At 47.7% G+C, this 72,089-nt stretch overlaps 1 long non-coding RNA gene across 2 annotated transcripts; it reads left to right on the top strand.

Moving 5' to 3' along the window:
• Positions 1-20,270: 20,270 nt before the first annotated feature.
• Positions 20,271-36,886, top strand: LOC140910079 (uncharacterized). Of its 2 annotated transcripts, none has more exons than XR_012158418.1 (4): positions 20,271-20,359; positions 21,920-22,074; positions 27,920-28,189; positions 33,975-36,886. It is a non-coding gene; the product is annotated as an uncharacterized LOC140910079 (long non-coding RNA). The 2 variants fall into 2 exon arrangements; XR_012158419.1 differs by having other exon boundaries at positions 27,663-28,189.
• Positions 36,887-72,089: the final 35,203 nt, after the last annotated feature.

Raw genomic sequence — 72,089 nt, 5'->3', positions numbered from 1 at the left:
CATGGCTTTATACTGAGGCAATATGATATTTTCTGTCCTATTATCTATCCCTTTCTTAATTATTCCCAGAATTCTGTTAGCTTTTTTGACTGCCACTGCACATGGAGTGGATGATTTCAGAGAACTATCCACGACTCCAAGATCTCTTTCTTCAGTGGTAACAGTAATTTATACCCCATCATTTTATATGTATAGGTGGGATTATGCTTTCTAGCATGCATTACTTTGCATTTAGCAACATTAAATTTCATCTGCCATTTTGTTGCCCAGTCACCCAGTTTTGAGGGATCATTTTGTAGCTCTTCGCAGTCTGCCTGGGTCTTAACTATCTTTAGTAATTTTGTATCATCTGCAAATTTTGCCACCTCACTGTTTACCCCTTTTCCAGATCATTTATGAATATGTTGAATAGGACTGGTCCCAGAACAGACCCCTGGGGGACACCATTATTGACCTCTCTCCATTCTGAAAACTGACCATTTATACCTACCCTTTGTTTCCTATCTTTTAACCAGTTACCAATCCATGAGAGCACCTTCCCTCCTTACTTTGTGTAAGAGCCTTTGGTGAGGGACTTTGTCAAAGGCTTTCTGAAAATCTAAGTACACTATATCCACTGGATCCCCTTGGTCCACATGCTTGTTGACCCCCTCAAAGAATTCTTGTAGATTGGTGAGGCATGATTTCCCTTTACTAAAACGATGTTGACTCTTCCTCAACAAATTATGTTCATCTATATGTCTGATAATATTGTTCTTTATTATAGTTTCAACCAGTTTGCCCAGTACTGAAGTCAGGCTTACAGGCCTGTAATTGCCAGGATCACCTCTGGAGCCCTTTTAAAAATTGGGGTCACGTTAGCTATCCTCCAGTCATCTGGTACAGAAGCTGATTTAAATGATAGGTTACAGACTACAGTTAAAAGAAAAAGAGTACTTGTGGTACCTTAGAGACTAACAAATTTATTTGAGCATAAGATTTTGTGAGCTACAGCTCACTTCATTGGATGCATCTGATGAAGTGAGCTGTAGCTTATTGCTGTTTAATTTATCAATTTGTTCCAAAACCTGCTCTAATGATACCTCAATCTGGGACAGTTCCTCAGATCTGTCACTTAAAAAGAATGGCTCAGGTTTGGGAATCTCCCTCACATCCTCAGCCGTGAAGACCGATGCAAAGAATTCATTTAGTTTCTCCGCAATGGCCATATCATCCTTGAGTGCTTCTTTAGCACCTTGGTTGTCCAGTGGCCCCACTGGTTGTTTAGCAGGCTTCCTGCTTCTGATGTACTTAAAAAAAATTGCTATTACTTTTTGAGTCTTTGGCTAACTGTTCCTCAAATTCTTTTTTGGCCTTCCTAATTGTATTTTTACACTTCATTTGCCATTGTTTATGCTCCTTTCTATTTTCCTCACTAGGATTTAACTTCCACTTTTTAAAGGGTGTCTTTTTGCCTCTCACTGCTTCTTTTACTTGTTGTTTAGCCATGGTGGCTCCTTTTTGGTTCTCTTACTATGTTTTTTAAATTGGGGTGTACATTTAAGTTGAGCCTCTATTATGGAGTCTTTAAAAAGTTTCCATGCAGCTTGCAGAGATTTCACTTTTGGTACTGTACCCTTTAATTTCTGTTTAACTAACCTCATTTTTGTGTAGTTCCCCTTTCTGAAATTAAATGATACAATGTTGGGCCGCCGTGGTTTTTTCCTGCCACAGGGATATTAAATTTAATTATATTATGGTCACTATTACCAAGAGCTCCAGCTATATTCACCTCTTGGACCAGATCCTGTGTTCCACTTAGGACTAAATCAAGAATTGCTTCTCCTCTGGTGGGTTTCAGGACCAGCTGCTCCAAGAAGCAGTCATTTAAGGTGTCAAGAAACTTTATCTCTGCATCCCATCCTGAGTCAATATGGGAAGAATTGAAATCCCCATTATTATTACTACTGAGTTTTTTATTTTAATAGACTCTCTAATCTCCCTGAGTATTTCACAGTCACTATCACCATCCTGGTCAGGTGACCAGTAATATATCCCTACCACTATATTCTTTAGATAGCTTTTGGCATTCATGGAACAGCTACAGATGGTGGACTCCGGAAACAAGCACTGACTGGTGTGATCATATCATCAGGCAGGTATGGGATGATGAGCAATGGCTACAGAACTTTCTGATGTGGAAAGCCACCTTCTTGGAACTGTGTGCAGAGCTCGCCCCAGCATTCTGGTGCAAGGACACCAGAATGAGAGCTGCGCTATTGGTAGAGAAGTGGGTAACAATCACTGTGTGGAAGCTGGCCACCAGTGTGCTACCAGTTGGTCACAAATCAATTTGGAGTCAGGAAGTTGACTGTTGGGGCTGTGTTAATGCAAGTGTGCAAGGCAGTTAATTGCATCCTGCTATGAAGGACCATGACTTTGGGAAATGTGTATGAAATAGTGAATGGCTTTGCAGAAATGGGTTTCCCTAACTGTGGAGGGGCGGTAGATGGCACACATATTCCAGTTTTGGCACCAGACCACCTTGCAACAGAGTACATCACTAGGAAGAGGCACTTCTTCATGGTGTTGCAGGCATTTGTGGTGGTGAGAGAGAGAGAGAGAGAGAGAGAGACGCTTGGTGGGAATGTTGTCAAACGCCACCAGTGTGGTGCTCTTGTCTATCCAATGTTGATAACAGTTGGCTGTGTGTGTGTGTTCCCTCTGTGTGCTGCCCTGGCTCTGTGCAGATAATTGATACAGCAGATCCCGAGAGAATGCCCAGTGGCCACTGTCATAAATCTAAAGGGAAGGGTAATCACCTTTCTGTATACAGTGCTATAAAATCCCTCCTGGCCAGAGGCAAAGTCCTTTTACCTTTAAAGGGTTAAGAAGCTCAGGTAACCTGGCTGGCACCTGACCCAAAATGACCAGTGAGGGGACAAGATACTTTCAAATCTGGAGTGGGGGAAAAGGCTTTTGTCTGTCTGTGTGATAACTTTGCTGGAAACAGATCAAGGATGCAAGCCCTCCAACTCCTGTAAAGTTAGTAAGTATCTAGCTTGAAAATGCGTTAGGTTTTCTTTGCTTTGGCTTGTGAAATTCACTGTGCTGGAGGAAATGTGTATTCCTGTTTTTGTGTCTTTTTGTAACTTAAGGTTTTGCCTAGAGGGATTCTGTATGTTTTGAATCTGACTGTCTGTAAGATTACCTTCCATTCTGATCTTACAGAGTTGTTCTCTTATCTTTTTTTGTTCTTCTAACAAAGTTCTGTTTTTTAAGAATCTGATTGGCTTTTTTGGGTGTTAAAAATCCAAGGCTGGTCTGTGTTCATCTTGTTATTCTCAAGCCTCCCCAGGAAAGCGGGTGTAAGTGCTTGGGGGGATATTTTGGGGAAATAGGAACTCCAAGTGGTCCTTTCCCTGATTATTTTTAAAATCACTTGGTGGTGGCAGCATTTGACTAATCCAAGGGCAAAAACTTTGTGCCTTGGGGAAGTTTTTACCTAAACTGGTAGGAATAAGCTTAGGGGGTCTTTCATGCAGGTCCCCACATCTGTACCCTAGAGTTCAGAGTGGGGAAGGAACCCTGACAACTCCAAATAAACAACGTTTTAGCTCCAACGTTCCTAGAAGATATTAAAGGGTGTGACACTGAATGTGTTTTTTTATGGCTAAAGTAGTGTAATTTGAAAGCCTGCAAAGCAAAATGGGGATCTATTGTAAATCTCCTTTCAGAGATTCATTTCATTGTATACAAAATGGAATAGTGTGACCTCCAGGCCATGGCAAGTGCGGGGGAGTAGGGGTGAGGGCCCCCCTAGGCTCTAGACAGGGCCCAGATCCCCAATTCTGAGAACCCCAGGCCACTATCTCCTCATGGTGTTTCATCTACCCCTTCTGCTTCGGGGCCCACTCCAGAAGGAGAGATGGCAGCTTAGTGAGGACATACAGGGTGGACAGAACCCCAGATATACACAAACACCTCTTAAAACACAACTCATGCGTAAAGCAGGATCCCAATGACAAGGAAATTGGGAACCTCTGCTACTTGGCAGGTAACAACCCCGCCTTTGGAATATTCTAATTGCACTCCTATGTAATATTATTGTCCTCCTCTTGAAAATGAGAATTATATATGGCTTTCTGGTAGTTTTAGTAGCCTAAGAAGGTTTATATAAAGTATCAATATAATATTAGACTGCTTTCTTCCAAACTCAGTCCTGTAAATATACCTGGGATTTCTCAGGGCGTGCGGAGCACGATAGGCCTCAATGCTGTAATGGCTTATGCCCAGGCCTAATTTTAAGCATGAATAGTCTCACTGAGCTGGGCGAGACTACGCATGGGCTGAAAGTTAAGCAAGTGCACAAGCCTTTGCCTAAGGGCTTGGCTACACTTGCAAGTTAGAGCGCATTCAATCAGTCCCGGGCACCCTAACTCCTGAGGTGTCCATACTGGCAAGGAACTTAGAGCACCTGGACTCTGCAGCTGGAGCGCTCCTGGTAATCCACCTCCATGAGAAGCATAACGCTTGCTGCGCCTCGGCTGAAACACGTGGGTGTCAGTGTGAACGAGGTGTTGCGTTACTGTGCTGTGATTGGCCTCCAGAAATGTCCCATAATCCCCTGAAGTCAAGCGGCCACTCTTCTCATTGTTTTGAACTTGCTGTAGGAATGCGGATATCCCCTTTTAAAGCTCCATTTCTGACACAGGGCTGCTTATCTGCTCCGGGACAAAGCAACCATTACTGTGGAATGCTGTGTGTGTGAGAGAGAGAGAGAGAGGCGGGGAAAAGGGGGCTCTGCTGCTGTCTGACTTACAAGACAGAGTGCTGACACACTCTCTGCCCCCCAAAACACACTGTCTCTCCCCACACATACACACAGCACAGTCCCTGTCACACTCCACCTCCCTCCCCGCATTTGAAAAGCACGCTGCAGCCACTTGCACACTGGCATACCTACCACAATGCACTGCTCTCTGTGGCATTGCAAGAGCTGCTAATGTGGCCATGCCAGTGCGCTTCCAGCTGACAGTGTAAACACACAGTAGCGTTTTCCCTGCTGCGCTCTCCGAAGGCTGGTTTAACTCTCAGCGCTCTATATCTGCAAGTGTAGCCAAGCACTTAGTCAGCAAACACAAGGCTCAGTTCTGCAAGCCCTGATGTACACAAGTAGTGCCAGGGAGCTCCTGTGAATTAGAATTCCTTGTGTGAGCCAGTATTCACAAGAGCAGGCCCAGCATCATAGGTGACCTCGAAAGTTTGAAGGTGAGGTAGAGATAATCCCTGAAATGTATTAATACTTATCAGACCTGAATCTTTTGAGGTCTCCCTCCATATCTGCCTCACAGCCTTCTTTCTCACTGCTTCCAATCCAATCTAACCTAGCTCCATCTTTCCTCTGACCCCAAATTCCCTCTCTCTGAGACCAACAGTCCACTCCTTCTCCTCACCCAGTCACTGATCACACAGGCCAACAGACTCTATCAGAAGAGACATGAATAGAAACAGGTAAAAACAGTCTGGTGACCTCAGAATTGGCTTGAAACTTCCCCCAAAACTAGCACTGTGCCCTGCTAATCCAAAACAAAACATGCTGCAAATCTCTCAAGAAACCTTGATCCCATGAGATTTCCAGCTCAGCTTCCAGAACAAGGAAGCTCAATTTTTTTCAATTTAAATTCTCATGTGAATTCAGTGCATAGGAAAGGTGCTACATTAACAGTGGCAGAATGCTCTTCTATCTATCCACGCACAGCCACAGCGTGGTTGCCAGGTTATGAGTCTCTCCTCCTGACCTTCCAATGTACCTTCACCCTCTCCCAGCTTTTAGGGTTCAAAGCATAGTTCATTCTGCAGACCAGTTCAATCCTTAGCTTCTAAAATGAATCTACAAAGACTCTCACTTCTGATCATGAGTGTTTGACAGACTCCTACCCGCTAGGAGAGATTCAAATAAACTTCAGTATGTTTCACATCCGAATATTTGTTGGAGCTGTTCAAATTTTTCACTGTAGATCAATTATCCGACAAGCTCTTTTTTCCTGACTGCGAGCGGTTTGTACTTTAGCACTGATTATTGTGAATGAAACACACAGAAATACTCACCAAACATTTTCAGTGAACAAATTTCAGCCCATGGGGTGTTTGTGAATTGGTCACTGTGACAATATGATACTATTAGGGCAATGGGAGTGGACACATAAGTCAAAGAGGATTGGTTCTGCTCTGATTGGATGATGAAAACATTATAAATAAGAGAATAACAAATAGCAACCAATGGCTAATGAAGACTGACTACTATTGTTCATGCCCAAACACCTTTACTTACATGCAGATACGGTTATTTATTTCCGGGACAGATATTCCCTAAACATTCATGTGAATAATGTCAAAAGGGAATAAGGTGATCATCTAGTCTGGTCTCCTGTGTAACATGCCAGAGAACTGCCCTAAATTCATTCCTGCTTAAGTTAAAAATGGATATTTTTTTCTATTTTAAAGATTGCCAGAAATGGAGAATCCACTGCAACCCTTGGCAATTTGTTCCAATGGTTAATTGCTCTCATTGTTAAAATGTGCACCTTATTTCCAGTCTGAATTTGTCTAGCTTCAATTTCCAACCACTGGATCTTGCGCAAGCCAAACAGCCATTCTGGGTTCTAATGAAGGTGCATAAATGTTGTTTGAACTAACTGACCAGCTCTTAAAGATTCACCTGTCATAAATCTCCGGTCTGAGACTCTCCATGCTGGACTCTCCCACAAGATGTCCACATCGGATCTCATCTCCTCCAGCGCTCCCTTCACAAAGTCCTGTCATTGGAAAGAAATGCACACCGCACATCGCCCAGCAAAGATTGCCAGACCACCTGCGCCCCGGATCCAAACTCAGTGATGTGGCATCTTTGTGACTAAGGCAATCTGGCCCTCGAATGTGATGGCGCCCAATGTGAACCTGCTTCTCTGACAGCCAGTCAACTGAGAGCCAGCAGGTTTTAAGGGTGGGCCCAATCCTGTCCCCACCCTAGTGATTTTAGCGCAAATTGATTTACAGTCAGGGGTGAAAGTAACACTGAAAACTTACCGCTACGGGGGCCGGCCCCGGCCCCCCGGGAAGGGGCCTCGGGCGGAAAGGGCGGGGCTGGGGGGGTCAGCGGCCCAGCCCGCCCCTCCACACTGACTGGCCCGCGCAGGGCGCCGGCAGCGGTTGAAAGGGCCCGGGGCTCCGGCCGCTGCTGCTGCTGCCACTACCGCAGGGGCGTCCGGAGCCCCGGGCCCTTTCAACCGCCGGCCCCAGGGCAGCGGCTCCGTTTGCCCCCGCAGCCCCCCCCAGGTTGGCAGCCGGGGGGGCAAAAGGGGCAGCGCTTTAAAATAAGGCGGTCAGGGCCGGTACCAGCAGCCACCTGGTACCGGTACAGGGTACCGGCCCGCCCCTGCTTACAGTTCAGCTCTCCAGTAGGTCTGAGGTGGGAAGAAAGAGAGCCAGATTCCCCTTCTGCTTTCCCCGCTGAAGCCCCACTGACATCCGTGGCTTAAAGAAGAGAAGAGCGTGGTCAAGTAGGAGCAGTGGTGGGATGGCAGCACCTGGGATTGTGCAAACCGCCGGCCAAATTCTCAGTCCCACCCCTGCACATCAGTTGACTCCGCTGGCCTGTACAATGCTGCAGGCGCGCAAACAGCCAGGGTTCATTCCTATTTTTTGATACACTTAATGGTTTGACAAAAATCAGCAAAAATATAATTTACAGTAATTATGTAGGAAGCACTCATCAACAGAGGCCAGGTGGCATGGGAAGGTAATTTAATGGGAATATAAAACTTCTCTGTTTTGTGTTAAAACAAGCAGGACTATAATAAAATCAACTCCTCCTCCCCCCCCCCCCCAAAAAAAAACCTAATAGAATTTCACTCTACTGTCATTGTCATTCATTTTCCTCAGTGATATAATAGCCTGGGTCATTTTGCATTCAAATCATGCCTGAGTTTTGCTGGTCTCGTTAATTCTTGGAATGGAAAAAAAACCCTTCCTGTTGACTGCATGATTTCTGACCAGAGCTATATATTGATGAGAGGAGGGAAATCTTTGAAAGGTGTCTCAAATAACTCAGCAGCTCATTCTAGTTCTAGCCAGAGCAATGGTGAGAAACCCATCGTGACCTGCAAGGGAATCAGACACAACTTGTGCTGGCATTTTTAAACCTTGGTCCAAGGCAACATTGGTCCTTACAATCAGTAGAGCGGCATAACTCCATTACAGCTCAGGCAATGGTCATTACAGCTAAAACACTAAACCCCTCTTTTACAACAGGGTGATGCCGCAGTGATATTAAAGCTTCCACAAAAATATCCTAGTAAACATGCCAACATGATAAAGCTATAACTATCTATTAAAGTTTTACCACAGATTTTAGTACCTCAAAGATACAATCCGGCTAACCCATTTATCTGAGTAAGATTAGGTAGGTGTAGTAAAAGGATTTTGATAGCACAGTGGTTCCTGAAATTGCATGCTTTTGAGCCAGTGGGGAAGCCTCTGCCAAGGCTGATTTTAAAGAGGCAGGTCTTCCAAATTCCCAATCACAATTGTGTGTCATTGCTTTTCATGGGAGTAACCCCATTGCCTCTAAGGAGAGAAAAGGTTTGCAGGATGGGGCCCAGGAGTTGACAATTTTACAAATTCCTCATGAATACTCTATACCAAATTCTGCCTTATGTCCCAAACAAAGTCAAGACAGACGCACAATTCTCACAAAAGACACGTTATGCCACAACAGTTTGAATATTCTTAATGAAACAGCTGTCTCCACAAGAATTTGGAAATGCTCTGTATTGCATTTCAACCTAGGAGAAACAATGCAAGTGTTAAGGACACTGGTCCTTTTACCTGCTTCTCAGCATGTCAATTGTTCTATTTCCTACACTATAAAATGAGATGGCAAACATTTCTTACCTAATCAACACCAGGTAAAGGGAAAAGAAAAGGAAAAGTATTCTTATCTGCAGTATTTAAATCCCTAAACATTTATACCCTTGCTTACAACTTCCTCATTCAACATACCTGACATACTCCAACCCTTGCAAATATGTTTGTATTCAACATTTTGGAGGAAGGCAAAAAAATACCGATGTCTGGCTTGTACCTTTAATTTGATGAGTTACATTTGCATGACAGTTCAGATGTATTGGGTTACCAGCCAGGTGTACAGCATATCTAACCAAGCCAAGGCAGACCTCATTAAGGCTCCTGGCTGGTGCTGATGCTACTGAGTAAAATTTGGCCTGATATATGTTTGTTTAAAAAGTCTAATCAGCAGATACTGGTAAAAATGTAATAAATGTTTGCACTTCTACTGGTGCTTTCATGGAACATTCTCGAAAAGGCACCCTACAATAACAACTGAGTTGCAACATGCCTGCAAGATAGGTCAATGCTACTGTGCACATGTTACAGATCGGCAAATAGAGGCACAGAAAGAATAGGGTTGGAGGTTTCAAAGGAGCATAAGGGAGCTAAGCACCCAGGACCTACTGGAATTCAGTGGAATTTGAAGATCCCACTCAAATAATCTCTTATGTTCAAGGCCTACACAGAAAGACATTAGAAAAAAAAAGATAAATCCTCTCACTGGAAGGTGACAATGTAACAGTATTTTATTTCTTAGAGTTCAGAGTGAGAACCCACACAAGAACCCAAAAACTGAGGGCATGAAACAGACTGCTTCCTAGAACAGAGAGGTGCAAGTCACCCAGCCTTACTATAGGCTGTCTGATCACACACTTGCCTAGAGAGCACCATAGCCTGCAAGGAGGATCAGGAAAACCTCTTCAAACTTAAAGTGCTAGCTTGTAATTTTAACATAGTTTTAAATACACCACAACTATTGCCAGTTACATCAGCGGCTGTATTGGGAATAGAACCCAAGGGAGAAATCCTGTCCCGTGGAAGTTAGTGAGGGTTTTGCCATTCACATCAATGGGTGGGGAGGCAGGATTTGACCCCAAAAGTCCTGGCTCCCAATTTTCTGCACTAACCAATGCAGGAAAGGGACTTGAATAGAGCTGGTCAAGAAACATTTTTCATCACAAAATGCTGAGACATCAAAGCCAAAAGAAAGGGCTGGTTTCAACAAATTTCTCAACTTGAAAAATGTTCAGAAAAATGGGTTTTGAGATTGTTGAAATTGAGATTGTTCCATTTCAACATTTCCAAAAAGAAACATTTCCAGGTTTCCTGGTTCAAAACAACTTTTCACCTAGAAACTGAAGCTAAATTGTAGTAAAAAAATGTTTTAATGGTTAATCAAAACAAAGCGTCTTGATTCATTTAAATTGATTTTTTTTCAGCTTTTTTATTCATGAAAATTCTTGAGATTGACTTTTTGTGCTGATTCAAGAAAAGAAATGTTGTTGAAAATGTTTGGATGAAGGGTAAAACAATTTCCTGCCCAGCTGTAGTCTTGAACTCCAAATCCAGCAACATTTCCCACCCTCTTTCACTTACAGGGTGACCTTTTTAAAATACTGGGCTTGTGGTATTTTGGGCTACTCTGTGGTTGAGAAAGAAGGCCTGCAAGGCTTTTCTTTAATAATAAAACAAATTTGCTTATTTACACCTTAGAAATATCAGGACCATAAAGACATAAAATCTGAACTTCTCAGGATTTGCTGGAGTACTACTGGGAAGTCTAAGCGATTTTTAATGTTTGTTCTTAACACTTACACTGAGGGCTGAAGGTACTGACTGTTTAATAAAGACTTCCTTTATTCAAAATGTTAATAAGTCATTGATGTTAAATAGGTGTTTGCAAAACCAGCAAAAACAAATAGTTTTAAACGGTCTGGCTCTAAATCCCTTCATAGCTCTAATTTCACTCTCTTGGCTCTTGCAATGACACCAGTTACATTAGTTCTCCAAAAAGAAACGGAGTACTTGTGGCACCTTAGAGACTAGCAAATTTATTTGAGCATAAGCTTTCATGAGCTACAGCTCACCTCATCGGATGCATTCAGCGGAAAATACAGCGGGGAGATTTATATACATAGAGAACATGAAACAATGGGTGTTACCATACACACTGTAACCAGAGTGATCACTTAAGGTGAGCTATTACCAGCAGGAGAGTGGGGGTGGGGGGGAACCTTTTGTAGTGATAATCAAGGTGGGCCATTTCCAGCAGTTGACAAGAATGTCTGAGGGGAGTGTGGGGGGATAAACATGGGGAAATAGTTTTACTTTGTGTAATGACCCATCCACTCCCAGTCTCTATTCAAGCCTAAATTAATTGTATCCAGTTTGCAAATTAATTCCAATTCAGCAGTCTCTTGTTGGAGTCTGTTTTTGAAGTTTTTTTGTTGAAGTATTGCCACTTTTAGGTCTGTAATCGAGTGACCAGAGAGATGGAAGTGTTCTCCAACTGGTTTTTTAATGTTATAATTCTTGACGTCTGATTTGTGTCCATTTATTCTTTTACGTAGAGACTGTCCAGTTTGACCAATGTATATGGCAGAGGGGCATTGCTGGCACATGATGGCATATATCACATTGGTAGATCATAGAATCATAGAATCATAGAATATCAGGGTTGGAAGGGACCCCAGAAGGTCATCTAGTCCAACCCCCTGCTCGAAGCAGGACCAATTCCCAGTTAAATCATCCCAGCCAGGGCTTTGTCAAGACTGACCTTAAAAACCTCTCAGGAAGGAGATTCTACCACCTCCCTAGGTAACGCATTCCAGTGTTTCACCACCCTCTTAGTGAAAAAGTTTTTCCTAATATCCAATCTAAACCTCCCCCACTGCAACTTGAGACCATTACTCCTCGTTCTGTCATCTGCTACCATTGAGAACAGTCTAGAGCCATCCTCTTTGGAACCCCCTTTCAGGTAGTTGAAAGCAGCTATCAAATCCCCCCTCATTCTTCTCTTCTGCAAGGCTAAACAATCCCAGCTCCCTCAGCCTCTCCTCATAACTCATGTGTATTAGACCCCTAATCATTTTTGTTGCCCTTCGCTGGACTCTCTCCAATTTATCCACATCCTTCTTGAAGTGTGGGGCCCAAAACTGGACACAGTACTCCAGATGAGGCCTCACCAATGTCGAATAGAGGGGAACAATCACGTCCCTCGATCTGCTCGCTATGCCCCTACTTATACATCCCAAAATGCCATTGGCCTTCTTGGCAACAAGGGCACACTGCTGACTCATATCCAGCTTCTCGTCCACTGTCACCCCTAGGTCCTTTTCCGCAGAACTGCTGCCTAGCCATTCGGTCCCTAGTCTGTAGCTGTGCATAGGGTTCTTCCGTCCTAAGTGCAGGACCCTGCACTTATCCTTATTGAACCTCATCAGATTTCTTTTGGCCCAATCCTCCAATTTGTCTAGGTCCTTCTGTATCCTATCCCTGCCCTCCAGCGTATCTACCACTCCTCCCAGTTTAGTATCATCCGCAAATTTGCTGAGAGTGCAATCCACACCATCCTCCAGATCATTTATGAAGATATTGAACAAAACCAGCCCCAGGACTGACCCTTGGGGCACTCCACTTGATACCGGCTGCCAACTAGACATGGAGCCATTGATCACTACCCGTTGAGCCCGACAATCTAGCCAGCTTTCTACCCACCTTATAGTGCATTCATCCAGCCCATACTTCCTTAACTTGCTGACAAGAATACTGTGGGAGACCGTGTCAAAAGCTTTGCTAAAGTCAAAAAACAATACATCCACTGCTTTCCCTTCATGCACAGAACCAGTAATCTCATCATAAAAGGCGATTAGATTAGTCAGGCATGACCTTCCCTTGGTGAATCCATGCTGGCTGTTCCTGATCACTTTCCTCTCATGCAAGTGCTTCAGGATTGATTCTTTGAGGACCTGCTCCATGATTTTTCCAGGGACTGAGGTGAGGCTGACTGGCCTGTAGTTCCCAGGATCCTCCTTCTTCCCTTTTTTAAAGATTGGCACTACATTAGCCTTTTTCCAGTCATCCGGGACTTCCCCGGTTCGCCACGAGTTTTCAAAGATAATGGCCAATGGCTCTGCAATCACAGCCGCCAATTCCTTCAGCACTCTCGGATGCAACTTGTCCGGCCCCATGGACTTGTGCACGTCCAGCTTTTCCAAATAGTCCCTAACCACCTCTATCTTCACAGAGGGCTGGCCATCTCTTCCCCATTTTGTGATGCCCAGCGCAGCAGTCTGGGAGCTGACCTTGTTAGTGAAAACAGAGGCAAAAAAAGCATTGAGTACATTAGCTTTTTCCACATCCTCTGTCCCTAGGTTGCCTCCCTCATTCAGTAAGGGGCCCACACTTTCCTTGGCTTTCTTCTTGTTGCCAACATACCTGAAGAAACCCTTCTTGTTACTCTTAACATCTCTGGCTAGCTGCAGCTCCAGGTGCGATTTGGCCCTCCTGATATCATTCCTACATGCCTGAGCAATATTTTTATACTCTTCCCTGGTCATATGTCCAACCTTCCACTTCTTGTAAGCTTCTTTTTTATGTTTAAGATCAGCTAGGATTTCACCATTAAGCCAAGCTGGTCGCATGCCATATTTACTATTCTTTCGACTCATCGGGATGGTTTGTCCCTGTAACCTCAACAGGGATTCCTTGAAATACAGCCAGCTCTCCTGGACTCCTTTCCCCTTCAAGTTAGTCCCCCAGGGGATCCTGGCCATCCGTTCCCTGAGGGAGTCGAAGTCTGCTTTCCTGAAGTCCAGGGTCCGTATCCTGCTGCTTACCTTTCTTCCCTGTGTCAGGATCCTGAACTCAACCAACTCATGCTCACTGCCTCCCGGATTCCCATCCACTTTTGCTTCCCCCACTAATTCTACCCGGTTTGTGAGCAGCAGGTCAAGAAAAGCGCCCCCCCAGTTGGCTCCTCTAGCACTTGCGCCAGGAAATTGTCCTCTATGCTTTCCAAAAACTTCCTGGATTGTCTATGCACCGCTGTATTGCTCTCCCAGCACATATCAGGAAAATTAAAGTCACCCATGAGAATCAGGGCATGCGATCTAGTAGCTTCCGTGAGCTGCCGGAACAGGTGAACAGATGTGCAGGTGAACGAGCCTCTGATATTGTGGCTGATGTGATTAGGCCCTATAATGGTGTCCCCTGAATAGATATGTGGACACAGTTGGCAACGGGCTTTGTTGCAAGGATAGGTTCCTGGGTTAGTGGTTCTGTTGTGTGGTGTGTGGTTGCTGGTGAGTATTTGCTTCAGGTTGGGGGCTGTCTGTAAGCAAGGACTGGCCTGCCTCCCAAGATTTGTGAGAGTGATGGGTCGTCTTTCAGGATAGGTTGTAGAGCCTTGATGATGCGATGGAGAGGTTTTAGTTGGGGGCTGAATGTGATGGTGAAGGGGGCTAGTGGCGTTCTGTTATTTTCTTTGTTGGGCCTGTCCTGTAGTAGGTGACTTCTGGGAACTCTTCTGGCTCTATCAATCTGTTTCTTCACTTCCGCAGGTGGGTATTGTAGTTGTAAGATTACAGACCTAAACAGACCTAAAAGTGGCAATACTTCAACAAAAAAACTTCAAAAACAGATGTAACTCAAGTGTTGCCCTTAGCCTGACTTCCATCCATACACAACAGGTTAACTGGAGCTTTAGTCTTGGTGTACAGCACTACGCCAGCATAGGCTCTGTGATGTAGGTATACCCTTGGACTTGAGCTAGCTGGCTTGTCAGAGCAAGAGGGCTGAAGCTCAAGTGCTGCTGATGTCTGAGCTAGTAACGCAGTGGGGCCTCCGCTATTCTGTGCTGCTAGTCCAAATTCTGTGCAGCTCCAAGGTAGTTTGCACTGTGGTCACTCTCACTCGAGCAAGGCTAACTCAAGAGGAGTTAACTTGAGTGTAGGGACTGGTCTATACTACAAAGTTAGCTTGGTTTAACTACATCCCTCAGGGGTGTGAAAAATTCTTCTGTTGACTTAACTACTGCCTGTTGGAGAGGTGGGTGTACTACAGCAATTAGAGGAACCCCGTCCATCTCTGTAATACGTGTCTATACTACAGCAGCTCAGATGCAACACTGCTGTGTCATTGTAGCATTTCTAGGTGTGGGTGGAGGCCTGGTCAATGCTACAAAGTTAGATCAATGTAAACTGCCTTCCGTCAACCTAGCTATGCATGCATCTACACTTACATTTGTTTCCCACCCAAGTAAGTGGTCCATTACACCACCATAGTAACACCACCTCCCCAAGCACCGTTGAACCCAGATCAATGTACAAGTGTAGATACTGTTACCTATGTCAGCACTGACAGTCCTCCAGCAGCTGTCCCACAATGCTCCCCAGTGACCATCTTATCACCATTGTGAACTCCAATGCCCAGGACTCATGTAGACTGGAATCACTCCTCTTCTTTAAAGCTCTGTGAATTTTTGAAATTCCTTTACATCATTGCCTGGCTTGGTGAGAACACCTAGCAAAGTGCAACTGCCAGCTCACTGTGCTGGCTACACACTCCAGACACGCTCTGGCCTGGAGTAGACAAAAGATATTGGATCTCCGGGGCAGCTCCAAACCAGCCATAGAAATGTGGACGTCTATGAGCAGATTGCAGGAGAAGGGATAAGACAGGGACCAGCAGCAGTGTCATGTCACAGCCAACGAGCCGCAGCAGGCCTACCAGGCAGCCAGGGAGGCCAACAATCAATCCAGTGCTAAGCACAGACCTGCCACTTTTACAATGATCTGCTTTCACCCACCCCAGACCAGAGTGGATACCTCTGAGGAGCCTGACTCACAGGCCTCTTCTATGAACAGCGAGGAAGAGGAGATGGGTGAGGAAGAGGAGTATGGGGTCAGGCGACCGGTGGGATCCACCTGTGCAGAGAGCCAGGACCTGTTTTTGACTTCGCTGCCGTCCAGCCAGTTCCACCAGTGGAGCACAGGTGAGCCTGATGCAGGGGAAGGCACCTCAGGTAGGTGCGTAGATAACTTTTCCATTACAGGGATGGCATCCCCAAAATGGCAGGACACAACTGTTGACTTTTCATTACTTTACTCGTGCTAGAAGAGGGTGTGGCACAACCAAGAGAGGTCGAGTTGCTACCTGCTTTTCATTCCCCTCGTTAGGCCAAGGGGGCCAAGTGGAGCAGTCTGTTTATGTGCACCGGCATGTCTCGTGAATCCTCCATCGAGATCTCGATGAAACTTTCATGGAGGTGTCTGCAATCCTCTGCTGAAGGTTTCTAGAGAAGGCAGCCTTATTTCTTCCGCCGCGGTGGGACACTTTCCCATGCCAGTCAGTGATAACTTCAGCAGGCGACATTGGAGTGCACAGGCTAGCAGCATATGGACCCTGGTGGCTTCGGGATCCTAGCAGCAGCTTTGCTCTCTCTGCCTTTGTTACACTCACGAGTGAGAGATCAGCTAAAATCACCCCCGTCTGTAGGAAATGGTGCCAGTGCTCAGTGCCATTGCCCTGTGCCAAGAGAATCATGCCAGTGAGCAATTCCCTCCGCATCTCCCCAACCCCAGTGGGCCATACTCACCAGGGCTGGTGCTGCGAGTGGGGCCATGCACAAGCAATCCCAATCCCAAGTGAGAATGTAGAGTTTACAACATTAGGGGAGCAGGGGGAATGAGTTCAGCAGCGGTAGTTTCGCTCTCTGTAGTGAATGTGCTGACAATGTACCGCTGTGTGTTGTATCTTCGGTTGCTGCCTCTGTGGCCTTCAGGGTCTCCCCCCCACACCCACAGAACACCTAAGCCAGATAAGGAGGAGAAAGAAGAGGACTCGGGATGACACGTTCAATGAGACCCTGCAAACCAGCGCTGCATCGGACCACGAACACAGGGCCTGGAGGATGAACATTGCGGACAGTCTGGAGAAGGAAAGAGTGGAGAGGAGACAGGCCCAGGAGTCCCAGCAGGAAAAGGAGAGGGAGAGGCACCAGGACATAATGGAGAGATTCTCAGACAGCAAACACAGATGCTGCAGACTCTGCTGGACCTGCAGGTTCAACAAGCCCGGGCTTGCCTCCCTCTGCAGCCCACTGCGAACTCAATAGCGGGACCTTCCCATTAACCTCCCCCCAACATTCCACATGGCCTCGGGGTCACTGCACTACCCCCACCACTCCACCCTGGGGGACACTGAAGACAATTGCAACGTCACAGACCCAGGCCTTTGAAAGCCACCGTTGGTGTACGTGTAGCTGAAATGGATGTGCATGTTCTTTTCTCTTCATAAGTTCTGTGCTTTTAATTTATCACGTTTTAAATGAATTTATTTTAATATTTCAGAGGGGGTTTTGCATTGAATTCTGTTACAAAATAAATGTCTAATATTTAAAACATGACTCATCTTTATTAGTTCGAACCATCTGCTACCGAGTGCTTAGCAGGTCTGAAAGCAACCGATTACTTGTTACTGACAGTGTGACACAACTGATAGGATAAGCCACAAACAAAATTACTAAATGTATTGACAGTGTTATAGTCCTACATGCACAGCAATCATCACACAATTCCTAACAGGCCATGAAAGAGCAGAGCCAGGCACAGCACAGTACAGCAAAATGTGTTTCTCGGGCTCACTGTTAAAATGGTCTTTCAAAGCGTTGCTGAGCCATACAGCTCCGCATTGAGCTCTTCTAAAAGCCCTTGTGTCTGGCTGTTCAAATTCAGCAGATAGCTGCTCCACTTCCGCCCTTCACCCGGGGTGCAGAGGTTTCCTCCTCTCCTTCACAGAGAACACATGCAGGATATAGCAGGCAGCTATAACCATGGGATATTTTTCTCACTAAGGTCCAATCTTGTGAGCCAACAAATTGATTTCTGACTGACTGGTAGCAATCTGACATTGCAAGTTTCCACAGTTTGTGATTGACACTGTCAGTCTACTGTCAGTGCTGCTCTCATTTAGGTGCCCCTGCACTGGTGGACTGGGGCAAGCTTGGCACACAGATCCGGGAATGTGGCATTATGAATTCAAGAATACTGGAGCCTCTGCTCATCATCCCAAACCTGCATTATGATGTGATTCCCACCAGTCACTGCCTCATATCTTGGGCCCAGAAGCCCATTATCTGCATCTGCTCTGTGAATGCCACCAACAACAACAACCTTGAATTGGTTCTTGCTCTATCCCACATAAATCTGTCCTCCATTGTTCTTCTTGCAGCTCTGCAAATATAACACTCACGGCAATAGTGCAGAGCTGTGCAGGCTCCATGTTTCTGTCAGAGATAATGGACAGCAAGGAGGGACATGCGGGTTTGTGGGATTTTGAAAAAAGATGCAAAAATTATGGGCTACAGATGACATTATTGGATGGAGACAACTGCACACTGAGAAGTTGACCCCATGCTCCCAATCACCCCTGTGTGATTCATTTTGGCGCCATCATGCATTGCCAAAACTTCCCACAAGACAGTGCGCTGTGCAGTGACAGGTTGCAAACTGGGATACCTACCCATGGTGCACTACACTCTGCCTCGATACAGTCACTCCTGGTGAGTACCCGCATTGCCGACACAAGGAGCCAAGGATGCATGCACACAACTGCGGCAGCTTTATGCTGGCGTAACTTGTGTTGACATAAATTTGTAGTGCAGACATGGCCATAGTCTAGATAACCTGAACTAGCGCTGCAGTGAAGACAAGCCAAGACTGGTACTGGAAAGAAAATTGAGAAGGAGAGGGGAAGTCTCTACATTCCTTGCTAGGGTGACCAGGTGTCTGGTTTTTGACTCGTTGAAAAGGGATCCTGGCAGCTCCAGTCAGCACTGCTGACTGGGCCATTAACTGTCCAGTTGGTGGCACCATGCAGCGGGGCTGGCAGGCTCCCTGCTAGCCACTGCACTGCGCTGCTCCCAGGAGGCAGCCAGCATGCCCGGCTCATAGGCTGAGGGGTGGCCCAGGGGGTCCATGTGCTGCCCCGCCCCGTGCCTGCAGACGCAGCTCCCATTGACTGGGTCAGGGCAGGGGACAAACTACCATGACTGGCTGCTGAGGGGTCGTGGCGTGCCCCTCTCCCGCTGCTGCCAAGCCCTCTTCTTCTCACGCTCCTCCTGTGGCTGAGCTGGAGCTGCGGCGCATGCCCTGCTGCGAACTGCAGTCTGTGGCCCCATCGCTGGCACCCAGGAGTTCGAGGTATGTATTCCCCTCTCCAAGTGCTGGGAATGGGGCTGCTGGAGGGGAGGAGAATAAGATGAACCCAGCGCCCAGTCCAGCCTGGCAGCACCATCCCCCCAACCCGGGACAGTTCTCCTGAGTCCGCCGCTGGCCCCAGCAGCCCCGGACTCTGGGCAATTCCTCCCCCTCTGCCCTGCACCCCCATCACTGCATCCCTCCCCGTTCCATCTCCCCTGCACCCCATCCCCTGCCCCCCCCACAACTCATCCCCCTCCATTCCCTACTGCACTCCCATTATGTCCCTATACATCCCTGTGCCTCCCACATTCTCATGAACTTGTAGCCTTCTGCCTCCCCCTGCATCTCCATCCACCCCACATCCCCTCCTCTCTCCTTCACTGCCCCTTCTCACCTCCACCCTGCTCTCATCCTTGGCTTCTTTCCCTTCCTATCCTCTCTCCTCCACCCACCCATCCCCATCTCTTCCCCTCCAGCCCACCCTCCTCCCTTCCTGGCTGGGTGATTTAGGCAGTCCCTGGAAGAGTGGCGTCCTCCCGGCACCATCATAATCACAGAGAGAAAATAAAAAGGCAATAAAACCAGACAATAAAATTCAGCCAGCAGCACGGGGCCCAGGCAGAGCAGAGCCCTCTCAGTGCCAGGTGGCCAGCCTCTGGCCCCTTCGCTCTGGGGCCCAACATTCACGCCGGGCACGACAGCGCAGCAGCCCCCCGGGTGAGGGGCCCGCGAGCACGGGAAGTCTCCTGCAGCGAGGGTGACCAGGTGTTCAGGTGCCGTCTCCCACAGTCAAACCATTGCAGCTCCTGGCCTTCTCCTGGCGCCTGTTTGGGCCTTGCAGTGAAAATGAGCCTGTGGGTGAGGGGAGGGAGTTCAAGAGATGGGGGAGGGGCAGTGGTGAGCTGGAGCCGGTTCGCACCGGTTCACTGGAACCGGTGGTTCCGCAAGGGAGAACCGGCTCTAAAAGGGCTTCTAAATTTAACAATGGCCAAAAGTAGCGCCTTAGGCGCCAACTCCATGGGTGCTCTGGGGCTGGAGCACCCATGGGGAAAATTTGATGGGTGCAGAGCACCCACCGGCAGCTCCCCACCCCACACCCAGCCCCAGCTCACCTCCGCCTCCGCCCCTGAACGCGCCGCCCCGCTCTGCTTCTCTGCGCTCCCCCCCCCACCCCCGGTTTCCCGTGAATCAGCTGTTCGCGCGGGAAGCCGGGGCGGGCTGAGAAGCAGGCTGCAGCTTTCGCTCAGGCCCAGGGAGGCGGAGTGGAGGTGAGCTCAGGTGGGGGGAGGGGGCGCGAGGAGGGCCGCCCGCGCTGCAGCAGGTAACCCGGGGGGGGGGGGCGCAGGGGAACCGCTCCCCACCCCAGCTCACCTCCGCCAACCTGGGCCTGAGTGGGAAGCTGCCACCTGCCTCTCAGCCCTCCCAGGCTTCCTGCCGAATAGCTGATTCGCGGGAAGCTGGGGGGGGGGGGGGCTGGGAGAAGCAGAGCGGGGTGGTGGGTTCAGAGGAGGAGGCGGAGCGGAGGTGAGCTGGGGCCAGGCGTGGGGCAGGGAGCTGCCGGTGGGGGCTCTGCACCCACCAATTTTCCCTGTGGGTGCTCCAGCCCCAGAGCACCCACAGGAGTCAGCACCTCAGGCACCACTTTTGATGTGATCAGTGGGGGGAGCGGACGCTCCCCCAGCTCCCCCCCAGCTACGCTCCCCCGCCTCTAGGAGCCAGAGGGACCTGCTGGATGCTTCCTGGGAGCTGCCCTAGGTAAGCACCGCTGGGACTCCCCACCTTGCCCCCCGGCAGGTCCCTCTGGCTCTTAGGGGCAGGTTGGGCACACACTACGGTGGCCCACGAGACCCTCCTGCCCGGTTCTGGGGGCAGTCAGGGGACAGGGGAGGGGCATAAAGGAACTGGGGGGGTTGGATGGGGCAGGAGTCCCCAGGGGGCGGGGGTGGGCCATGACCCCCCCATGTGGTGAGGAGGGAACCGGTTGTTAAGATTTTGGCAGCTCATCACTGGGGAGGGGGATGGAGTGAGCAAGGGGCAGGGCCTCAGGGAAGGGATGAGGGAGGGGGTGAGGCAAGGGTGTTCCGTTTTCTGGAATTAGAAAGTTGGCAACCCTATTTAAAACATCTCCCTTTTAATACATCTTAGTTAGAGAGGCTGGAATTCTTTAACTAGTTTGGCATAGACAGATGGATATTGCATATATACAGCTGAAGAGACAGATGAATACTGCATGTATAGACAGTCAGACAGCACATGCAAAAGATACATATGTTGCACATATACACATGGCATCCATCTGTATGTAGACAGAGAGACAGGATAGAGATTCTCAGTGTAGGGCCCAATGTTGGGTCTGCAATGGTAGTTTTGCACCAGGAAGCCAGTGGATCTGGTTGCTGGAGGGTCCCTCCTGTAGAGCAGAAGCTGTGAGTGGCACACAGCCACACGGTGATTCTCCATGCAGCCGGAGTCAGCAACATTTTTCCAGTGAACCTTTTTTTCTGAAAAGAATAATGCAATTTGACATCAAAACATTTAATAAATTCATGTCAATTTCACCAAAATGTTTTGGAGGGAGGGAACCCTAACAAAAATTACCAAAAACAATTGAAAAGTTCACTCAAAACAGCTTTTTGTTTCAAAATTTTCTTTAATTTAATATTTTAGAAATGTTTTAAAATGCCCAAAATCAGAACTAAGCATTTTGCTTTGGATAAAACAAAATATTGCATCATCCAACCTTAAACCAAATTTTTATTTATTTTTTTATTTGCTGATTTAAAAAAAATCATTTTTTGTTCAACCTGAAACCAACATTTGTTTTCGAGGTTTTTGAACGGCCAGCACGCCCGCAAGTCCAGGATTTGCCCAACTTGAAAATGCAGCTCCCATCCCAGTCACCATTGCATGGGTGCATTCAGAGGAAAAGAAGTGCAGCTACTTTGTCCCTGTTTCTGGATGCTCTCCAGGCCTAGATACTCAGGTAAGGAATCTGCTCCTGAAGGCATCTTTTTTGTAGCACAACTTCCTGCTACATTGCATTATTTTTATATTATCACTTTTTCGTGGCTTACAAATGCCAATGTATAAAAATAACTCCAATACAGCATTAGGGGAACTTCTGTTCTTAGCCACTTGGGTGTAAATCTGGAGTAACTTTTACAGCTCAGTAACTGAGGGCACACTCTGGCCCATAGTGTTTAAAAATAAATTGTCAAAGCAGGAGTCTGGTTGTGCCTGGCTTCTCCCCACCACGGCGGTTCTGTGTCTAGCAGAGCAGCTCAGAAGTAGCTCATCCGTTGCATTTATAGATTTGACCCGTGAACGCAGCTAGGAGAGGTTACACAGTGTGTCATCATCGAGGCCAATGGAGGAGGCAAAACTCTTTGTGTTTTTCATTTATTGACACCGATGACTTGATCCCACTTCATTGTGAATTTCAGCACAAACAGCAAGTGTCAAAAATGGGTCAAGCCACTTTCTGAATGTTTGCTGGTCATGATCTTATTATTCAAGTGGGATGCTCCTACAGCAGAGAATGAGAAGAAAGCTAGCAGCCATGCTAACCTCTCCAGCACATAGTCCGGAGCTGCAGTGATATAAGGCATTGTCTATTGACAGACTAACCTTGCGGGGGTCATTGAAGCCTTGAGGCATTTCAGACACCCCAAAGTGATTTGTAACCTTAACAAAAGCAGAGATTGAGAGGCAGGAAAGCAGAGCCAGGGCACCAGCATAAGATGTATTGCTTTAAAACCAGGCACACAGTATCCATCACTTCTTGCTATGGATTTGGATTTTGCTTTTCACTGGCAGAGTATAGCCCCAGCTCCCAAATATCCTTTTCTGTTCATCCGGGTGACAGTGACTAATTGTTCAGCCACTAAACCATTATTAAAACAAATCACCCAGTGCTTCCAGGAGTGGAAGCAGACAACAGTCAGCTCCCCAGGAGGTTAACGCTTCTGGAAACAGGCTGAGCTGTCTGCCCCAAAGGAGACAGAAGGACTGCGTGGAATCATTGCCACTAGCAGAGCTTTACTGACAACAGTCGTTTTTACTTTGATCCCATGTGTCAGCTGGTGTGCAGAGCAAGCCTGCTACAAGGAAATAATGAGATGGCAGCTACTCCTCAGCCTAACCTGTGGCCCAGCTCTGGATCTGGGAACCATGCCAGCTTCCTTCACATCGCTGCTTGCAAAAAGCATTCTGGCAAAAAACCTAGCAATACCTTTCCCTTTACTATAACAACATCCCTGGTCCTGATGCACGGAGCTTGGGCCAAAGCTTGCTTTGCATGATGCACTGCATGAGATCAGCTGCAATGGAGCTCTGGCAATGGATTGGCAGACAGTTCCAGGGTGCATGGACAAAATTGCCATGTGAAAGCTGGAGAAGGCGCTATAGAGAATGAATAGATTGACTGAAGTGAGTGTCTCTAAATATGGCCCAACATTTATTGTATCTCAGAAACACTCAATTTACAAGTATAAAGAGGGTGATTATTTTCTACCTGCCAACCCTGCAAACTCAGCATGAGTTCTCAAGCCTTGTCTATACTAGGAAAATTACCCAGAGTTGACAACAGGGGTCAGCAGCAGCCAGTTGCTACACCAGTATTGCATGACTCAATTGCTAGTGTGTGCTGCCATTTGTGTGTTCAGACCCCTTGCTCTCATCTTCTGAAATGGTGGTGAGCAGCTTGGCCTTGTTCACACTGGTAGCTAACACAGGTTCAGCTGTGCCTCTTGCTGACTCCCATTGTCAGCAAGGCCCAATTTTCCCATTGCAGGTTGGTATCAAGTTCTGTTTTTTCCTCCTCACTTACCATCCCCCACAACAAAAGCCTGGCTGCTCAGACTAGGCCCTCGGAGACACCCGGGCAGTACCACTGTCTGACCTAGGTTGGCACAGCTGTAACTGGCTGAAACCTAGTCGTCATGCCCACTGAGATGCCCAGGAAGGAAGGGAATCCTGCTCTCTCCCCCATAGCGGTGTTGAACAGAGCTGGTCACTAATTTTTGGTTGAAATGACTGAGCCTTGTGGAGCCACAGGAGCCACATAACTGAACCTGCATCATGGGAGATGGTAACCTGGCCTGGGAGCTCAGCCCACAGAGGAGAACAAGGACCCGAAAGCTTGTCTCTGTCACCAATGGAAATTGGTCCAATAAAAGATACCACCTCCCGCCTCTCTAATATCCTGGGATCGAAGGCTAACAGCATTTTGGGCTGTATAAGTAGGAGCATTGCCAGCAGATCGAGGGACGTGATCGTTCCCCTCTATTCGACACTGGTGAGGCCTCCTCTGGAGTACAGTGTCCAGTTTTGGGCCCCACACTACGAGGTGGATGTGGAAAAATTGGAAAGCGTCCAGCGGAGGGCAACAAAAATTATTAGGGGGCTGGAGCACATGACTTATGAGGAGAGGCTGAGGGAACTGGGATTGTTTAGTCTGCAGAAGAGAAGAATGAGGGGGGATTTGAGAGCTGCTTTCAACTACCTGAAAGGGGGTTCCAAAGAGGATGGATCTTGACTGTTCTCCGTGGTAGCACATGACAGAACAAGGAGTAATGGTCTCAAGTTGCAGTGGGGGAGATTTAGGTTGGATATTAGGAAAAACTTTTTCACTAGGAGGGTGATGAAGCACTGGAATGAGTTACCTAGGGAGGTGGTGGAATCTCCTTCCTTAGAGGTTTTTAAGGTCAGGCTTGACAAAGCCCTGGCTGGGATGATTTAGTTGGGGATTGGTCCTGCTTTGAGCAGGGGGTTGGACTAAATGACCTCTTGAGATCCCTTCCAACCCTGATATTCTATGATTCTATGATCGAAACGGCTGCAAGTACACTGCATAATTCCAATTCAGTTCAAGAAACTGAAATATTTTGATTTTGGAATGTCAAAACAAAACATTTCAACATTTCCAAATTGGAATTTTGGGAACTTTTTCATTGCACAAAAAAAGTCAATATTTCAGCTTTTCGGTCAGATACAAAAAGAAACATTGAAATATCAGAATTTCCTATGGGATGGCAATTCCAGCTCTCACATTGAATAAGCAGTACTAAAAGCATTACAAACAGCAGCTCTGACTCCTAATGCACACACAAACAGCAGATCTGATGAGTAAGAAGGTGCTGTGTTAACACTGTCATATTTCAGAGCGGACTCACTCTTGAGGGGCCATGTGTGCTGCTGTCAATGGATTGTTTTAGTCAAGACTTAAAGAGAAAATGAAATATCTCACAGGCACTTATATACAAACTATCCCCAGAGCCTGATTTGTCCCTAGGGTTCTGCTCACTGAAACTAGGGCAAGGAAAGTTTTGTGCTCAAAGAGTGATTTGTATATGAGAGAGGAAAACTACCACTGAGCAAATAGAGCTGTTGCTGACATTTGTATTTGGTTATGGTGAGAAAATTCACAGCCAGTGCCTGTCAAATCTCAACATACAGAAGTTAACATATGGGAGCTCTTGGGGGGGGGAGGAGGGAGTTTGACAGTTGTACTGATTTCCCTTTCTAAAGGAGGCCATAATCAGGCTGAAGAGTTCATCTAGAATTTAATCCTGTGCTCTCTAGCATGGTACAAGACAGAGGACATGCAAAGGCAGAGACCCAGTGAAGAGGCTAGATTTGCATAGAGAGGAGTGTCATAACAAGCTATTTACTCCTCTCTTCACATTCACTTTGAACTGTTGTCTCCTACCTGTGCCAAGTCAGAGCAGAGTAATGCTATAAGCAATGTAATTTATGTAAATAAAATACATTATGCAAATACGTCCTCCTCACTTGCTGCTTAGAATTTTGTTCTTTTATAGTTAACAGGCATAAGTCTCATTCTCCCCTGGAAGAGACAGAATGGTTATGTTTATGCTCTAAAATTCTTCTGCTGCTTCTCTTCTCTTTGAAGGAGAAAAAAAAAGTTTCCTCTATGAAATATTTACACACTCCAATTTTCTTTTTAAAAAATTCCTTTGCTTAAATTTTAATTGTTTGCACACCATCTTCATGATTGTGATTGCTCAATAGGATCTGAATAATAAAAGGGATGCAGAAAAATCCACATATGCATTATACATGCATTCCCAACAGGGGATCCGTACTTTCATCTTGTTAATGCTAAACTGAATTATTCAATTAATTCAAACATATTTGTGAGCTCCATTCCCTGATTCCTCTTTTGTAAGACCAGGAGTCACAGCATCCATTGATTGAATTCCTTTCTTTGGCAGTTAGTAAAGAAATGTGTATATTCTTTAATACTATTTGTTAAACATTTCCAATCCCGGATAAGTAGCAATGAGCTGCAGTCAAAATACTACTAGGAAACAGAAAAACTGCTCTGCTCAGGATGTGAAAGAGTGCAGTCGTACTGTTTGGAGAGACCCCAGATGAGAGAGAAATATCTGTTGGTGAAAATGCAGCAATTCATTGCCATGTGTATTTTATGGGCTTGATTCTCTGCTGCTGGGCACCTTGCCTTGTCATTGGCACCTGTGCAAAGTGGGGGTAAAATGCTGACCCTGGTGTAAGGGAGGGGAGAATTCTGATTTGCATTGGTGTAAGTGATGATGCAAGGTGTACGGAAGTGGAGAATTGGGAACTACGTCTATGCAGTTATGGAAGATGTTACAAAGTGGTGCTGTTACACATAGACTTCCACATCCTTTATTCTTCGTGTGTGAGCAAATGTTCAGTCTCAGGAAGACATGCTGGGTAATGTTAGTTTTGGGTTATGCAAAGTTCTGTTTAGTTGCAATGGTCCTTAGAGTGGGAGCTGTATGAGCAACTGCAGAGTTAGCTGTCTGCATTGGTCTCTGATTAGGGTCAATTCTGGAGGCAGAGCTCTTTCCTGGGGACAGGCACTGGGTCGAGATTCTTGGAAGAAGAGATTGCCAGCATGCTGTGAGGTGACCAGGACTGGGGTGTGTGTGCAAATAAAGCAAGTTACATTTAGAATCCACCCAGAGTCCATGTCATTGATTGCTTTTGCACTGGAAGATGAGCTTTAAGGTGCTAGACATAGACTGCCAGAAGATAGAGGGGCAAGAATAGGCCATTCGTGTTGGAAGAAAGGGCAACAATATAAAGAAAAGATGAAAAAGAGAAGGACAGAGACTATAGTTCATCTTTATGATCTGTGTCCTGAATGTCAAACTTCAAAATGAAGTCTAAGTGTAATCTAATTTGGTATCACTTTTCCTTCGAGAGGGAGGGAGAAATTCCCTGTAATCTTACCCTTCTTGACCCTCATTACACTCCCCTCTCTCTTGGGGCTTACTTTTCAGAAACGCTAAGCACCAGCAACTCCAGCTGAAGCCAATGGGAGCAGCCAATGTTCCCGCCATGCTCTGAAAAGCAACCCCAAGGTGTTTACGTAACAGTCAGTTAATCAATTGCATTTCAACTAGCTAAGTGCAATATTGGTCTCCTTTGCATGCTAATTGTCAAAGTCTCCCTGCACTCTTTTTGAATGAAATCCATCAAAAAAACCCTCACACTTCCGCAAAAAAAAAAAAAAACTAATGCAAATGCTGTTTTTCATTCCATGTTGTTTTTCACAAATAGGCCTTAAGAGATAATATTAATGTTCTGATCCTCTAATGCATTCGCCTCAGCTGAGCAGCGAACAGCAGAGCGGCTAACAGAGGGAGTTTGCCTGGGAGTTCGCCTGGGGAGAGCCTGCTGAGGCTTACATCTGGCCGGCTTCTCTGAGTAGTTACTACAACTCCTGAGTGAGCTTGTAGAAGGAAGGTAATATGGATGGGGGGTGTTCAGCTGTAGTGACCTGCACTGGATGTGCCGTGTTTATCTTTCTTCCACAGGACAGAAGCGACTTTGTCTGTACAAAGTGCAAGCTGGTCTCCATATTGGAAGAGAAGGTTCAAGGTCTGGAGCAACAGGTATCGACCCTGCGTTGCATAAGAGAAACTGAAGATTTCCTGGACAAATGTCAGGATATGCTTCAATGGGCACAATGTTCTGAAGATTCAGAGCAGGCTGCGCAGCGGGGACAGGAGGATGGTGAAGAAATTTGGCAGCATGTGACCTCCAGAAGAAAGGGGAGCGTCCATGTACCAGCAACACAGATACAGGTAAGAAACCGTTTTCATGTTCTCTCCACAGCTACTAATGCGGAGAGTGGACTAGATGATACATCTGAGGGAAGGGAACAGAAGGAGACTCTGCCGATTGGAAGGCATGAGGTGCACTGTACTAGTGTTGGGGGTTCCACGACCACCACTCCCAAGAGAAGGAGGCAGGTGGTGGTGGTCGGGGACTCTCTCCTTTGGGGGACTGAGTCATCTATCTGCCGCCCAGACCGGGAAAACCGAGAAGTCTGCTGCTTGCCAGGGGCTAAGATTCGCGATGTGACAGAGAGACTGCCGAGACTCATCAAGCCCTTGGATCGCTACCCCTTCCTGCTTCTTCATGTGGGCACCAATGATACTGCCAAGAATGACCTTGAGCGGATCACTGCGGACTACGTGGCTCTGGGAAGAAGGAGTTTGAGGCGCAAGTGGTCTTCTTGTCCATACTCCCCGTGGAAGGAAAAGGCCTGGGTAGAGACCGTCGAATTGTGGAAGTCAACGAATGGCTACGCAGGTGGTGTTGGAGAGAAGACTTTGGATTCTTTGGCCATGGGATGGTGTTCCAAGAAGGAGGAGTGCTAGGCAGAGACAGGCTCCACCTAACGAAGAGAGGGAAGAGCATCTTTGCAAGCAGGCTGGCTAACCTAGTAAACTAGATTCACCGGGGGAAGGAGACCAAAGCCCTCAGGTAAGTGGGGAAGTGGGATACCAGGAGGAAGCAGGAGCGCGCGAGAGGACAAGGCTCCTGCCTCATACTGAGAAAGAGGGATGATCAGCGAGTTATCTCAAGTGCCTATACACAAATGCAAGAAGCCTGGGGAACAAGCAGGGAGAACTGGAAGTCCTGGCACAGTCAAGGAATTATGATGTGATTGGAATAACAGAGACTTGGTGGGATAACTCACATGACTGGAGTACTGTCATGGATGGATATAAACTGTTCAGGAAGGACAGGCAGGGCAGAAAAGGTGGGGGAGTTGCACTGTATGTAAGGGAGCAGTATGATTGCTTAGAGCTCAAGTATGAAACTGTAGAAAAACCTGAAAGTCTCTGAATTAATTTTAGAAATGTGAGCAACAAGGGTGATATCGTGGTGGAAGTCTGCTATAGACCACCGGACCAGGGGGATGAGGTGGACGAGGCTTACTTCCGGCAACTCATGGAAGTTACTAGATCGCAGGCCCTGGTTCTCATGGGAGACTTCAATCACTCTGATACCTGCTGGGAGAGCAATATAGCAGTGTACAGACAATCCAGGAAGTTTTTGGAAAGGGTAGGGGACAATTTCCTGGTGCAAGTGCTGGAGGAACCAACTAGGGGCAGAGCTCTTCTTGACCTGCTGCTCACAAACCGGGAAGAATTAGCAGGGGAAGCTAAAGTGGATGGGAACCTGGGAGGCAGTGACCATGAGATGGTTGAGTTCAGGATCCTGACACAGGGAAGAAAGGAGAGCAGCAGAAAACGGACCCTGGACTTCAGAAAAGCAGACTTTGACTCCCTCAGGGAACTGATCGGCAGGATCCCCTGGGAGAATAACATGAGGGGGAAAGGAGTCTAGGAGAGCTGGCTGTATTTTAAAGAATCTTTATTGAGGTTACAGGGACAAACCATCCCGACGTGTAGAATAGTAATTATGGCAGGCAACCAGCTTGGCTTCATAGTGAAATCCTTGCTGATCTTGAACACAAAAAAGAAGCTTACAAGAAGTGGAAGTTTGGACAAATGACCAGGGCAGAGTATAAAAATATTGCTCGGGGATGCAGGCGTGAAATCAGGAAGGCCAAATCACACCTGGAGTTGCAGCTAGCAAGATATGTTAAGAGTAACAAGAAGGGTTTCTTCAGGTATGTTAGCAAGGTCAGCTCCCAGACTGCTGCACTGGGCAGCACAGCATGGGGAGGAGGTGACCAGCCCTCTGTGGCGAAAGAAGTGGTTCGGGACTATTTAGAAAAGCTGGACGAGCACAAATCCATGGGGCCGGATGCGCTGCATCCGAGAGTGCTAAAGGACTTGACCGATGTGATTGCAGAGCCATTGGCCGTTATCTTTGAAAACTCGTGGTGATCGGGGGAGATCCCGGACGACTGGAAAAAGGCTAATGTAGTGCCCATCTTTAAAAAAGGGAAGAAGGAGGATCCTGGGAACTACAGGCCAGTCAGCCTCACCTCAGTCCCTGGAAAAATCATGGAGCAGGTCCTCAAGGAATCAATTCTGAAGCACTTAGAGGAAAGTGATCAGGAACAGTCAGTATGGATTCACCAAGGGCAAGTCATGCCTGACTAATCTAATTGCCTTCTATGATGAGAGGTTTCAGAGTAACAGCCGTGTTAGTCTGTATTCGCAAAAAGAAAAGGAGTACTTGTGGCACCTTAGAGGCTAACCAATTTATTTGAGCATAAGCTTTTGTGAGCTACAGCTCACTTCATCGGATGCATGCTGGGGCACCCCCCTCTGTGGATGAGGGGAAAGCAGTGGACGTGTTGTTCCTTGACTTTAGCAAAGTTTTTGACACGGTCTCCCACAGTATTCTTGCCAGCAAGTTAAAGAAGTATGGATGAATGGCTGGATGAATGGACGGGATGAATGAAAGGTGGATAGAAAGTTGGATAGATTGTCGGGCTCAACGGGTAGTGATCAATGGCTCCATGTCTAGTTGGCAGCCGATATCAAGTGGAGTGCCCCAAGGGTCAGTCCTCGGGCCGGTTTTGTTCAATATCTTCATAAATGATCTGGAGGATGGTGTGGATTGCACCCTCAGCAAGTTTGCAGATGACACTAAACTGGGAGGAGAGGTAGATACGCTGGAGGGTAGGGATAGGATACAGAGGGACCTAGACAAATTAGAGGATTGGGCCAAAAGAAATCTGATGAGGTTCAACAAGGAGAAGTGCAGAGTCCTGCACTTAGGACAGAAGAACCCCATGCACCACTACAGACTAGGGACCAAATGGCTCGGCAGCAGTTCTGCCGAAAAGGACCTAGGGGTTACAGTGGATGAGAAGCTGGATATGAGTCAACAGTGTGCCCTTGTTGCCAAGAAGGCCAATGGCATTTTGGGATGTATACGTAGGGGCATTGCCAGCAGATCGAGGGACGTGATCGTCCCCCTCTATTCAACATTGGTGAGGCTTCATCTGGAGTACTGTGTCCAGTTTTGGGCCCCACACTACAAGAAGGATGTGGATAAATTGGAAAACATCCAGCGGAGGGCAACAAAAATGATTAGGGGACTGGAACACATGACTTATGAGGAGAGGCTGAGGGAACTGGGATTGTTTAGTCTGCAGAAGAGAAGAATGAGGGGGGATTTGAGAGCTGCTTTCAACTACCTGAGAGGTGGTTCCAGAGAGGATGGTTCTAGACTGTTCTCAGTGGTAGAAGAGGACAGGACAAGGAGTAATGGTCTCAAGTTGCAGTGGGGGAGGTTTAGGTTGAATATTAGGAAAAACTTTTTCACTAGGAGGGTGGTGAAACACTGGAATGCGTTACCTAGGGAGGTGGTGGAATCTCCTTCCTTAGAAGTTTTTAAGGTCAGGCTTGACAAAGCCCTGGCTGGGATGATTTAGTTGGGGATTGGTCCTGCTTTGAGCAGGGGGTTGGACTAGATGACCTCCTGAGGTCCCTTCCAACCCTGATATTCTATGATTCTTTGATTCAATAAACAGAGGGCAGAAAACATGTTTAAAAGGCTCCACATCCATTAAGAAGGAAATAATGTTTCAGAATTGCCATAATTCTGGTAAGAGTCACTTAGTATTTGACAATGTGATTGATTTAGTGGCCTGTTGTTTTTGCTTGGGCCGATTTTGTTACGATGTTGCATCTGCAATATTTTTGGGGCATCCTCCCCCCAATCCGTTAGAGGGAAAATGCCCATCAAAAGGCTGAGCAGTTGGCATAGCAGGCATCACAGTACTGTAATTCATTCATTTGTTCAGATTTTGATCACTGGAATGGCCCACTGAATTACAGTACCAGTGAGTCTCGAAATCATAGGCTGGTTGAACGGACTTTCTTATAGCGAGCCTACATAGTTCAGTTCTCGGCCCTTAAACACTAGAGAGATGGAAACAAATTGGATAGAATTCAGTGAAGACCCAAAGAGGGCATCCACTAACTGGGAATAAAAGCACAGTGGGGCATCATCTCTGCACCTCTCTCTCTGGAGCCAGTGACACTTGCAACCATCGCTCTATCAGGCCACCATCCATTCCTCCTTCACATATGCCATTTCCCTAGCAACCTTCATCCTCCCCACAAGACGTGTTCGTGGAATGGCTGCTGTTCAGCAGCACTGTAACAGGGTGGCCCTGCCTCTTTAAGCACTAGCCAGCCCTATTTGGAGATGGAGCCCCCTTTGAGAACAGCTGTTTCGGTCGGGTGGAAGGGGATGATCAGAACCAGCAGGCAAAGGGTCAGGTGCTTGGCTGATGAGCACCTCATTTCTATAGTGGCTTCCAGAGCTCCATCTGAGGAGGGCAACTACAGGAAGCAGACTGGCTCTGCCGCAGCGGGCTCCATGCAGACTGGATTGTAGGACTGCAGAAGATCTGTCAGGAGCAGCAAGACATTGGCAGGGAAGCCCTGGGTCAGGGAAATTGTTTAGCTGTTGGATTTATGTTGTAGTGTTTTATCTTGGGGTGTGCTGAAGGTTGTCAGTGCCACCGATGGGTGGTCCCCACTGAGGCACAGTGACAGCATATGTAGAGTGTTCATTATAAACATCACTCAGCCAAGTAGCGGGCAGCAAGCTAGTGTGCTGTACATTTACACCCCAGCTTGCCACTCTGACAAAGCTATGTCCTTGTCTCCTGGCGGATTTCGTTTCCTGGTTGGATTTCGCTAGCCTCAGAGGCTCACTGTGACCCTCCACGTAACCCTTCTCTCTCTAGAGACAAGGGTCACAGTCTACTGAGCCATTTTCATCATAAGCCAGCGAGGGAGGTGAGGAGAAGTTGCACAGTCTCTGTTGTCTCCCAGTCTCAGTGATTAATTGGAGGGGGCAAAGGGGGGAGCCCGGGCCCGCCCTTTACTCCAGGCTCCAGCCCAGGGACCCTAATAGTATCAGCTATGGTAGCTGACCTTTTAGAAACATGACACATACAATTCCCTGGGCTACTTCCTCCACAGCAGCCCTCACTTCCTCAAGCTCCACTTCACCCTTACCTCAGGGCCTCCTTCCTTGTGCCTGAAATGGTGTGTACTACTCAGCCTCTCCAACAGCGCAACTTCCTCCCACACCTCCTGACATCCACACCCACCTGACTGGGAGGCTTTTAACTAGGTTTAGCCAGCCCCTGATTGGCTTCAGGTGTCCCAATCAACCTAGCCTTCTCCCTGTGTTCTGGAAAGTTCTTAATTGGCCCCAGGTATCTTAATTGACCTGGAGCAGCTACCATTTCACTTAACCTGGTACCAGGGATTTGTTTAGCCTGGAGCTAATATATCTATCTCCCACTACTTTTCTATAGCCACCAGACCTTGCCCCATCACACCATGTACTAACCCTCTGTTTAGTCAACCCCTAACATCTAGACAGGTTCAGGCACCAGCCAACCCCCCATTCAATCACGAATTTATAGTGCATCAAGCAAAACGTCTGTGTAACTAAGCCCACCGTGAGTTCCTGAATTGTTTGTGTCTTTGCGTTGTTCTCTCCCTCGTTTTCACTTCTCCCTGTCCCTGGATATGTCTTTATCTGCTGAGTAGCTTTTCTATTATTTATCCTTTATAAATGTTTGTTTTCTCTAAAAATTTTTCTTCTCACGATGTTTTCCTTTTCTGACAGGCTATTTTTAACTTTCTGCAGATGCTTTGGTCTTGTTTACTGAAATAAAAACTTCAAAACAGAAACCAAAAATTACAGTTGCAACTGGAAGGAATCACCTAGAAAAAGAGACCATCCAAACCCTCTCCACCCTAGACCTGTTGCCGTGAAAACAAGAAGGTCAGTCTGATACCAAGGCCCTCCTCCTATGCACAAATAGTCTGAAATAAAGTTTCAGGTGTGTCATTCTGTGCCTGAAGACAGACCAAACAGTATAAAAGCACTGCATTAACAACTGCCAGGGTCTCAAAAAAAATGCATGGCAAATGTATCTCCTTCCTTATCAAGGCAGATGCTGAGTCCTCTGCTGTCTGAAGAAGTCCCAAACCCAACTGTCCATAAGCCTGGCCATGCAACAGCGGGACTCTAAGTTTTGAAGCCCACAAATCCCAACTGTGGACGTTAAAGAAGCAGAATAACAAAGTGCTTTGGATATGCATCTTAAAAGCAAGTCACATCTAAGAGAAAGCCTGCTTGGCTGGTGCAGGGAAAAATACCTTCCTCTTTTTCCCACCAGTTTCCCTATTTCCTAGTAATGCTGGAAAATGAGTGGCCCAGGACCTGCCCCCACCCATGTGAATCCAATGAAAATTAAAGAAAAAAACAACACCAGCAAGAAAGCTTCAGGGCAATCCTTCCCCACTGGCAAGTAGACTCTTCTCTTCACAAGATTACATTTATTGCCCCAGAGCATCTGAAAAAATCTGACCAATAATGAACTAGGGGGAGGATATGCACCTGCCACATAAATGCAAAGAGGTAACGGGAATTAATTTAATTCACATCACCCCTTCTGCCAACATCAGGGTCCATCTCTTCTGCCGTAGACCCTACAGGAGGCAAACCACTTCTCCCAGTTCAACGAGGCTACTGAATCACTGCTGAAGGGGAGTCCCAAAACATCTCTAATCCCAGGAGGGCTCATCACAATCTGTAACTCCTCCAGAAAGGCACATGAGCACTCCCAAATCCCCACCCACAAAGCCTTGCTCTTCTTCATGTTAATCATTGCTTAGGCTGCTGCTGAATAGTTATGTAAAGCACCAAAAAATACGTCCCTATCTCCTATCCTGCCTACCAGCACTGTAATATCATCCACACAGGTGAAAATTTTCATTGACTCAGTGAAATTCCTCTTCTCCTTAATCTTCATATTTAAGCCCTGAAATCCCGTTACCACACACTGCCCACAGTCAAGGTTCCATAGAAAAGAATACGACAATGGACTCAGGGGTCAGGCTTGCCTTGCTCCAGAATGTATCTGCAGCCTCACCCCTCTACCCATTTCCTAGTGGGATACATAATGCCTGAACATGGGACAGCCATAGCCAGCTAATAAACAGGGGGAATACCATACTGCGACAGAACAACTGTCAGCAAAGCCAAAACATAACACTGCCACTCTCCCTGTTTCCCAATTTCAGATGCATCCCACAAGCTACATAAAGTGACTGCCACTGTGTGACCTTTAACTGATTTAGACTGACTGGGATGCAATCATCTCCCTGCTGTTTTCCCCACTAGAATGGAAGTCAAAATTTTGTAACCCATGTTCCAAAGGGCAATAGGCCTCCCCTTCCTGACATCTTCCAAATCCCATTTCTGCCCCAAAAATGAAAAGGCTTCATAAAAGGAAGATCCCAATGTGCCTCTGGTCACAGCATCACTGAAATCATGAGAGCACCACAGAGCGGGGATCCAGGAACCTCTGATAAAATTCTACTGTCAAAGCATCCACCTCTTGGGAAGTTGTCTTCTTCAGTAACAAGATAGCTGCCTGAACCTCCATCTCCTCTACTGGCCTCACAAGTGAGGCCTAATCCTCATCTGCCAATATGAGAAAATTCACAGTACTACCCCAACTTCGCTGCTGCTGGAAAAGAGGGATGTTTGTTTATGAAAGAGCTCAGTGTAAAAGTATTCCTGACCTACCCTCCACCTGCCAGCAGGGTCTCTAAGGACCCATCCAGTGTTGGGATCCTGTAACCCCACTGTGTCCTGCTGCAATCTGGTGTCCTTACATCCTGCACATATATTACAGGAGGCTGCCCCATCTTTTGTCCTAAAATCCTTTGCAAATTTATCTGATTCCAGCTTTCTTCTGTGGCACTGAACCATTTCCTTCTTACCTCTTCTAAGACCCTTATTTCTATGCATGCCACTGCTTGCAGTCAACTATGAAGATCTCTCAAACAGTTCTGCAGTGCAAAATAATGTTTGTAATCAGATGTATACAGATATCCTGAAAGGGAACGCCGAGAGATCACCAGACTTCTCTTTGTCAGTTCTCACCATTCCATCTGGTATGCACAAAACTTCCAGACTGTTTCTTGTTCCATAAATATGCTTCAATGTTTCTTATTGACAATGCATTATTAAGTGAGCAAGTATTTTGTTTCCAGTAACCATAGCCAAAGGTCATTGTGTCACAACCTCAGGAGGTTCCCCTGGGGAAGGCAGATCAGCACTGCATGTTGCTAACGCTGTTGCAAGCTTCGCAAAGCATTTTGGGGAGAGTCAAAGGTGTGAGTGGGTGTAGGATTCATGCAAGGTTCATGCACTTGGCAACATTCAGGGCACACCTGGAGTGTTGTGTAGGAGCAGTGCACACACGGCTCCTCTCAAGGGCATGAACCTTGGAATCTCGCCCAGATGACATGAACTGTGGGAAGCCTCCCAGGACTGGGCTCAAGGCCCGAGAGCAAGGAATGCAGTAGATAGAAATTGGTAAATAAAAATATTAAACAAAGCCAGTGTATTCCTTTTATGTGTTGGAGTATGTAATGCGCAGGGGGGAGAGAAATAAAAGAGAGGGTGGAAAAGCTGACAGGCAGACCAGCCCGTCGGCAGACCAGCCTGCTTGCTTGCTTAAAGCCTTGTTCTGTCTTGTATTTGAACCGCAACAACTGGCGCCTAAACGTGGGGCCCTCAGCACTCACCTCGCCCGGCAAGGGTTTCAGAAGCGTTACTCATCCGCTTCGCGGATCCCGGTGAGTATTTTTTATCGTGGTAAGTATGGGAAGCTCCCTCTCTGCTTTGCACGTGCAACACCGCAATGAGCTACAGTATTTGCTGCGTAAGGCTCAGCATGATTGCCCCACTCGAGAACTCTCTCTCCTGCTACAGGAGGTGAGTGCCCAATGCCCGTGGTACCCTGAAGCCGGAACCCTTAAGCTAGCAGACTGGGAGCGGTTGGGCTAGACATTGCACAAAGAGCCTCGGGCGCCCGTGCAGGCTTTACATGCCTGGCACCTCTGCCGCGACACGATACAGCGTGTCGCCTCGGAAAGACCCTCTCCCGCGCCAATAGAGGGGCTGCCAATCTCGCCACCCCCGTCCGATCCTGCAGCCATCCCTCCCCCTGCTTTGCCCCCAGTGCCTCAATTACTGCCGCCTCCTTTGTCTTCCCCTCTAGAGCCGGTGAGTGGTCACCATCACCCCATGGGGCCCCATGCTCCAGGGCCCCCCGGGGGGTCATCTGCGTCTGCTCAGGGGCTTTCGCTGGTGCAACAAATGGTTCATGCAGCAAAGACTCGCCCAGATCTTACAGCAGAGGAATTAGCTGATCTGGTCTCAGTTTGTCCGGTGACCTGGCAGGATGATGGCCAGGGCAACCAGCTTGCAAACTGGGTCAGTTTGCCTTACTCGGTGATCAGAGAGGTAAAGAAAGCGATTCGCGAGTTCGGCCTCACTAGCACGTATGTACATGGTCTCCTTGAAGGGCTAGGTACTGGGTACACCCTGGTCCCTGAAGATTGGAAGGCGCTGTTGCACATGATGCTGAAGCCCAGTCAGTATGTTATTTGGCTTAGTGAGTATCGGCAGATGGCGGAACGCCAAGCCCAGGTATATATAGCGCAAGGTGTCACTTATGAGCAGTTAGCAGGGGAGGGCCCGTTTGCTACTGTTCAGATTCAGTCTCAACTTCAGCAGGCTGTCTTCCCCATTATTTCTGCCGGTGCCCAGCATGCTTTCCAGAAGGTCCCGGATTCAGGCAAGCCTACCAAAAGCTTTGCCAGTATCCGTCAGGGTGTATCAGAGTCCTTTATGGATTTTACCAACAGATTGAAGAGGCTATCCTCCGACAGGTGGATAAACCTGCAGCAGCTCAGGAGATCCTGTTAAAAATGGCGGTTGAAAATGCGAATGAGGATTGCCGCCGTGCTCTCCAGGCGGCACAAGCCGCTGGCGTTCTAGAGCTGTCGGACATGCTGCGGGCGTGCCAAAACATCGGCACACAAGCACGTAAAGCTGGGGTTCTGGCCGCCGCCCTGCGGAAAAGCAGGAAGGAGGGGAAGCGTTGTTACTGCTGTGGTAAGGAGGGTCACTTTCAGCGGGAGTGCCGCTCATCGACAGCACCCGCCCTCCCCTCAAAGAAGTGCCCCAAGTGACGGAAGGGCTATCACTGGGCTAATCAGTGTCGTAGCAGTTCGGGAAACCGCACGATGGGTCCCCCCCCGAACCCAGGGCCAAATGGAGGTGTTTCCCACTCAGACAACTGTTCCTCTGCCTTAAAATCCATAGACTCCATGAGGGCGGCGACCTCCAGAAGTGCAGGGCTTGATTTGATTATGCAGGAGGACGCTGATTTTCAGTTGCCGGGGGAGGTTTGTGCCATACCTACACAGGTGACGGGACCTCTCCCTGCCGGATTTGTGGGTCTGGTTCTCCCTCGCTCACACGCTGGGAAACAGGGTTTTTTGGGTCATCCCAGGGGTCATTGATGCCGATTACACCGGCGTTATTAAGGTTCAGGTGTGGACCCATCTTCCGCAGTCGCTCCCGCGTGGACGGTCAATTGCACAATTGATTTTAGTCCCCTATCAGGTGCCAGCCGCACAGGATTGAGCCCGGGGAGGAGGAGGCTTTGGATCGACGCTGTCTCAGTCGCCGCCTCACGACACGTCCTCTCAATTTGTCGCTCTAACAATGTCGCTCCACCCCTCGAAACCTCAGTTAACACTTCTTTTAAATAATTTTCCTTTTACAGGGCTGGCGGACACTGGAGCTGACGTTACGGTGATTTGTGATCAGGTCTGGCCGGTCAGCTCTAAAGAGCTGTGGGGGATCGGGGGTAGCAAACCCGGGCACCAAAGTTTGTCTTGGGTCATGGTCTCTAAACCAGGAGGCCATGCCCTTGCTACAATCCGCCCTTTTGTGCTCCTTGTCCACCTCAATATTTGGGGCCGTGACTTACTTGTAAAGCTGGACACCACCCTCGATATTAATATATAATGGCCCAAAACCCTCCCTCACCCACCTTGCCCTCCGCATTACCATTGGTATGGCAATCCTTAGACCCCGTATGGATTGACGAGTGGCCTCTCCCCTTAGAAAAGCTGAAAGCGCTTCATTCACTTGTACAACAATATTTGCATGCACAGCGCTTGGAGATCTTCACTAGTCCTTGGAACTAGCTGCTGTTATTTTGGCCTTTCAATTTTTTGCTGATTGTCCCTTTAATTTGATTGTGGACACGCATTATGTTTATCAGGTAATCGATCATTTACCCCTTGCCCTCATTACCCCTCAGATTGATGCGGACCTTCTTCGCCTGTTTTTGTCCTTACAGTATCTCCTCACCACTCGTAATTTCCCTTATTTTGTTGCTCATATTTGCAGTCATACCCCTCTGCCTGGGCTACTCACTGAGGGCAATGCGTGCGCTGATCGCGCGTTACGTGGTCAGGTAAATTCCCTTTTTTCTGATCCCATCGAAAGCCATTCCTTTTTTCATCAGTCTACCTCTGTTTTGGCCCGACAGTTTCACATTCCTGCTGATCATGCACGTTCTATTGTTCGTTCCTGCTCCCACTGTGCCGCTGCTGCCCCTACCTTTTCTTATGCCGTTAACCCCAGAGGTACCGCAGCGAATCAGCTGTGGCAAATGGATGTCACTCACGTGCCACAATTCCGCCCCTATTCATTTTTACATGTTTCCATTCATACCTATTCGGGATTCCTCTGAGTGACCCCACAGTGTGGGGAAGCCACTCCCAAAGTTATTCACCATTTGCTAGCCTGTTTTCCGGTTATGGGTCGCCTGAGCCAGATAAAAATGGATAATGCCCCAGCCTATTGCTCCACAGCCCTCTCCACCTTTTGTGCCCAATGGGACGTCCGTCTCAAACACAGGATCCCTTATAATTCCACAGGCCAAGCTATTGTTGAACATGCAAATCGCACACTAAAAACCTTACTTGACAAACAATTAAAACAAGGGAGCTGCGTCTCTGAACCTTAGGAGACATTCAGCAACAATTGCGTGTTCTTTTGTTTACTTTAAATAATTTAACACTGAATACAGATCAGCAGACTCCCGCGGATTGGCATTTTCATAAGTCCGAGGTACTGGAAAGACTGTGTGTCTATTACCATCAGCTGCCCGATCCGCAATGGTTGGGCCCGGTACTTTTAATTACTTGGGGTCGGGGATATGCTGCTGTGTCTCTCCCTGCAGGACCGTTGTGGGTTCTGGCCCGGTGTGTGTGACTGGGACTGAAACAGTATGGTGTGGCACCAGGGGATGTCGAACCCCATACCGGAGTTTCAGCTGACCTTGGAGGAGAACGCTGTGCCTCCCGGGTCGACAATGGCAGGACAGAGACCGAGGAGATGTAGCGTCCCAAGCCAGCCCGTGACATGGGGAGCAGTGAAAGCATTGGTCACCGTGGCTCAATGAAGACTGGCAGGAAACCAACAGCCAGAGACTCCTGAGACTCTGGTTGTGGCCATTGTCACCCAAATCACTGCTAATTCTGTATTGATTGTGTGCCTTATGTGTCTGCTAGTTCCTGTAGGGGTTGACTCGGGAGCGCCTCCTCCGTTACGGGCCCGAATGACATATAACCTATGGGAAAGATTGGCTTCAATAGCAAATGTTACCCACTTTTGTTTATTTGATTTTGTAGCAGCTGAATAATTGTTAGGTATGTGCCTTATTCCAGTATGTTGTCACCCTGAGGAAATAGGGAATGAGATGATGCTCTCTGCTTATGCAAACCTCTCTTCCCAGTACTCTAGCATGGCTAATTGGGGCCCGGCCAACTACACTTTACCTTCTTGGGCTTATTTCTTGCTGTTGCTGCGTGCAATGTATTTCCTTTTTGTTAAGGCTTTGTCGAGTGCCACCCTGGCAGGCTCCACGAGTTATGACCTTGTCTGTCCGGGAGTTAATGGCTTGCAAAAGCAAATTGATGGCTACCATGAGATGGCCGAGCACAAATAAACAAAAAAGGAGGGGATGTAGGATTCATGCAAGGTTCGTGCACTTGGCAACATTCAGGGCACACCCGGAATGTTGTGTAGGAGCAGTGCACACACGGCTCCTCTCAAGGGCATGAACCTTGGAATCTTGCCCAGATGACATGAACCGTGGGAAGCCTCCCAGGACTGGGCTCAAGGCCCGAGAGCAAGGAATGCGGTAGATAGAAATTGGTAAATAAGAATATTAAACAAAGCCAGTGTATTCCTTTTATGTGTTGGAGTATGTAATGCGCAGGGGGGAGAGAAATAAAAGAGAGGGTGGAAAAGCTGACAGGCAGACCAGCCCGTCGGCAGACCAGCCCTCACATTGGACCAACAGGGGTTAGAAAACTCTACAGGCTGCATTGCCCATCTGTATCCCTGTGCAAGAGGGCAAAGGGCTCACTAGAACCTTGTAGTGAGTTCCAGCTAGTCCGATCAGTTCAGTGTACCCCAGCTCACTAATGTCATAACCTATACCCAAAAGGTGTCATGTAAGACACCAACATAAAGCTAACAATTTACTGATCATTAATATTATTGCATTCTGTATGCATGGAGGACAAATTCAAAATTACAAACATACTGGGAATTATGTTCTTAAAATGTGTCTGCCAGGCAGGGCTGAAATTACCCCACCCTAGACAAAGGAATGTGGTTCATCCACCTTGAAGGTACTTCCAAGGTACATTAACAGGCAATGGGGATGCAAATTACATCAGAACCATCATGATGGCAGGGGGAGGAGATTGCAGGAACAGATCAATTTGAGATTTAGCAAATACCGGTGCGGGAAGACACCAGCATGAAACTTCCTTCACCAGGAGACTCCATGTCTCAATCTTCACAGCTTAAAAGAACTTTACTGGGGGTGAGGGGTGGGGAATAGCCTTCAGAAGAATCCATTTCAAAGGGTCACTGGACTATAATGAAGGGCAGAGAACCCCAAGGGATCTTTCACCTAAGAAGACAAAGGAACTTTTATCACTTTGGACTTGGTGGAAGATTCTGAACAAGGGATAGTCAGCCACCTTGCTGGAAAGTAGGTTGGTAAGGAAACTATCTTGAACAAAGGCTGTAGTTTGTTTTGTTAAGTCTTAGCTGCTAGAAAGTGCTTTTCACTTTAATTTACTTGTCACCATTTCTAACACTATCTGTTGTTTCTGAACTCACTAAAAATACTACCTCCCTTTGTTAATAACTTGGTTAGCTTTTAATTGAAACCAACTCAATGCTGTGTTTGATTTAAAGTGAATGTTAACTCCGGTTAATCATAGAATCATAGAATATTAGGGTTGGAAGAGACCTCAGGAGCTCATCTAGTCCAATCCCCTACTCAAAGCAGGACCAACACCAATTAAATCATCCCAGCCAGGGCTTTGTAAAGCCTGACCTTAAAAACCTCTAAGGATGGAGATTCCACTACCTCCCTAGGTAACCCATTCCAGTGCTTCACCACCCTCTAGGGAAATAGTTTCCTAATATCCAACCTAGACCTCCCCCATTGCAACTCGAGACCATTGCTTCTTGTTCTGTCATCTGCCACCATTGAGAACAGCCTAGGTCCATCCTCTTTGGAACCCCCCTTCAGGTAGTTGAAGGCTGCTATCAAATCCCACCTCACTCTTCTCTTCTGCAGACTAAATAACCCCAGTTCCCTCAGCCCCTTCTCGTAAGTCATGTTCCCCAACCCCCTAATCATTTTCATTGCCCTCTGCTGGGACCAAAACTGGACGCAGTACTCCAGGTGTGGCTCACCAGTGCCAAATAGAGGGGAAAAATCACTTCCCTTGATCTGCTGGCAATGCTCCTACTAATACAGCCCAATATGCCGTTGGCCTTCTTGGCAATGAGGGCACACTGCAGACTCATATCCAGCTCCTCGTCCACTGTAATCCCCAGGTCCTTTTCCGCAGAACTGCTGCTTAGCCAGTTGCTCCCCAGCCTGAAGCAGTCTATGGGATTCTTCCTTCCTAAGTACAGGACTCTGCACTTGTCCTTGTTGAACCTCATCAGATTTCTTTTGGCCCAATCCTCCAGTATGTCTAGGTCACTCTGGACCCTATCCCTACCCTCCAGTGTATCTACCTCTCCCCCCAGCTTAGTGTCATCTGTGAACTTTCTGAGGGTGCAATTAATGCCATCATCCAGATCAGGGGTGGGCAAACTTTTTGGCGCGAGGGCCACATCTGAGTGGGGAAATTGCTTGCAGGGCCAGGGCAGGGGGTTGGGGAGTGGGGGCAGAGTGCAGGGTGAGGGAGGGGGTGCGGTGTGCAGGAAGGATCTCGGGGCAAGGGGTTGGGGCAGAGGAGGGGTGTGGGGTGTATGAGGGGGCTCAGGGAAGGGGGTTAGGTGCAGGAGGGGTGTGGAGTGCAGTAGGGGGCTCAGGTCATGGGATTGAGGTGCAGGAGGGGTGCAGGGTGCGGCAGGGGGCTCAGGGCAGGGTGTTGGGGTGCAGGATGGGTGCGGGATGCGGCAGGGGGCTCAGGGTGGGGAGTTGGGGGGCGGGTGCAGGAGGGGTTCAGGCTCCAGCCTGGTGCCGCTTACCTAGAGTGGCTCTGGGGTGGCAGTGATGCGCACTGGGGCCAGGGCAGACTCCCTGCCTGTCTACTTGCCCCGGCCCTGCGCCAGACCGTGCCACGCCATGCCACTCCGGGAAGTAGCCGCACCACATCCCTGCAGCCCCTGGGGGTGAGGGAGGGCGCAGAGGGCGCCACGTGTTTCCCTTGCCTGTGGGTACCTCCCCTGAAGCTTCCATTGGCCACTGTACCCCGTTTCTGGCCAATGGGAGCTTCAGGGGAGGTACCCATAGGGAAGAGCAGTGTGCAGAGCTCTCCACCGCACCCACCACCACCCCAGGGGCTGCAGGGACATGGTGTGGCCACTTCCTGGAGCAGCACAGAGCCTGTGGTGGTGGCAATCCCGTGGGCTGGATCCAAAGCCCCAAGGGGCTGGATCCGGCCCGCGGGCTGTAGTTTTCCCACCCCTGATCCAGATCATTGATAAAGATGTTGACCAAAACCGGCCCCAGGACTGACCCCTGGGGCACTCCACTTGATACCGGCTGCCAACTAGATACCAAGCTGTTGATCACTACCCGTTGAGCCTGACAAACTAGCCAGCTTTCTATCCACCTTATAGTCCATTCATCCAATCCATACTTTTAAAACTTGCTGGCAAGAATACTGTGGTAGACCATATCAAAAGCTTTGCTAAAGTCAAGATATATCAAATCCACCACTTTCCCCATAACCACAGAGCCAGTTATCTCATCATAGAAGGCAATGAGGTTCGTCAGGCATGACCTGCCCTTGGTGAATCCATGTTGACTGTTCCTGATCACCTTCCTCTCCTCCAAGAGCTTCAAAATGGATTCCTTGAGGACCTACTCCATGATTTTGCTGGGGACTGAAGTGAGGCTGACCGGTCTGTAGTTCCCCGGGTTCTCTTTCTTCCCTTTTTAAAATATGGGCCTTTTTTCCAATCATCTGGGACCTCCCGCGATCTCCATGAATTTTCAAAGATAATGGCCAATGGCTCTGCAATCACATCAGCCAACTCCCTCAGCACCTTTGGATGCTTTAGATCTGGACCCATGGACTTGTGCATGTCCAGCTTTTCTAAATAGTCCTTAACCTGTTCTTTCTCCATTGAGGGCTGCTCTCCTCCTCCCCATACTGTGCTGCCCAGTGCAGCAGTCTGGGAGCTGACCTGGTCTGTGAAGACCAAGGCAAAAAAAGCATTGAGTGCTGCAGCTTTTTCCACATCCTCTGTCACTAGGTTGCCTCCCCCATTCAGTAAGGGTCCCATACTTTCCCTGACCTTCTTCTTGTTGCTAACATACCTGTAGAAACCCTTCTTGTTACCCTTCACATCCCCTGCTAGCTGCAACTGCAATTGTGCCTTGGCTTTCCTGATTACACCCCTGCATGCTCTAGGAATATTTTTATACTCCTCCCTTGTCATCTGAGCAAATTTCCACTTCTTGTAAGCTTCCTTTTTGAGTTTAAGCTCACCGAAGATTTCACTGTTAAGCCAAGCTGGTCGCCTGCCATATTTGCTATTCTTTCTGCACATCAGGATGGTTTGTTCCTATGCCCTCAATAAGGCTTTCTAAAAATACAGCCAGCTCTCCTGGACGCCTTGCCCCCCTCGTATTAGCTTCCCAGGGGATCCTGCCCATCAGTGCCCTGAGGGAGTCTAAGTCTGCTTTTCTGAAGTCCAGGGTCCATATTTTGCTACTCTCCTTTCTTCGTTTTGTGAGGATCCTGAACAAAATCATCTCATGGTCACTGCTGCCTAGGTTGCCACCCACTTCTACTTCCCAAGCCAATTCTTCCCTGTTTGTGAGCAGCAGGTCAAGAGGAGCATGGCCCCTAGTTGGTTGCTCCAGTACTTGTACCAGGAAGTTGTCCCCAACACTCTTCAAAAACTTCCTAGATTGTTTGTGCACTGCAGTATTGCTCTCCCAGAAGATGTCAGGGTGATTGAAGTCCCCCATTAGTACCAGGACCTGTGATCTGGAAACTTCAGTTAGTTGTCCGAAGAAAGCCTCGTCTACCTCATCCTTCTGATCCGGTGGTCTATAGCACACGCCCACCATGACATTTGTCACCGTCCTTTGTAGGTGACAAATCTGAGGAATTGCCATTGAAGTGTCATTAGAGGAGGTTTTGGAATTAATTGATAAACTTAACAGTAACAAGTCACTGGGACCAGATGGCATTCACCCAAGAGTTCTGAAAGAAATCAAATGTGAAATTGCGGAACTATTAACTATGGTTTGTAACCTGTCCTCTCAAAAAAGATATACTGGCATTAGAAAAGGTTCAGAAAAGGGCAACTAAAATGATTAGGGGTTTGGAATGGGTCCCATATGAGGAAAAATTAAAGAGACTAGGAGTTTTTCAGCTTTGAAAAGAGGAGACTAAGGGGGGATATGATAGAGGTCTATAAAATCATGAATGGTGTGGAGAAAGTGAATAAAGAAAAGTTATTTACTTGTTCCCATAATATAAGAACTAGGGGCCACCAAATGAAATTAATGGGTAGCAGGTTTAAAACAAATAAAAGGAAGTTCTTCTTCACTCAGCACACAGTCAACCTGTGGAACTCCTTGCCTGAGGAGGTTGTGAAGGCTAGGACTAAAACAAGGTTTAAAAGAGAACTGAATAAATTCACGGAGCTTAAGTCCATTAATGGCTATTAGCCAGGATGGGTAAGGAATGGTGTCCCTAGCTTCTGTTTGTCAGAGGGTGGAGATGGATGGCATGTGGGAGATCACTTGGTCATTGCCTGTTAGGTTCACTCCTCTGGGGCACCTGGCGTTGGCTCCTGTCGGGCTGGATGGACCTTTGGTCTGACCCAGTATGGCCATTCTTATGTTCTTATGACATCAATCTTGTTGCTCTCACCTCTAAACTTAACCTGAAGACTCTCAAAAGGCTTTTCTCCAGTTTCAAACTGGAGCTCTGAGCAAGCATACGGCTCTCTTACATACAGTGCAACTCCTCCACCTTTCCTCCCATACCTGTCCTTCCTGAACAGTTTCTACCCATCCATGGCAGTGCTCCAGTCATGTGAACTGCCCCACCAAGCTTCTGTTACTCCAATCACGTCATAGTTCCTTGACTGTGCCAGGTCTTCCAATTCTTCCTGCTTGTTTCCCAGGCATCTTTTGTTCATGTATAGGCACCTAAGATAACTAGCTGATTGCCCTACTTTCTTGGTATGAATCAGGAGGCTTCCCATCTTGTACCCTCCTCCTTGTGTTTCCTCCTGGTATCCCACTCCCCCACTTACCTCTGGGGTTAGGTCACCATCCACTGGCGAACCTAGTTTAAAGCCCTCCTCACTAGGTTAGCCAGCCTGCCTGTGAAGATGCTCTTCCCTCTCTTCGTTAGGTGGATCCCATCTCTTCCTCACAATCCTTCTTCCCAGAACAACATCCCATGGTCAAAGAATCCAAAGCCCTCTCTCTGGCACCACCTGCAAAACCATGCATTTACCTCCACAATTCGATGGTCCCTACCTGGGTCTTTTCCTTCAACAGGGAGGATGGATGAGAACATGACTTGTGCCTCAAACTCTTTTATCAGTCTGCAGTGACCCACTCAAGGTCATTCTTGGCAGTATCATTGGTGCCCACGTGGAGAGGTAGGAAGGGGTAGCTGTCTGAGGTCTTGATCGGTGTCGGCAAACACTCTGTCACATCCTGGATTCCAGCTCCAGGCAAGCAGCACACTTCTCAAGTCTCCCGGTCTGGATGGCAGATAGATGACTCCATCCCCCTTAGGAGGGAATCCCCAACCACCACCACCTGTCTCCTACTCTTGGGAGTGTTGTTCATGGAATCCCCATCCCTAGAACAATGCATCACCTGCCTTCCGGCCGATGGGGTCTCCTTCTGATACCTTCCCTCAGAGGGCTCTTCCAAGTTCCTGAGTATTGTATCTTTAAAAGAACAAACAAACCTTAATCTCTCTCTCTGAATGGTCCAGGAGAGGGCTGGACATTGCAGAGCACACAGTTTGGGGAATATTGGGAAATAGGGCCTGTTGGGATCACCTTGCCAGGTGTAACCAAAGCAGGTGGAGGCAGGAGTGTGGCAGGGATGTAACAATGCTTAAAGACACTCAGTGCATGCTCAGATGCTGGCTGGAAGCACCCAGACAATGGAGCTACAATAGCAGGACATTTTGAGGCACTCAGGGTTACAGGGCAGATGGTGACACAATCCCCCCCCGGTCTGAGCTGCACCCCAGAATGTGACAACGTTGTTTGGTATTGAGGTAGCTTTCATACACACCCTGTCCAATTGCCTACCAGATTCCCTTCTAAAAACATAACGGTCCCTTCCATCCTTAAATGAGCATGCCCCAAACCATTCTTTATGCCAGAGGCATCACACACTGCTTGTAAGTGCATTTCAGCAGCTTGTAACCCTGTACGTTGCTTCACTCTGACAGTCACTAAAAAAGCAGGAACTTCTCTAAAAAGATCTTTCCTCAGCTTCTCACGGTATGGGCCATCGATAGTGACACAACAAGACCTCACACCCAAGTAACAGAAACCAACTATGAAACCCCTCCCTTGCTACAGCTCTACCACCCATTGCACCAATCCTGCATAAGTATAAGACTGTACCCCTATCCCAGCGTACGTATCAGGCCCTGTGCCCAAAAAGACGGGCTCTTTCTCCAGTGCTTCTGAGCTCCCAAAATGTCACACAGGATCTAGTGGGGACCCAGGAAACAAGACTAATCCTGCCCCTCCAAAACCTGCAGGCTCATCTGCCTTGAACTCAGGAGGGAGTGCATGTTCCAAGTTGCAGTTCCCAGTACCATCGAAACATGGGCTTAGGTCTGAGTCATCACAGCATTTCAGATTCCCATCACATTGATTGCCTTGTCATTGCTATGAAACCGTCGACTCACCCCTCTCACTTGCTCTTTCCTTTTCTTTAGCCACTTTTTCCTTGTTGAATGGCTCATTTACTCTCACCTGGGGGGCCTCCTGAGTCCCCAGACCTTGACCCCAACTCTGATCATTCTTTCTGGAATTGCTGAAGCCCAGTATCCCCTGGTTCCTTCCCCCAGTGCATGTTCTTGTTACACATCCGCAAGCTCCTCTCTCTGCTCTCTCTTGTCCACAAAAGGGTCAAATACAGAAAACCTGTTACCCATTTGCACTGTGGAAATGCTGTGTGGTTAGGCCAGTTAGGTCACCCTCAGCTACTATAACCCCAGCAGACTTCTTGGATCCTGTCTTTCCCTGTCTGATTTCAGAAAACTCTCCTGCTCCTGAAGTTGAGCCCAACAAAACCTGCTCCCCAACTACAGGATCTGCCATAGCCCACCAACCCCTCCCTGGTGACTGGGATTACTGCATAGTCAATTGCGCCTGCGGATTTTCCTTCCCTAGGTTCTCTTTTTCCCACTCTGCAACTCCAATAGTCTCCCCCACATTCCCAGTGCTCATGTCCCTGTCTGTATCATCCTGGATCTCAGCAGTTCCCACTCCCTCACCCTGACTCCTTCCCAATCTTGTATCAGTAAAGGACAAAGTAAGTCCCTTCCTTCCCCCCTAAAACAGAAAGGCCCTGCTACTCAAAATGGGGCTTTCATCAATCCTCGAGGGGCTACATGGAATCCTCCAACCTGTTGGCTCAGAGAAGGAGGAAGGGTCCTTGCGAGGCTGGGAATGACGTTTTTCCTATTGTGCCATATCTCTGGGCACTGCCAATAAACAAATCCATGTTTCCCCACACTTGTTGAAATGAATGAAGTCCCTGCAGTCCTCAATCTGTTGTGCACTAGACCCACTGTGTGTGCACTTCCTCAAAACACAGACCCCACCCAAATTCTCTGCAGAGCCTCTAGTAAAACAAGTGCCTGGCTGCCCGGGATACCTACTCTTCCAGGGATACCCGAGTAACCCTGCTCAGAACCTAAATATGTTATGTTGGGGAGAGGTTGCACTGTATTATTAACCTGGAAAAATTCAATGGTGCCTTTAAATTCACCATTCCAAATGCTAAATCAATCATAAACTTTAACTATAGGCTGCAACTCTTTAGCATAACATGAAACCCAGTGCAGAGCATCCGCTTTGGGTATGTTTTCACTGAGGAAGAAAATAATCACCGGCTTAATAGCAGGTTGGAATTAAAAAACTGCTACTATATTGGCCCAATTCCTTGTTCCCTTCCTAATGACAAACCTCTCCCGGAAAAATTCCCCTTCCCTGTTAGAGGAAAAGCTCCTATGGCAGCCTCTCCTGCCTGGCAGGTGAATCACAGTTTAAGGATTTTAACAAGAGTCCAACAACAGAATCTCTCCTGGGACATTTGACCATGTCCCCCCGGCCACGCAGTCAAACCACAAGTCTCTGCTGAGGCATCCTAGGGTAAAGCTTCCATTGTGAGGAGTCTTGCCCAGAAACCCGATCCTGACCGGCTGGGACTGCGGCTAGGATTTCTTCCTAGGCCTCCTCTTTCCTTTCTGTCACTGTTCCTCAGTCATGCCAGGCTTCTGTGCTCCTCCTCAGCCCTGGGGCTTCCCTTCGTGCTGCTGGGAACCTCAAGGACAAGGGAAACAACAGACCCCTCTTCAGATTTTCAAAAATGCCTCTTTGGGTCCACTTTTCCCTCTGGTCATCTCCCCCCGCCCCCTTAATAATCTCCTGAGTGGAGTCCTTAAAACGAATGGAGCAGTACTACCCCCTCTTCCACACACAGGTGTGCCTCATAATCTGCCTTTACCCCTCCATGTCTAATACAGCCCGACTGGCAAAACTCCCCTGTATCCCCCTCCCGAGCCCCACGCAGAGTCTGAAATGGAGGCCACACCCTGCTAAACATTTCCCAGAGTAAGGGGACCTAGTTCCACCCCTCCATCCCAGGGGCTCCCCCTGGCAGCTGCTCCCAAACAGCAGGGAGCTGTAAAGCAAATGCTTTTTTCCTTTTGAACACCTACTTCTACTGTCTGTCCCTTCACCCCAAATCCTTCCCCACACCCCCCAATGCAGTTCCTATGTCACCTGCCCCATCCAAACCCCCAGCCACCACAGGAACAAGGCTCATAATGTTGGCCAACAGTGCCACAGGATCCACCAGTCTGTGTACAGTAACTTCTGCATCATTCTCCCAGCAAACTGACCCTTCTACCATCTCAGCCAGACAATTTACTGGATGGACACAGCTTCCTTCAGCACCCACCCCCAACTCTGTCTCCTCCCCATAACCCTGTGATGAGAGTGTCTTGAAGGACAGGTAGGTGACAGTGTAAAGTTATGTGCAGGCCTGCGGATGGGCATGGGTTCAGGCCCACAACAGGTCTGTTGGGCTCTCACCAGTTCCTATGCCTATTGCCCATGCTCTGCCTGCCTTGAATTCACTGTAACCCTGGGAAAGGACTCGTGGGCACTGAAGACAGCTGATTGCCAAACGTGATGAGATCCCAAGCTAAACATCACTGTAAAACGGGGCTGTGAGATGGAAGAAGGGAAGGGCTGGGAGCTGCCATTTAATCCAAACAGTTTCTCATGTGAAACAGGCTCAGACTGAGATTTATGATGAGGTCTCAAATAGTGGGGGGAAGGGAGATTGTCTTGTTTGACAGATGCCTCAGTGAAATGCTGTGGCTCATACATCGTTACCATCTCTCTTTCTCCACTGGCTCGCAGCTTATTTCTCTGTAGCCACTTATTGCTACAGTACCAGAGCACCTCATCCCACCAGTGAACTTCATCTCCACAAAATCCCCACGAAGGCAAGTGTTAACCATATGTCCCGTATGGGGAGCTTGGGACAGATCAAGAGACTTGCCTAAGGTCATGCACAGAGTCTATGGCAAAGCCAGGAATCAGACCCTGTGTCGAGACCATGTTTCATGCTTAGGACGCACCCACCATGTGTGTCTATGGGAGAAGTCATGCCACACTGCACTTTATTGCCATAACGTAGCTCCTCATTTCTGATATATTTTGCCAGCAACTGAATACTATTTCAACCAACGCACCCTTGTGTAACGCTCCTTATAGGCAGCACTTCGAATAAAACCTTTCTTACTGCACAGCATTGTCTCTTCTATTAAAAAGACGAGCCTCTAATGAAGACTGCATGGCCCAGAATGCTGGCTGCCTCAAGTACCCAAAACAGAGTGGCTTAAACATTTCACGACCATCTGCGTGCTCCTTCCTTTTGTGTAATTGGAAGCTATGCTTAGAATTCACTACTTTGCCAGCCAGCTGCTGTTTTGCCTTTTTTAAATTAAAAATGGATGTGGCACTAGATACTCTGCCCAGTGAAACGGGGCTGCGCGTGCATATTAATGAAGCAGCCATGTCTTCAGGTGTCTGACATTTATTACCCTGGCTCAGAGAGGTCGATTTGCCTATTCGGTTCTTGCTCAGAGGACGTCAGCCACGCTTGTGTGCCCTGGGATTATTCTCCTGCACAATGGGGCTGTGTGTGTATTTTCAGACATTATGTCCCCTTTACTGTTCATTTCTGATACTGGACTAAATACATTTTGGGTGTAATACCATTGTCTTCAGCACAGCAGCAGCCCGTTCACTTCCCCTTGTGTCTTACTCTCTCCCTCCCTCCTTCTCCAGACCTGAAAGCCAATGATTCCCTCAGAACGCAGGCCGAGCTTGATCTTCAGCCATTCACAGTGGGGATTTTACCCTAATACTGTTTTCAGCAAGTAAGTCGTCCAGCAAGACTGCCCGCCCTCTCCCTAAAAATCAAAAGCCTCACATGAAATGATCCCGCGGTGGTTATCAGTGAACTCAACCCAATGTTTAGATGTAGGGAAGGCACCTGAACTGATTTAATTTAATACTACATAGAGGCTGGTTTCTCAGATACATAGTAAATTGCAAGCTGATCCTCATTCCACTCTTCTTTTTTAAGATGGAGACCAGCCTGCATCTGAAACTACCAGCCACTTTGACTATTTACCCAATCTCTGCTCTTCTGTGGGAGATACTGAAATTAGACAGGCCCAAAGAAAGTGGTTGGTCCCTCATGGTAAAAGGTTTGGGGAGTACAATGCCCACTTTACAGATTCAGGATTTGTAAGAATTGGGATGCGCTGTACTTTGGCAGTTCATGTTAGCTCTGGGTATCTAGCCACACGGAGGGCATCAGATGAAATATTGAAAACCCATTTCCTGTTGCCCTGTATCTCTGCTCAATTTGAGTCATGTTTCCTAGCCTGCTTCTTTAGGGAAACAGCTGAAAGCCAAGATCAAATATATTCCGAATTACCGGCTGTGGTATTATCATTCCAGTGCCCTAATGCAATTGTACCACATGGTTGGAATGAGTTTACAGTGCTGATGCTTTGCAGGATACAATGGGAAGGTCAAAGGTGGGTTCATTACTGTAATACATGTGACAAAGCTCTGTCCTTGCCTCTGTGGGTCCCGCGTTTCCTGGCAGATTTCGCTAGCCTCAGAGCCTCACTGTGACCCTCCATGTAACCCTTCTCTCTCTAGAGACAAGGGTCACAGTCTACTGAGCCATTTTCATCATAAGCTAGTGAAGGAGGTGAGGAGAAGTTATCCTTCCTTGCACAGTCTCTGTTCTCTCCCAGTCTCAGTGATTAATCAGGGGGCAAAGGTTTGGGGGGGAGCCCGGGCCCACCCTCTACTCCGGGCTCCAGCCCAGGGACCCTAATTGTATCAGCTATGGTAGCTGACCTTTTAGAAACATGACATGTACAATTCCCTGGGCTACTTCCCCCACAGCAGCCCTCACTTCCTCAAGCTCCACTTCACCCTTACCTCAGGGCCTCCTTCCTTGTGCCTGATATGGTGTGTACTACTCAGCCTCTCCAACAGCGCAACTTCCTCCCACAGCTCCTGACATGCACACCCACCTGACTGACTGGGAGGCTTTTAACTAGTTTCAGTCAGCCCCTGATTGGCCCCAGGTGTCCCAATCAACCTAGCCTCCTCCCTGCCTTCTGGAAAGTTCTTAATTGGCCCCAGGTGTCTTAACTGACCTGGAGCAGCTGCCATTTCACTTATCCTGGTACCAGGGATTTGTTTAGCCTGGAGCTAATATATCTATCTCCCACTACTTTTCCATAGCCATCTGGCCTTACCCCGTCACATACAGTATAAAGCCTTGTCATTAAGGGAGGAATAATGAGGATAACTCTTGTCAATCTGTTTATTTAGGGGTAAGGTAACAACTCTGTAAAAAATCCTCCTTAAATTTATAATTTGGGGCCTGATTCTCTTCTTACACAGGTGTAAATCAGGAGTAACTCCACTAAAATCAATAGGATTGCACCAGTATGAAACTGATGCATAAATATGAGGAGAACCAAGCCTGTTATCAGTAATAAAATACACAAGACCTTCAAACAGGGGCATTAGATTGTAAATGGAGATTTTCCCCGTAACATTTTACCCTTTAAATTGCATGGATGATGAATGGCGCATCATATTAATATTTTCATATTTGCCCATACTGAAAGATTTGTTATCCTGCAAAGCCAGATTTCATTTAAAGAGTAGAGCACTCGACCAAGCATTTTCACAATACTGCAAAGGCCTGGCAGGAGACCAGTGAGAGCACTTTGGGGAAACAGAACATGACAGCTCTACCTGGGAAGAACAGGAGCTAGCAGGAAGTCACAACACACCAGTGATCACACGGCAATACAGTTATCTGAATTAACTCCTTCTGCTCGGGACTGCACGGAACTTAGATTTAAGAGCGTGGAATTGCTGACTCAGTGCACCTGGAATGTAATTTATTCAGGACCTCTCCAATCACTTCAAGGCCACGTTAACCAAATGTCAGCCTGATGCTTCTATTTCAACAGAATACTGAAATTCAGGGTGCACCCACGATCAACTCCGTGCATGCTACAGACTTGCTTTGTTTTACCTCCCAGTTATAGGTGTACACTGTTGGCATGCACCCAATGGGATGATGGAGGGTCTGTATTTCTGGGGCTGGCTGTATGGCTCATCACATAGACATCCTGCTGCTGCATGGAGTGATCCACTTCAAGGCTAGACTCAGGTGGTGCCTGTACTGCAGTCTCAGGTTGTGATCGCAGCTTTGACGCACACACCTGAGCTAGCCTTTAATCTAGCTCACTTGGTACCAGAGCAATGAAGCTGCTGCAGCATGGACCAGCCACCGCAGTAATCATCTGGCATTCCAGGTGGGCTTGTACAGACCATCCTGAAGCCCATGTTGCTGCAGCTTCACTGCTGTGATGCCCTCAGACTCCCACAAACTGGGCTTGGTGAGTATGGCCCAGTGAAATGACCAGCCTCCAGGGAGAGGGCTTCCCCCACCCAATCCCTTCCACGCTCCCTGGAGTCTGGCTGATTTGGAGGGCTGTCAGGGTTCCTGAGCACAGGGATTGCTGCTGTTACTGTACATAGCTACAGCTGGCAAAGCAGCTGGAAGGAGGAGATTGCCTATTTTCAATGTGCCTGAGCCAAGGAGAAGGTGAAATTCCCCAGCTCCTACGCTCACTGCACTGGATTTTTAAGCTCGTGTCTTGAGCACCTCCTTGATACCTCCCCTGGCCAGTGTTGCCCAGGTTTGGGTAAAGCTCACACCCTGGAGACTGCATGGCCCAGACAACAAAGCCAGGGAAGGGAGTTTGAGAGCAGGTCTGCCTCCTGCACTTGGCTCTCAGGAAAGGCCACCGGTGACCTCCACAGCGACATGCAATGTCTCTTAGCGACAACTTCACGTTAGAAAGGTGTTTAAAGGGTAGCAAAGTGAAAAGCGAGGACTCTAGTGCCCAGACCCAGTTCAGCAGAGCAGGGGCACAGGAAACGAGCCTGCATGCCCATGAAGCAGTCCCAATGCACCCTGACATAAAGGGCAGTGACTGTAACTCCCCAGTGTGCACAAGGGGACAGTGGGCCACCTCTGCACCCCTAAGCAGCAGGAAGCGCTCGGTGGTGGTGGGGGGAGGGAGGAGGGCTCTGAGCAAGGAGTGGGCATACCCAGGGCTCTACAGTCTGTCTGAGGGGGCTGCTGGCGTGCACAGCAAAGGCTCTGGGAGGAAATGGCTGCTCCTGGCATTGACCGCTGGAGTAAGAGAGACGGAGCTTGTACCCTGCCAGCCCCGCTGGAGCCTGTGCCCGCTGCAGTAGAAAACGCACGTCCCATTTGCAGTACAGCTGCTCCACCTCACCAGCACAGTAAGCAGGCGGTGAGGAGCAAAGACGCACAAATCAGTGGTTCCCAAACCCCGCAAACCCATCTCACCTCTCATCACCTTCCCAGCCTGCAGAAAGGCCTGTGCTTTATGAAAAGATCTGTCCCTGAGCCATCAGCTATGCCACATCCTATGGCCTGAAAGAAAGCACTCACCACTGGCTGGGCCGCCTGTGATGTGACTGAACCCTGATGAACAGGAGCTGGAGATTTCTGCCTTGCCTACCCACACAGCTGGCAGCATTCGGAGCAGATCCTGATCCCATCCCACCAGTTGAACCATGGACAGGCATAGGCATGGGATACCCTCTCATCAACTCCCTTTTACCTTCCCTGCCACTTCCACCGTAGCCTGCAGAAACTCTTCCTCCTAAATTGTCCCTTTTCTCCCTACTTCTCCTCTCCTCACTCTGCTTCTCTGCAGCTTCTGGCTGTGCCCCTTGGGAAACTTGGCTCTTGTGTGAGAGTTTAGCCCTGGCTTTCATTTTGGGGAGATCAACTTGTAGCTGACTTTGCAAAAGCTTTTCCCCGAGGCAAGGGCTTGTCTCTAAAGCACACCATCAGTTTTGTCACACTTGATTCTGAAGGGACCCCTGGCATGTGAGCCAAAGCTCTCCCTCACCTCAGCCTCCTGCATCAGGGAATGAGACAAGTCAGACAGTGACCAAGTCTGCTTAGACCTATGCCTTTCACACTCCAGGGCAAGCCTACTGTGACCCAGGCCTGCAACCCCTAGGTATGCACACGTCTGCTGAGAACCCTGCCTGCCTATGACAACAGAGTTATGGAAATCTACACATCATGTATAATTCTGCTACACAAATGGCTGCAGCAGGGAAAGGGGACACCACACTGCTAAAAACAGCAGTGTAGACATGGGAGGTGCTGCCCAGGCACGCACAGAGCAGTGCAGGGTGTACCCCTTAAGGTTGAGTTGTGTCTCTACTCTGCTCGCCTAAGCAGTGACCCACCATCACACTGCTATTTATACCCTACCCGTGTTGGGGCGGGGAGGGAGCATGCAGCGTATGTACTCTCCACACTGCCATAGAGTTAGACACAGCTGGAGATGCAGAAAAACGAGGTTCAATTCCCAGGCCTACCCAGGCTCCTTCTGTGACCTTGGACAACTCTTTTGTGCCTCAGTTACCAGTCTGTAAAATGGGGATGATCATTCTGATTTGTCAAGTTAGACTGCAAATTCTCGAGGGCAGGGATTATCTCTTACTGTGTGCATGTGCAGCACCTAGCACAATGGGGTCCAGGATCTTGGCTAGGGCCTATAATACCCAGCTGTTAGATTGTACTTTCCATCAATAGAGCTCCACGGGATTGCTACCCCCATTTTACAGATGGGGAAACTGAGGCACAGAGCAGCAAAGTGACTTGGCCAAGGTCACCCAGCAGGCCTGTAGCCAAGCTGGGAATAGACCTTAGGTCTCCTGAGCAAGGGTGTCATTTGCTATGAGACATGGGGGGCAGTTCCCTCCCTCCCCCGACTTTTCATAGGTCTACATGCTCCACGATGTCTTCCACTTGTAACCCTGCCTTTCCTCCCAGACTTTGAAGGACATATTATAATCACATAAAGTTCTCTCTGCGGACACAACTTTGCCCCCCACCAGAATTCTTTGGAAATGACACCCCTTCTCCTGAGTCCCAGGCAAGTGCATTGATCTTACCTGCTCATAAACTAACTACCTCTGTGCTGTTTCCCTCCTCAGGCTACAGGTGGCTCGGAGGGCGTGTCACATGCTCACCAAGAATATTTTAGCATATTATGGCAGATATTAGCATATTAGGCCATGGCCTTGCTCCCACTGACATCCACTATTCTCCCCTATAGGCTAAAATGACAATATTATGGCATGAAAAAACACGTTGTGGAAAAAAAAAAGCAGCCGAATACATGTCCCCAAAGGATTTTGTTTCTATCACACTCTAACTAAAGCCAAACCCTGCCACTGGAAACGGGCGCTGCTCAGCACTGTGGCCCTAACACTATGGGTATTTAGTGCTCCAGCTTTGTGCTGCAGACCCAGGGGACAATCACTTGGCGCGGAGCTTCAGTGCAGGCAGTGGGGACGGAAGCGGAGCAGACAGCTTGCTACAGCTGATGGAAAGAGTCTGTACTGCTGGCACCGCGGGCTCTGGCTGCATTGGAATTGGAATTAAAAGCAAGTTTCTGCGTCTTGAAGAGCCAGACAGGACACGGCCACTTGTTAGAGCTTTAGCCTTTTGAGGGAGCAGCCTTGTAATAGGCCACAGAACTATTCTAACCTTCCTTCCCTCAGCTGTCACAGGCTCCTGGCTCAAATCTATCCCTAGCAAAGCCTATCGCTGTGCTATGGAGCAGCCTCAAGAAGCATCTCTGCCCCTCAGAACACAATAGCATAGAGGGTCTGGATGGTAGCGGGTTCAGGAAGGTGCTTGCGCTGCAGAGGAGAACCCAGAACGCCCGTTTTCAGGGAGTGGTGCCACCCTCACTTGAAAATTGTCATGGCTCAGGCCAAAGAAACTGGTTCTGGTAAACCAACACCGAAACAAGACAGATCTTCCTTTGCCATACTGTATCCCCAACTCCCAAGCTATGCTACAGCCTAATCCTTGCTCTGAAATATTCTGCCTACAGCTCTGTGTCTTCCAGCCAACCTTATAAAACATAATAAATGCTTAGCTCCTACAGCAGCATATGTTGGAGACAAAGAACACAGGAATATGTCATTTCGTATAAAGGCCAGAAAGGGTGTTGTGACCAGTGAAGTGTTAAAATGACATTTGCACTTCGGTGACAAACAAGCCCATTCTGTGTTAATAAAGCCCATGTGCTGTTTGGGGATGACGAATGAATGCAATGCAAAGACTGCCCTCTGGAGCGGGTTCTAGGAAAGACCGGGCTCAACAGAGCAGTCTGCAGCAAAGTACCCGACTCCCTGCCTTTAGGGTAATCCAGGTGCTAGTTTGGAAGATGTGTGAGGTGGCAGGGAGGGAGTTTGACAACCCCTTCACTTCCAACAGATAAGATCATCTGTCTTCTCCCTTCTATAGATCCAACAGCCGCACTACGCTCCAGGGAGGGACTGCGCTTAACATCCACTGCATTAATTGGCTGATACCCCACTGATGTTAGAAAAATTGGCTGAGAAACAGTAAGCTACGCACTATCTTAACTGTGTGGTGCTACCACAACAATATAATTTAAGGGCAAGCGACTTCTTATTCCTGATAACTATTGAAAAGGATCACTGCTGGTGTGTGAAAACAACTGCATTTTCTGTTTGGCAAGATTTAAAACAACAATCGTGTAGGTGCTTCTAGATTTAAACCAGAGACAGGCCTAACAAAGAAAATAACAGAACGCCGCTAGCCGTCACCTTCAGTCCCCAACTAAAACCCCTCCAACGCATTATTAAGGATCTGCAACCTATCCTGAAGGATGACCCAACACTCTCACAAATCTTGGGAGACAGGCCAGTCCTTGCCTACAGACAGCCCCGCAACCTGAAGCAAATACTCACCAGCAACCACACACCACACAACAGAACCACTAACCCAGGAACCTGTCCTTGCAACAAAGCCCGTTGCCAACTGTGTCCACATATCTATTCAGGGGACACCATCACAGGGCCTAAGAACAGGGCCTCAGCCACACTATCAGAGGCTCGTTCACCTGCACATCCACCAATGTGATATATGCCATCATGTGCCAGCAATGCCCCTCTGCCATGTACATTGGCCAAACTGGACAGTCTCTACGTAAAAGAATAAATGGACCCAAATCAGATGTCAAGAATTATAACATTCATAAACCAGTCGGAGAACACTTCAATCTCTCTGATCACGTGATTACAGACATGAAAGTTGCTATATTACAACAAAAAAACTTCAAATCCAGACTCCAGCGAGAAACTGTTAAATTGGAATTCATCTGCAAATTGGATACAATTAACTTAGGCTTGAATAGAGACTGGGAGTGGCTAAGTCATTACGCAAGGTAACCTATTTCCCCTTGTTTTTTCCTACCCCCCCCCCCCGACGTTCTTGTTAAACCCTGGATTTGTGCTGGAAATGGCCCACCTTGATTACCATACACATTGTAAGGAGAGTGATCACTTTAGATAAGCTATTACCAGCAGGAGAGTGGGTTTGCGTGTGTGTGGGGGGGGGAGGGGAGTGAGAAAACCTGGATTTGTGCTGGAAATGGCCCAACTTGATTATCATACACATTGTAAGGAGAGTGATCACTTTAGATAATCTATTACCAGCAGGAGAGTGGGGTGGGAGGAGGTATTTTTTCATGCTTTGTGTGTATATAAAAAGATCTTCTACACTTTCCACAGTATGCATCCGATGAAGTGAGCTGTAGCTCACGAAAGCTTATGCTCAAATAAATTGGTTAGTCTCTAAGGTGCCACAGGTACTCCTTTTCTTTTTGCTTTCCTGAGTAATATTCCTGAATAATAGGTCGTCTCCCATAGGGGGGAATTTGCTTATTGACTTCAATTTTGGAGTCACAGGAGCTGGAGATGGATAACACCTCTGCCATCATCCAGTCTACCCTATGGCAGAGCTGGATTGTTTCCTACACTGTCTGTGTCAGTGTTTTGTCCATCCTAGTTTTAAATGTCCCAAACAATGAGGCCTCACCATTTCCCTTGGCAGACTAATCCACAGCCTAACAGATCTCAATTTGATTTTAATTGATTGTGAATTAAAAAGCTAATATTTAATCTTCATCAGTCAGTCTTTTAAATTCATAATCAGCTGTTGTTTGGGCTTTAAACTAAACACAAAGTTGTCAGGTTCCTGACAGGGGACTGGGGCTTTACAAAAACTAAAAACACAGATTTGGCAAAGATACCACATCAGGCAGGTGCAATGACCTGGAAAGAACCCCTTTGGTGTACAACAGGGCAGTGGAAGGACTGCAGTAGAGACAACCCCCCAAACCTGAGTATGTAAAGTTTCACAGAACTGTGCAGAAGTTTGATCTGTCTGTGATGGTGTGGGTGGTGGAATTCAGGAATGGCGTGCTGAAAATCTGACAGCTCTAGCAGGGCAGAGATAAAGTAACAGGAGCAGAGCCTCTGTTGATGTAAACTTCCCAAAGTCTCAATGGAGCTACAACAATTTACGACAGCTGCGGATCTGCCATATGGTGCATCCTCTGTGATGTATGGTGCTAGCTGTGAGCATCTCTGGCTGGAGGAGCAGAGGGTATGTGCTGCTGGTTGCTTTAACATTTCCTTGCCTTGCTTTGGTGGCTTTCTGTTAGGTACCCTGTGCATTTGACTAACCTTAATTGACATGCAATGTGGCGTGTGGGTGCATTAATTCTAGACAGGGACCCAGTCTGCATTCAGTGCTGAAGGGAGGGCTGCATGGCCAGGTGGCAGGAACCAAAAGGCCCATTCACATTCCTATAAAAAGGAGCCAGCATATGATACTCCCTCTTTAGCCACGCAGCTCACAAGGAAGCCGAAGCTTGTAGTCTCAGGGGGCTGCCCCTCTTTACAAAAGAGAGCGTGGCCTTGGGTTGCATCACAGGGTGCTTCAGGCCACACTTCGGTCACCCCTATGCTCCTGCTCTGTCTTGAAGGCGACCCTTAGCCTATTAATGCCAGGTTCTCCGAAATCACAGAAACAGGATCACGTGTGTGCAGAATTTACTAGAGCCAAAGCTCAGAATGTTTGGGGAGCTGGATGGACAATCTCGAGAACATTTGGAGGAAAAGGAGAGCAGTGGGAGATGCAGATGAAGGAGCAGAGAGCTTTTCTCTCCCGCTGATGATATTGGGGGACTCTGAAATTAAGCACTGTATGCAGGAAAATCCTGCCCAGATCTCAAAGGCTAATATGTGTTTATACACTGTACTTTTGAGTCCCACATCTGACTGTGAGGCAGCAGACTTCAGAGAGACTTCTGCCCCATATTCTCGAACAGTAGGTGCTTAAACTGGAGGGGCTGTTTCTGGGTAACATTTATGGCAAAAGCTCCCCATCACATATGGCTTAAACAAGCAGTGTTTCCCCCTACTGATGATGGAAGAATCCCATGCACCGCTACAGAGTAGGGACCGAGTGGCTAGGCAGCAGTTCTGCAGAAAAGGACCTAGGGGGTTACAGTGGACGAGAAGCTGGATATAAGTTAGCAGTGTGCCCTTGTTGCCAAAAAGGCCAATGGCATTTTGGGAGGTATAAGTAGGGGCATTGCCAGCAGATCAAGGGATGTGATTGTTCCCCTCTATTCGACATTGGTGAGGCCTCGTCTGGAGTACTGTGTCCAGTTTTGGGCCCCACACGACAAGAAGAATGTGAAAGAATTGGAAAGCGTCCAGTGGAGGGCAACAAAATTGATTAGGGGACTGGAGCACATGACTTATGAGCAGAGGCTGAACTGGGATTATTTAGTCTGCAGAAGAGAAGAATTTGGGGGGAGGTGTTGATAGCTGCTTTCAATTACCTGAAAGGGTGTTCCAAAGAGGATGAATCTAGACTGTTCTCAGTGGTAGCTGATGACAGAACAAGGAGTAATGGTCTCAAGTTGCAGTGGGGGAGGTTTAGGTTGGATGTTAGGAAAAACTTTTTCACCAGGTGGGTGGTGAAGCACTGGAATGGGATACCTAGGGAGGTGGTGGAATCTCCTTCCTTGGAGGTTTTCAAGGTTAGGCTTGACAAAGCCCTGGCTGGGATGATTTCGTTGGAGATAGGTCCTGGTTTGAGCAGGGGGTTGGACTCGATGACCTCCTGAGGTTCCTTCCAACCCTGATATTCTATGATTCTAATGATCAGTCAGAGCTGAAATCTGACATTGAGAGTACTTACCTATACACTGGCACACATGCCTCCTGGTCACAGTGTATGTAACCAGTGCTCTGGGCTCTGCAAGGGCTGCTTATTGATTTCCAAGTAGGGTTTAAATTCTTGAGGTATAAATGTTTGGAACCTTTCTCCTTACCCCCAACCATCAGTTACAATCAGCAGAGATCTTTGCACTCCATCCCCCTCATTGTACAAGGGATTGGGCTGCTGGCAACACTTTCACTTTAAGGACCCTGTCCTGACCCAACCAGGCCCCAAATACCCTGAATTTGCTGAGCTAGTGGGCATGCTGCTAAGGCCACTACTAGAGCCAGTTGGGAGTTTTCTGTCAATGATTTTTCTGCAAGATACAATTTCCATCAAATCGAAGTTTTCCCATGAGAATTTTAATTGTCCTGAAAGTTTTCAATTTTCAGTCAGGAAAATTGAAACAAAACATTTTATTTTGGGTTACTTTGACCCAGTTTGGAATACTTTGATTTATTTAACTGACTCAAACATTTCATGTTGAGTCAGTTCAATATTAAATTCCATTTCGCTATGACACTTCATGGGGGTTATAGTTTTGGCTCCCACTTTTCCCTATGGGCCAGGTTCCTCTAGCTGGACTACAACTCCCATGATGCAACGCAGATTCCCCTCTGACCAAGCTGTGTGGTGCACCATGGGAGATATAGTTCAGCCATGGAACCCAGCCAATGGGGAGCATGGGGGCTTCAGGCTTCCCAACCGCAAGTCTCTTGTGGTTCCATAGGGAAATGCACTTTAACATTGAAATGAAGGGTTTTGCTATTTCCAAAACAGAAATTTTTCAGAAATATTTGATGCCATGACAAATTCCAGCTTCTTGTCCTGCTTTGGGATGAATATCGCTGGCATTTCCAAGCCACTCAGCTCTATCCATCTCTGAGCAGCAATTGGGGGAGAGCAGAGGAGTGGATTTTGTCTAGTGGGAAAGGGAAAGCACGACTGGGGTGAGGTTGTAAACTGTGCTGATCACATGGGTGATCAAATGCTGCATGCTAGGGTGGGAAGAAGGGGTGCTGCTGCTTCTGCTGACTTACTTTGCATCTCCCCATTGTTGCAGAGTTCAAGGCCAGACTGACTACCAAATCGTCAAGTCTGACCTCTTGCCTAACACAGGCCACTAATTCGAACCCAGTTACTCCTGGACTGAGCCCAATAACCTGCATTAAACTAAGGTTTTACACCTCTCAGAAGAGTCAACTCTTCTGAGCCACAGGCACAGAACTGGAGGGACCGAGATGCACCAAAGCCTGGGTCCCTGCAATGGAAGGGAATTGTTTTAATGAGATACACTCAGATTATCCCAGCAAGTGACCCAGGCCCTATGCTGCTTGTGCCTTTTGTACTGGGCAAGGGGCTCAGCACTTGGTGTGGAGACTACATAAAACCAAAATTTAAATAAACAAGAGATCCTACCTACACAGGATAACACAGAAGCACAGAGTTGTAATTGTGTAAAAATCTTTAATGAGGTTTTCAGTGGAGATCAAGGACAGTGCATGTTCAAGGCAAAAACTACAATTGTCGCCTCAAAAAGAGAATGCCTATTTCTATTTCAACACCAAGTAGCATCAACGGCTGCTGTGACATTCCAGAAAAAGCCACAGCTCAGTTACACAGTGTCATAATGAAAAGAAAAGAAGAGGATTGGGAAGTTTCTTGAGCTAAACAAGCAGATGGCATTAAACTATTTCCTTTGATACAACCATTTCTTTTTTTAATAACCGTGGCATTTGTACTCTTCACAGTTGCCTTATTTCTTCTGTCTTTCAGTAACAAGGAGAAAATCTGACCATATTATCTTCACTTCACACCTCCACCCCCAGCCCCATATTGAAAGAGCTCACTAAGGTAAAGAAAAAGAGCTTCTATTGTATAATACAAAAAATATTCAGCTGCATAAAGGGCTGGAATTAAATATCAAACAACATAGGCTGCAGCAACAAAAGGCAGAAAGAAAAAGCTCTGCTTACTCAGCCTTGTCCTGGTATATTGTAATTTCCCACAGCTGGATTTATAATAGGTAAGGGCCCTATGTATTGCAGAGGCACTATCTTCCTTTGATCTACAACAGCTTTCCTGGATGTCTGCAGTAAAGCTCAGCAAAGGTTGAGACCTCCATTTCCTGGGTGTAAGCCAAAACCCCTTCCAAACTGCTTAAACTGATCTTCCACTAGTGTGATTGACATCTGTTTCCTGCGTCAGCTGTTTGCCTCACAAACTTTGTTGGACTGCTGTCTAAATACCCTCCTGCCAGAATTTCCTTCCTCTCCTGCTTCTTGCATGATTGCTATTGCTATTACAATGGCCTCTGTTACGATCCGCCCCCTGCCCCTTTGTGATAGATGCCATATATACAGTGAGAGACAGCTGCTGCTCTGCACAGCTGACCATCTAGAGGCAGACAGAGAAAGCACCATCCCCATTTGGGTGGGGAGGGGAGCAGCTGAGGCACAGAGTTGAACTGATTTGTCCAAGGTCACCCAAGAAGTCTGTGGCAGAGCAGGATTTTATTCCCAATTCTTTTTAGCACAAGTTCACCCTTCCTCTTCCAAGATAGGCCGTCTTCATTTGAGGAAGTGTGCTCTCCTTCGGGGCCAGATGGTCAGCTATTGCTAGTTAAGGCAGGCCTTCCACAGCTGCTGCAAAGAGGTCTGGGAACAATGGTCACGGCTGGAGTATGGGACAAACAGCTGTCCCCAGCGCGCATCAGGCTTCCATTCAAAAGCAGATCAAATGACAGAAAAAAAGTGATTAGGTGAACTAGAGGCAGACTTGTTGTCCACAGCGGGAAGCACAACTTGAGAAGGGGCCGCCTGGAGTTAGGCTGTTTACTCTTTGACTACATGTGGCACTTGAGTCAAGTCCAATCCTGCAGCAATTAGCCTTAAGAAATTGAGATATGCATTTTTATGGCACAGAACCATCTCCAGGGTAACAGGGCATTCTGAAATGTGCAAATATTTATGAACATGCCTCCAAACTGCATTTGACAGCACCAGTTCCATAACACACAGTTGATATGGCACAATATTGGAAATCCCAGGTATTCAAAACTCATGAGTCAAGCTGCCCCAAAATCATGAGATTTTAGAAAAACCTCATGATTTTAAGCCATATAATAAATGTAGGGTTCTTTTTCTTTGCCTTCTAGTTTTTGAGCCTTTAGGCTGAACTCAGGACATGTTTTCAAACTTTTCTCTGCAGCAAGGAGGGCTAGAACCTTGCTTATATTTTAAATGAAAGCTGAGAGTCTGATGTAGTTACAGGATTTCAGGGTCTGGGGCTTTAAGAAACACTAAATATCACAAGACCTTCTATAAAAATCACTAGAGTTGCCAGAGCTGATGGCACCCTTGAAACCAGAAATAACGGTACTTGGTTCTCTTGTAGCGCCCTTCAGCAGTAGATCCCAATCCCACAGTGCTTTACAAATGGGAGAATCACTAGGCTACCTTTCTACATAGGGAAAAGGAGGCAGAGACCTGCCCAAGGGCATGCAACAAGCTGGGGCAAGCATCTGGACTAGAACTCTGCTATCCTGACTCATAGCCTACTGCCTGATCTACTGACCCATGTTTCAAATACATTAAAACTTACACACAAATGATTTGACTCAGACTTTTAGATATGGAATTTCATTCCATGCTTTTCTACATTATAAAATCAGGGCTACTTTTGTGTATGTCACAATAGCTATTTGCTAGATATGCATTTTCTATACAAAGCCTTCAGATCAATAGGTATATTTTTTCCCCATATGAAGTTGACTATATTAGCTTTTAACTTACCTTTTTAATTTTTAATTATATTCTAAATGAGGTTGAAAGAAGTCTCGTTTCCATACTCCTTTGCAGCTCAGTAGACACAAGGCATGCACTGTTTACCTAGTGCCACGCGCATCTCCTAAATAGCTTTCTTTCTCAAGCCATGTGGCAAATGGGCAGCACAGAAAACAAACCAAAAAAAAAAGCGTCCACTAACAAAAACCAAGGTGCCCTCAAAGACACCCAGTGAAAATTATAATCCAGGATGGATGCTCCTTCTCTCTTATTTCTGTGTGGTGGCAGAAGATCCTGCTGGAAAGCCAGGGTCAATGAGCTCTGGTCTACACTAGGAATTGAGGTCAAATTTAGCAGCGATAAATCGATTTAACCCTGCACCCGTCCACACGACAAAGCCCTTTTTTTCGACTTAAAGGGCTCTTAAAATCGATTTCCTTATTCCACTCCGGACGAGGGGATTAGTGCTTAAATCGGCCTTGCCGGGTTGAATTTGAGGTACTGTGGACGCAATTAGATGGTATTGGCCTCCGGGAGCTATCCCAGAGTGCTCTATTGTGACCGCTCTGGAGAGCACTCTCAACTCAGATGCACTAGCCAGGTAGACAGGAAAAGGCTCGCAAACTTTTGCATTTCAATTTCCTGCTTGCATGGTCACCTGCAGCTTGCCATGCTGGCCAGAGCTCATCAGCAGAGGTGCCCATGCAGAGCTCATCAGCAGAGGTGACCATGATGGAGTCCCAGAATCGCAAAAGAGCTCCAGCATGGACCGAACGGGAGGTATGGGATCTGATCGCTGTATGGGGAGAGGAATCCGTGCTATCAGAACTCCGTTCCAGTTTTCGAAATGCCAAAACATTTGTCAAAATTTCCCAGGGCATGAAGAACAGAGGCCATAACAGAGACCTGAAGCAATGCTGCGTGAAACTTAAGGAGCTGAGGCAAGCCTACCAGAAAACCAGAGAGGCAAACAGCCGTTCCGGGTCAGAGCCCCAAACATGCCGCTTCTATGATGAGCTGCATGCCATTTTAGGGGGTTCAGCCACCACTACCCCAGTCGTGTTGTTTGACTCCTTCAATGGAGATGGAGGCAACACAAAAGCAGGTTTTGGGGATGAGGAAGATGATGATGATGAAGTTATATAGCTCACAGCAAGCAAGCGGAGAAACTGGTTTTCCTGACAGCCAGGAACTGTTTCTCACCCTTGACCTGGAGGCAGTCCCCCCCGAACCCACCCAAGGCTGCCTCCCGGACCCACCATGCGGAGAAGAGACCTCTGGTGAGTGTACCTTTTAAAATAGTTTTCAGAGTAACAGCCGAGTTAGTCTGTATTCACAAAAAGAAAAGGAGTACTTGTGGCACGTTAGAGACTAACCAATTAAATAAATTGGTTAGTCTCTAAGGTGCCACAAGTACTCCTTTTTTTTTTAAAATAGTATACATGGCTTAAAAGCAAGCATGTTTAATGTTTAATTTGCCCTGGCATTTGTGGCTCTCCTGGATGTACTCCCAAAGCCTTTGCAAAAGGTTTCTGGGGAGGGCAGCCTTATTCCACCTACCATGGTAGGACACTTTACTACTCCAGGCCAGTAACATGTACTTGAGAATCATTGTAGAACAAAGCATTGCAGTGCATGTTTGCTGGCATTCAAACAACATCCGTTCTTTATCTCTCTGTGTTATCCTCAGGAGAGTGATATCATTCATGGTCACCTGGTTGAAATAGGGTGCTTTTCTTAAGGGGACATTCAGAGGTGCCCGTTCCTGCTGGGCTGTTTGTCTGTGGCTGAACAGAAATGTTCCCCGCTGTTAGCCGTGGGGGAGGAGGGATGAGGGGCTAGTCACATGGTGGGGGAGGCAAAATGTGACCTTGGAACGAAAGCACATGTGCTATGTTTGTAATGTTAACAGCAAGGTTTACCATGAAAGAGTGTAGCCACTGTTCTAGAAAATGTGTCTTTTTAAATACCACTGCCTCTTTTTTTTTCTCCACCAGCTGCATGTGTTTCAAAGATCACAGGATCTTCTCCTTCCCAGAGGCTAGTGAAGATTAGAAGGCGAAAGAAACGCACTCGTGATGAAATGTTCTCTGAGCTCATGCTGTCCTCCCACACTGACAGAGCATAGACGAATGCGTGGAGGCAGAAAATGTCAGAGTGCAGGAAAGCACAAAATGACTGGGAGGAGAGGTGGCAGGCTGAAGAGAGTAAGTGGCGGGCTGAAGAGAAGGCTGAAGCTGAAAGGTGGCAACAGCATGATGAGAGGAGGCAGGATTCAATGCTGAGGCTGCTGGAGGATCAAACCAATATGCTCCAGCATATGGTTGACCTGCAGGAAAGGCAGCAGAAGCACAGACTGCCGCTACAGCCCCTGTGTAACCAACTGCCCTCCTCCCCGAGTTCCATAGCCTCCTCACCCAGATGCCCAAGAACATGGTGGGGGGGCCTCCGACCACCTGACCACTCCACCCCAGAGGATTGCCCAAGGAACAGAAGGCTGGCATTCAATAAGTTTTAAAGTATTAAACTTTTAAAGTGCTGTGTGGCCTTGTCCTTCCCTCCTCCACCACCCCTCCTGGTGCTTCTCTCCTCCACCACCCCTCCTGGGCTACCTTGGTAGTTATCCCCCTATTTGTGTGATGAATGAATAAAGAATGCATGAATGTGAAGCAACAATGACTTTATTGCCTCTGCAAGTGGTGATCGAAGGGAGGAGGGGAGGGTGGTTAGCTTACAGAGAAGAAGAGTGAACCAAGGGGAGGGGAGTTTCATCAAGGAGAAACAAACAGAACTTTCACACCGTAGCCGGTCCAGTCATGAAACTGGTTTTCAAAGCTTCTGTGATGCGCACCGTGCCCTCCTGTGCTCTTCTAACCGCCCTGGTGTCTGGCTATGCGAAACCAGCAGCCAGGCGATTTGCCTCAACCTCCCACCCACCATAAACGTCTCCCCCTTTGTCTCACAGATATTGTGGAGCGTAAAGCAAGCAGTAATAACAGTGGGAATATTGGTTTCACTGAGGTCTAACCGAGTCAGTAAACTGCGCCAGCGTGCTTTTAAACGTCCAAATGCACATTCTACCACCATTCTGCACTTGCTCAGCCTGTAGCTGAACAGCTCCTGACTACTATCCAGGCAGCCTGTGTATAGCTTCATGAACCATGGCATTAAGGGGTAGGCTGGGTCCCCAAGGATACATATAGGCATTTCAACATCCCCAACGGTTATTTTCTGGTCTGGGAATAAAGTCCCTTCCTGCAGCTTTTGAAACAGACCAGAGTTCCTGAAGATGCGAGCGTCATGTACCTTTCCCGGCCATCCCATGTTGATGTTGGTGAAACGTCCCTTGTGATCCACCAGTGCTTGCAGTACTATTGAAAAGTATCCCTTGCGGTTTACGTACTTGCTGGCTTGGTGCTCCGGTGCCAAGATAGGGATATGGGTTCCATCTATGGCCCCACCACAGTTAGGGAATCCCATTGCAGCAAAGTTATCCACTACGACCTGCACATTTCCCAGGATCACTACCCTTGATATCAGCAGATCTTTGATTGCGTTGGCTACTTGCATCACAGCAGCTTCCACAGTAGATTTGCCCACTCCAAATTGATTCCCGACTGACCGGTAGCTGTCTGGTGTTGCAAGCTTCCACAGGGCTATTGCCACTCGCTTCTCAACTGTGAGGGCTGCTCTCATCTTGGTATTCTTGCGCCTCAGGGCAGGGGAAAGCAAGTCACAAAGTTCCATGAAAGTGCCCTTATGCATGTGAAAGTTTCGCAACCACTGGGAATCGTCCCAGACCTGCAACTCCATGCGGTCCCACTAGTCTGTTGTTTCCCAAGCCCAGAATCGGCATTCCACCACATGAACCTGCTCCATTAGCACCTTGATGCCCACATTGCCAGGGCCCCTGCTTTGAGAGAAGTCTGTGTCCATGTCCTCATCACTCACATCACCGTGCTGATGTCGCCCACTCGCCTGGTATCGCTTTGCCAGGTTCTGGTGCTGCATATACTGCTGGATAATGCGCGTGGTGTTTAATGTGCTCATAATTGCCAAAGTGATCTGAGCAGCCTCCATGCTTGCTGTGGTATGGTGTCTGCCAGAAAAAAGGCACGGAATGATTGTCTGCCGTTGCCCTGACGGAGGGAGGGGCAACTGACGACATGGCTTACAGGGTTGGCTTACAGGGAATTAAAATCAACAAGGGGGTGGCTTTGCGAGAAACTGAATGGCCCCCTCAAAGATAGAACTCAAAACCTCAAGGATAGAACTCAAAACTGGGTTTAGCAAGCCGTTGATTTCACAGAGGGAGGGAGGAAGGGTGGGAGGAGAAAATGAATACAAAACAAACCTGGGCTATTTCTTGTTTTGAGCCACTTCATCTATCTTTATACATCTTGCTGGCAGCAGACTGTGCAGTACGACCACTAACCATCATCATCTCCTGGGTGCTCGACAGAAGACGGTGCAGTATGACTGCTAGCCATCATCTTCTGCTAGCTGGAGGTTAAAAGACAGTGCACTGCCGGTAGGACTGAATCGCCACGAGACGAAACTTAAAAGGGAAATGACCTGGCTGAGTCACTCCCATGTTTGCCTAGGCGCCCGATTAAAAGATTACCCAGGACTACGTCGATGACGGCTACCAGTCATACTGCACTGTCTTCTGCCAAAAGGCAATTAACTGCTGCTGTGTAGCAATGCAGTACCACGTCTGCCAGCACCCTGGAGACATACGGTGACGGTTACCTGAGCGGGCTCCATGCTTGCCGTGGTATGGCGTCTGCACAGGTAACTCAAGAAAAAAGGCGCAAAACGATTGTCTGCCCTTGCTTTCACGGAGGGAGGGAGGGAATGGGGGCCTGACGATATGTACCCAGAACTACCCGTGACAATGTTTTAGCCCCATCAGCCACTGGGATTTCTACCCAGAATTCAAATGGGTGGCGGAGACTGTGGGAACTGTGGGATAGCTACCCACAGTGCAACGCTCCGGAAGTCGATGGTTGCCTCAGTACTGTGGACACACTCCGCCGACTACATGCACTTAGAGCATTTGTGTGGGGAGACACTCAATCAACTGTATAAAACCGCTTTCTACAAAAGTGACTTCTATAAATTCAACCTAATTTCGTAGTGTAGACATACCCTGAGAACAGCTAGGATCACTGACTTTATAAAAGGCTGTATTTTTTGTAGCTTCTTTGCTAATATGACCTGTTCCATTGCATATTTGCCTATTATAATTTCTCCTCCCTCAGTTCCTGTGTACTGTGAATTGCAAGCCAGGAAAGGCACATCCTTTATGCACACTTGGGTTATTTTAATATAAGAAGAATAAAAGAAATAAAGAAAAAAAGCACGTGGTTACCAATAAGTATTGGATGGTTGTGCCTCTTGTCTAAATAAACTGGTCTCTTAGCATTAATGGCACATGTACTCTATTAACACTTTGCCTTTTGCTCATAAACCACTATGTATGCAGTG

The sequence above is a fragment of the Lepidochelys kempii genome, chromosome 4 (genome assembly GCF_965140285.1).
Source record: "Lepidochelys kempii isolate rLepKem1 chromosome 4, rLepKem1.hap1, whole genome shotgun sequence".
Lineage (NCBI taxonomy): Eukaryota > Metazoa > Chordata > Testudines > Cheloniidae > Lepidochelys > Lepidochelys kempii.
Note: the sequence above shows the minus strand (reverse complement) of the source record. Positions and strands in the feature narration are given on the sequence as shown.